Consider the following 68,837-nt stretch of genomic DNA (forward strand, 5'->3'; position numbering starts at 1 on the left):
TTCTGAATCCCTAATGAGCCTATTTTTGAAAGCATCTCTGAGTTATTGCGGATGTGGATGAAATGTGTAACACAAACTCAGGGTGGAAACTGTGCGGCAAGTACAGGCAGCGTATTATCAGCGCACGGTTCACACGGTGGCAGGTGGTACATTGTCAGCTGTGAATGTGTGAACAAAAGCACAATTATAACTTTGCCACATCACCTGCTCCGAATTAGCTCGGCTGGTCCTCGGATTTATCCCAGGCGCTGGACACTGAGAGGAAGTGACAGCCTGGAAATGCTTCCTGTCACACAGAGAGGGAATCATTTAAAGCCAGAGCTTTGTCTCTCATTCGATTTAGTTTTTGCAAAACATGGTACTCTGTAATGGAATATAAAACAAATGTAATACTCCAGTATTGGTCAATCTTACAAACATATAAAACAAGACAGATTAAGGATTTTGGTTTGTAATTTTGTGAAATAATACAATTTAGCCTTCTTGTTTAGGGCTAGATGACAGTGGGGATAGCAACACATTGTGTTTTTTTTTTTGTTATTGTGGTCCTGTGCAAACTCAACACTGATCAAGCATAACATTATGACCACTGACAGGAAAAATAAATAACATTGAGCATCTTGTGACAATTCAGTGTGCTGCTGGGAAACTTTTGGACCTGGCATTCATTGGTGTGGATGTTACTTAGACATGTAGCACCCACCTAGACCAGACCAGGCACCCCCACCCCATAGCAATGACACTCCTTGATGGCAGCAGCCATCCCCAGCAGGATGCAGCCTGACACAGGTGCACACACAAAAACAGTTTTTGGAACAACTATAAAAAAAAACATGAAGAACAGCACAAGGTGTTGACCTGGCCTCCAAACTGATCAAGTATCTGTGGGATGATCCACAGAGGCCCCTCCCCTCAAAGGCCCCCACTAACAACATTCTGTTGCCAGACACCACAGGACACCCTCAGAAGGCCCATGTCCATTCTCTTATGAGTCATTTTGGAGGCACAAGGGAGACCTACACAGTATTAGGAAGGTGGTCATAATGTTATGCCTGATTGCTTTCTTCTCACCCAGCTGTTTTCTTAAAATCTTTTTTTTTTTGGGCTTCTAAGCACCTCAAATCTAATATCCAATAAATCTGAAGCCACAAGCTCTTTAATCTATTTTGACGCTGATTCAGTTCGTCCAATGAGACATTTAACAAAGGCTTCAGAAGTTACCTCATAGGTTAACACCCTCCTCTCTTCTGTGATTTGGCTTTGTTCACGGGATAATCAGAGCCCCGTGCATTTTGAATCATCAGCGGTAGGTCAATGAGCCATCAAGTGGGAGGTCACAGCTCTCCATCCCGTCCGCCCGCCTCACAAAGTATTTCATCACCATGCAAGGAATTGGCGGCGCGGCCTCCCTTCGTCACCATGGTGACTGAGTCACTCCGTGGCAGGTCGTGGTTCCTGCTCACAGAGTGGTTCTCGTCTGACTCGGTAAGTAGCGGTGAGCAATCGCAGTGAATGACCTGAAGTGTTGGCTTTTCCTCTTGTTGAAAATCATAGTGCAAACCATGCAAGGAGTCAGAGCTACGGCGGAGGCGTGAGACACGCTTTAGACTCAAAAGTTTCCGGATGAACATTAAACTAATTTTCGTGGTAGCTGGTTTGCATAAAAAGAAAAGCAGCGGTTCCCGACAGACGTGAATTAGCTCGGGGAATCGCGCACTAAAGCTGCATTGACTTTTTCACCTTTTACATAACCGTTTTGCATATCCTGCCCTACAACTCCACTCTCAAAAACACCATTCTAATGTTTCTCCATATCTGTTGAATGTTTGCCAATGAATTCCCCACATTAATTTTATAATGTGATAATATGCCTGCTGCCCTCAAGTGACCAAAATGATTAATGTTGCTTCAAGGTGAAGATGCATCCATGCGCACAAGTTGGAAATGTTTCAAACTGAGCAACTGAGGTTGTTTCCATCTCATAAAACTAAAACGCTCAAAGAATGAATGGAAATAAACCAGAGGAATATGACGGAAGGAACTGGTGTGTTATTAAGCATTCATGGGATCGTTCACAAAAAGGCGTTGATGGATCGCCACTAGCTTTGGCCACAGCAGTTCCCCATCTTCCTCAGTGTCTGCAATCTCAGCATACATAGAATAGAACAGGATAGAAGTTAATGTCTTTACTGTCATTGCATTGAGAGCAATACGATGAAAATTAAAAATCTCAAAATGCATCTAAAATGCAAGTATATTCAAAAAACGTGTAACTGAAAGTAAAAATACCTCTGCACACAACTGGATGAGAGCCATTTGGTTATAGCAAATCTAGAGAACAGTAATCCAAGCCTCTTTGTGTTCAGTGAATAACCAGAGCTAAGATGTTTTTTTATGTATTTCTTAAATACAGAGACTAATTCTCTGATATGTGAGGCCGTTTTTGTCCACTCTGATGCTCTGCTATAATGACTAAACTGCAGAAGCCTGTGGGATGGTGTTATTGATCTGGATATTGCAGGCGGTCAGAGAATGAATTAGGTGGTTCTGGTTTCTTCCTTTATAAACCTGTGTAAACCACTTAATTTCTACAAGGAGCCCGTACGGTCCACTGTGCATGTAAGTAATGCTGGTGTGATATGAATATAACTTGGTCCGCCTTATTCGCAGTAGACTAAATTAACAAATTAATTCCGTTTTTCATGACTAATGAGCAGCCATACCTTAATTTTCCCTTTGTGACGTGTTGATCATCAATATGAAGCAGCTTTACTATTCACGGGTAACTGCTGTACACGTTCCCTTGTTGGCATAAAAATGATTGACAACCTTAAAATGGGATACTTAACTCTGAAATCCTTCTTGGTTTTAAGACAAACTGATTTTATTTTTATTTTTTTTATAACGTGGAGAAGATTCAGCATAAAACATCATGTGACGGTGGTCCTTTGGTAATATACATCGATCCGCCACAACATTAAACCTACTTACAGACAAAGTAAATATCATTGACCAGCTTGGTGGATGTTACTTAGACATGTAGCACCCGCCTAGACCAGACCAGGCACCCCCACCCCATAGCAATGACACTCCTTGATGGCAGCAGCCATCCCCAGCAGGATGCAGCCTGACACAGGCACAAACACAAAAACACTTTAGGAACAACTAAAAAAACAGCACAAGGTGTTGACCTGGCCTCCAAATTCACTAGATCCCAAACTGATCAAGTATCTGTGGGATGATCCACAGAGGACCCTCCCCTCAAATGTCCCCCACTAACAACATTCTGTTGCCAGACGCCACAGGACACCCTCAGAAGGCCCATGTCCATTCTCTGATGAGTCACAACTGTTTTGGAGGCAACAAGGGAGACCTACACAATATTAGGAAGGTGGTCATAATGTTATGCCTGATTGGTGTAACTACTGTAGGTCCTGATCTGAGTTTGCACTGTTGGCAACTGATTGTGGTCCTGCAAAGATCTGCTGGGCTGATCAACTTGTTCAGGCAGGCTTTATGTGGTGACGAACAGAAGAGGGACAGTGAAGTAGTCAATCACATCATCTGTGGAGTTGAATTTGCTTGCAACAAAACAACAGCGATTAGTTGCAGGACTATCGGATTGTGTGCAGAGGTATTTTTTCTCTGTATCGGATGAAACACCCTAAATGAAATCCAAATGACGTGTTGCCACTCTCATATTCTGAAGAATTTTATCTTGGGCATCAATAGTCTTTTGTAGAAACATTGCAAAAGAACAACAGCCTTGATTTCACAGACACGAATGCAAAAGAAAATAAGATTGCCTCAGTGTTCACCAAGAGCCTCCTCTGATTCCCAAATGTTTGAATAAACATGAGGCCTACGCCACGGTTGCAACAGTTTGGCAAGACCCGCGTTGCCGACAGCAATAGAAACTCCCCCGTTAAAATATCTGAACACGTCTGAGGCGATGTGAAAGTAACTTTAGGAAAGTGGTGAAACGGAAACGCGGCAAACAGACTCACTGGCAACTCTGATGCATTACTAAACAGATCAACGCCCCGACGTTTACTCGAGCCAAATGTCAAGTTCGGGCATCTGTGCAGGTTTGAATCAGCGTTGAATTTCGTAAACATTTGTGCAGGATATTACTTGCGACTACTACTCATCAAGGATGAACACTGGGAACCCTGCAGTGACAGTTATAGACACATCCCACTATTCTGTTGTCTTAAAGAAACCATTGTTCACACTCAGAAGTCATATTGCCTCCGTCTCTGTTGCATTCCTTTGGAGCTGGTCATCCTTTAGTCACATCAACCAGAAAACATCCCCGCATTGACAGTTTAGGGACAATGAATGGCTCAGGAGGAGAAAAGTGCCAGTTCTACCCAAAACAACATCTCAATCACGGCGCATGTAATCCAACGCCTCGGCACACCTTGGGAAGGATCACCCTCAAACGGAATAAGTTCCCTCAGCCATCAAGACATCAAATCTGCTTTTAGTCGGCCTTGATAGAACGGTATCAGTACGAGCTGATGCAACTCACGGGGGAATCGTGAAACTGCGCTCAGCTTCATCTGCTCAATGAAAATTTCATCAGCGGGAGTCTTTTCCAGGCCGTGATGGGACAAGTCTGAACAGCTCCGTGGAAACAGGCTACACAACACAGGGCGATGGCAGACACACTGACGTTACACAAAAACACAGTTATAGAGGAGCCGCCGGAGAATGATTGAATGAATGTAGAGGTCAGGGTATAATCCTTCTCAGGATGATCCAGTTTGGGGAAAAAGGGGAAAAAATAGTTCTAAAATCCCCCTGCAGATTTAATGCGTGATTATTTGCCAGCGGTAAATACTCAAGTTTGAAATATCGCCTTTGCCAAAACACCATTGAGTTGCGAAACGTTCATTTTGAGCTCGAGACTCGTCGTGACTTCAGGTGGCTTGCCGGTTGCTGCCGCTCCGAGGAGAGGCGCCTGATGAATTATCAACTACATCTTGCGCGCCACAAAGTATAGCCTCCAACTATTCCATCTCTTACACTCCAGCACTTCTCAAAGTATGGTCAGAAAGCCCTGGGGTCCCAGATTTCCCATTTCCTAACATTTTTTTTATCTAGCACAGCACTATATTTTATTAAGAAGGACTGAATTTTAGTTTCCACTCCCCAAACTGTTACCCCGTCACTTGAAAGTGCTCTTTTGTGCTCAATTAGAGCTAAACTGACTGGGTTTTTATTTTTTATTTTTTTCCCAGAGTCAGATTCCCATGTCAGCTTCACTGGTGCTGACGAGGCTGCGACGTGTTCACTGTCCCCGTTTCTCAGTATTAAAATCCACACACAGCTGCCGTCTTTTGTCCTACAACATACATTTTTAAGCAATCAGATATGATCTCTGTCTCTTTCTCTCTCTCTCTCTCTTCCTCTCTCTCTCTCTCTCTCTCTCTCTCTAAAGGTGGAATGAGCTGTTGAAATATAAATGCGTCCTTCGCTTGCCCTCCCGTTGGCTCTCATTTTAGGCATCCAGCTACACCGGCCCGGGATTCTGAGCTGGGCTCCTGTAGGAAGAGCAGTCAATGGGGATGTCAGACACACACACACACACACGCACACACACATGGACACACACACGAGCACGCTTGCATTATGAATGGGGATTTTGGATTTTCGCATGTCGCTCCGAGGCATATCTGACCCTTTCTTTGTAAAAGAGCTTTGTCTTTTTCAGACGTGTCGTCCCACCTGTGAGATCACGAGTCTCCTCTTGGACCCACATGGCAAAAAATTTGGAAATGTGCTTACGTAAATAGGCATGTGTGGTTTAAACTGAGACGCATGCTCCTCTAAACCAGTGTCATTACTTTATGGAGTGCAGTGTAAAAAATATCAATAGTTGCTGTGGTGATATCTGTAACACAAACAACTACACATCCTTAGAATGCTCTGCACAGATATTTTACACGGTGAAATGCATGGACACGTTAATATGCAGTGTCCAATAAAGACGGGCTTTGATTCCCCTATAATAGCGGCTGTAATGATAACACTCCTGAAATGCTACTTAGCCCAGAGAGCGGCACATTCTCCCTGTACGCTTGATGCCTGGTGCCTGATTCCGTTGGTGTCCATTATGAGACATTCTGTAATAACTGGAATGGTTTCTGAATGACAATTACGCCAACCGTAGTAGCGCGAGGAGGGGGAGGCGGGGTCACTGAATGGTTTGATGAGTGTGAGCATGGCTGGAGTCTCGACGCATTTGGAAGTGACATGTCGGACGCAGCTGTCCACCGCCGCCACCGTCATCCAATACAGAGAGTTTTATTCTGGTGGCTCATTTTCTTACTATTAAATACATTATGTTATGATTTGTAAAGCCAGAATCGATTCTTCTCCGTGCTGCGTTTGGGAGGACGTGCACTCGGCTTTGCTTGGAAAATTCTTTGTATTCACTCGCCCATCCAAATAATTGAATTCAGTGTGTTCCAATCACTTCCACGGCTGCAGGTGTATAAAACCAAGCACTTAGGCTAGGCATGCAGACTGCTTCTACAAACATTTGTGAAAGAATGGGTCGCTCTCAGGAGCTCAGTGAATCGCAGCGTAGTACTGTGATAGGATGACACCTGTGCAACAAGTCCAGTCGTGAAATTTCCCCGCTACTACATGTTCCACAGTCAGCTGTCAGTGGCATTAGTGAGGCGCGTAGTGCGCAGAGGTCGCCAACTTTCTAAAGAGTCATCCGCTACAGACCTCCAAACTTCATGTGGCCTTCAGATTAGCTCAAGAACATCAAGAACAGTGCGTGGAGAGCTTCATTGAATGGGTTTCCATGGCCGAGCAGCTGCATCCAAGTCATGCATCACCAAGTGCAATGCAAAGCGTCGGGTGCAGTGGTGTAAAGCACGCCACCACTGGACTCTAGAGCAGTGGAGATGTGTTCTCTGGAGTGACCGATCATGCTTCTCCATCTGGCAATCTGATGGGTGAATCTGGGTTTGGTGGTTGCCAGGAGAATGGTACTTGTCTGACTGCATTGTGCCAAGTGTGAAGTTTTTCAGGAGGTGGGCTTGGCCCCTTAGTTCTAGTGAAAGGAACTCTGAATGCTTCAATTCCATGCTCCCAACTTTGTGGGAACAGTTTGGGGATGGCCCCTTCTTGTTCCAACATAACTGCTCACCAGTGCACAAAGCAAGGCCCATAATGACATGGATGAACGAGTTTGGTGTGGAAGAACTTGACTGGCCTGCACAGATTCCTGATCTCGACCCGACAGAACACCTTCGGGATGAATTAGAGCGAAGACTGCGAGGCCAGGCCTTCTCGTCCAACATCGGTGTCTGACCTCACAAATGCGCTTCTGGAAGAATGGTGAAAAATTCCCATAAACACACTCCTAAACCTTGTGGAAGGGCTTCCCACGAGCGTTCACCTCTGAGAGATGTTTATGCGCATCTTCACCAAGAAACACTGCAAATAAAATAGTCCTAATAATACTTAAAGTGCGACCCCCTCCCTCTGCACCTCTCTGACTGTATTAATAGTCCATTTGTGTGACTCCCTCTGTGCGGTAGAGAGGAAGCATGCTGGTGTTTCTCTCTTTATACTTATTTTTTTCTTTTCTTAACACTACCGGGCTATTTGTAGCACTTTTTGTGTGAACAAGTGCAACGCTTTGGGAGACACCGTCTGAAAATCCCACATCTCCATATTTGTATGAGCCTACAAGACAGCTGGCTTCTCGCCCTGCCAGCAGCGAGGCCGACTAGGGCTGCTACGAACGCACTGGTTTCCAATGTGGTCGGGCGTGGTTGCACCTCTTTATCCAAACCTCTATATATAAAAAATTAAATAAATAAATAAAAATACAAAATAAAAAGGAAGTAATTCAGATTTGCAGCTCAAGATTCAAGCCCGAGCTGATGACTTCACCGGGGTTGGGCCTCTCTAGGGTCCTTTTAATCTCCTCTCATGGGCTATTACTGACAGTTTGTTGCTATACTATTTCATATATATAAGGACTTATATGCTAACATGGCCTTGACAGGGTTTTTCTGCCAGTACAGCACCCGGCTTCAATCTGTTTTACTGTGTATGATACAGCCATATAACATATCATAAGTTTAATATTATTGTCTAATGCACAGGGACGTTTTAGTCATGATTACTGATTAAGCTGGAAACCTCGCCACATTGTGATGCACAAGCAGAAGGCTGCGTGCTAAAATAAATGACAGGGTAAGAAGCATTTCTCGCTGACACTAGGTGATTAGAGTCTGATGTGCAGCCCTGCTAAGGCTGAGGATTGCAGAGCATCAGCGAGGAGAGCACCTTGCCCTGATCATCTGACGGCAGACGGCTCCTCCCCGCTCTCCATCCTGTCTGCTACGCAAAGCACAGGCTCGGGCACAACTCATAACCGCGTTTCTCTCCACAGGCTCGTCTGCGTGCGCAGGAGACGGAGTCGAGTTATCCACTTTGAATAAAGCAGACCAAAAAAAAAAGGACTCCGCTTCCCTCCCTCCCATCCTCCACCTTGGGTGTCCGCTTTCAAGTGGATCAGTGATGAGAGTGGCCGAGAGGACGGACGGACGCGTTTCTTCTGTGTGGAGCGGCGGTGCGCAAAAGTGCGCTCCGCGGCTCGGCGTCGTCCTCATCCTCCGCTCCTGAGATCGACCCAAAAAAACACACACGGGAGGCGCGCTGCGATCGTCACCGAGGTAACCCGCCTTTCTTTAAAGATTTCCTCCACTTTGTCTGGGTGAAACGCGGCGCTTCTGAGCGACGCGACGCATGCTTTCGTGCGACACTTGAATCCCGTGCGTCTGTCTAAAGGTTGCTTTATTCTCTGGAATTCACGGGTGGATAATTAAGCAGTTATTAAGCCGGAATAAATCCCGTTATCGCTTAGCAGCAAGCGGAATCTGTGACAATCCGGAGCATGATCATTCAATCTTGGGAAACGAGCGCCTTGTCTTTTCCCTGCAGTTCCCATTTAAATCCTCTGTAATAGAGTATTGATCAAACTAATTAAAATGCTACATCCAATAAATTAGCTTTATAAGCTCCCAGGAGCACACTCCTCTGTAGATCCTATGAGCGCTGGCATGTATAATCAACTTCCCATTAGCACTTTTTTTTTTTAATGCATTAAAAGTTTCGAATGGATTTATAAAGTTATAAAGTGTGTTTGACGCAGGTTTAAATGGGAGCTGAAACAGACGCCCATGGAAGTTGCACTTTCGGTGCTGAAGGCTGCTGGGTGAAAGCTGAAAGACCTCGTACTCCATCCTGATGCAAAAGTGTAGGCTCAGTTCATAGGATAGACTCGATCAGACAAGAGCAGCTAATGATAATTGCCACTCTCCCGCTCTTGGTGAAACGCAGCCTTGATGTGGCATTGTTTTCTCCCACCCCCTGGCGTCACATCTCCTATATGCAGCGCCAGACCTATCCAAGTGAAATTCCAGCAGGCGCCACAATAACATCATAGGATGCAAATTGCCGCGGGCTGTGCAATTCACCTTTGACTGCGAGCGTGTGGGTGTTGGCTCGTGTGCGTACGCGGCAGGCAGGTTTCTCAGAGGCACCGGGCAGGCGGGGTTGGACTGGAGTAAATTCTCTGACGAAATTCAAACGGAACCAGCCGTTTTCCTGCCCTAGGTGGGCTTTAATTGGCCTGTGTTTAAAACAGGTTCAGAGTTTTGCAGGTTTACGGGCTGCAGAGCCATGCTGCTGAGGGCAATGTGGAGGTGTTAAAGCCGGCTGTAATGACTGTTACTTTATGCATGTAGGCTGCTCATCACATTGAAAGATGCTGTGTATGGATGTTAGTTTTAGAAAGTCTTGATTTTACATCAAAGATCTTAAGTTAGACACAAATATCTTTATTAAAGTGACAAAAATAATAATGAATGGATAAAATCATAACTAAAAGGTCATTCCTCAAATGATTCAAAGTGTGCGATGGTGACAACAAAAGGGCAAAGGTCAATAAGAAAGAGGACTGCACTGGTATGCATGCTTTTTGTTTGCTTTATCTTTGCCCTGGAACCAGACCTGTAAGTAAAGGTTAGAGGGAACGCAGCAGGGCTTGAACGGTCTGCGCCGTCATCCTGACAGTAAGCGTTTCCGAGTCCGGTCGTAAAAGGTGCCCGGCGTTTTGGGGGAGGTGTTATGATTTCGAAGTCCCCGAAGAAAACTCAAGGTGTCTCGGTGATGTATGACCGGACAAACGCGCAGGGGGTCAGTGTGGATGCCACAGCACGGCGCGAGGGGACAGGAATAAAGGAAGAGGAGGAGGCGGCGGGGAGAGAAAGTGTTTCTTGTGCACAATTTCCTGTTATTAGTTTTTCGTTTGATGGAGTTTATCCAGCTGGCTCCACTCGAGCGGCGTGGGGGTGGAAGAGAGGAGCGGCAAAACAAAAGTGCATTTTCTCTTCCTCAAGTTTTCCTAATCAAGTGCGATAGAAAGTAACAAGAGAATGGGATTAATATTTGATGAGGTTATGTTTGCTGAATTAAAGGATGAAAACTATTAGCTGAGGCATATGGAAAAATTTGTTAAAAATGCAAATGGATTCCCCAGCTCTTGTCTTTGTGTGGTTGTGGGGGGATGCTTGGTTGCTTGGTTGGTTCTCCCTCAAGAGATAAACTAGCTTTCATGAAAGAATTCTGTCCTGTAAAATGCACTTTTAAAGCCTTAAATCTGTGTTGAAGTCAACTGAAATGACTACAAACTCCATCCTTGTTTGTTTTCACTCGTGTACATATAGTCTGTGGTCAAACTTGTGATTGTTTCTATGTACATTTCTTTCACTGCATTGAACTGAGCGTACTTTACTTCAATTGGTGCAATCTCTATGTTGGCAGGCGCTGAAAGTAGTTTCTAACATCACTGTTGTTCCACACGGGCAGGTAACCAGCTCCAGGCTGTTGTTATCCCCTCCTTAGTGCCACCTGTGATTTGAGCACTCCCTATAACACTTAATGAATTTGCATTTTTAGCTACTACATTTGTATTTTGAGTGCCGGCGTAGCACGCTGAGTTCTGAGATTACAGAACTCCCTGTTGCAGCTTGCGAGCTAGCGCCCTTTCTTAGCACAATGTGAGAAAAGGAGAATGGAGTGTCTGCTAATGACTCAGCAGGTGCTGAAATGGAATCAGCGTAAAGCAACATCCAGAGATAGATAACGGCGGATAAAATTAGCGAGCTGGGCTAACTGTAGCGAGTCAGATTTTATAGTGCTTCGTGGCCTTTCGCTCTAAAACGCACACTCAACAGTGCAAGTGTGAAGTTGACTCATTGGGGTCAGCCTGATTCATAACAAACATGCCATTTAGGATCTAAAACTGGGTCGATTATGTCAGTACTACAAGTATTACAGTAATAAAATAGCCAATGAGAGAAATTAGACCTTAAGGACACAAAGCGGCCGACGGTGTAAGCAGGCAACGGTAAACTTTCTAGCTCTTCTTTCTAGAATTTTCTTGCTGAACAATAGGCCAGCTTAGCCTTCTGCTAATTTTTTTCATTAAGAAGTTACAGCAAGATGGTCTAGTTTGATTTGGTGGTCGACCAACCAGCTTGCAGGTGCATTACCGCCGCCTAGTGGACCGGAGTGCAGATTAGCAGATTTACAGCAAGCTGTTTCACCGCAGCCTCATTTTCTTTCTTATAGGCGGTTTAGGCTTCCGCGTCAATTTGACGCTGTGGCGACGGCGACAGCCCAGACCCTACGCGGACCCTAGCGCCGTAGCCTGACGTGCAACACAGACCCCAAGAGCTGTGATTAGTCCGTTTGGTAGTATTTCCGCTTTAGTATTTCCGGCTTCTTCGCCACGTCCGCAATTTTTGAATTGATTGTTTTGGATCAATAAAGATGGAACACACAGAAGAAAGATTGACTGAGGAGGTTCGAAGGTAAAAGCATTTGTACGATTGGTATTCTGGGAAATTTCGGTGAAAGTCTAAGTCGCCGTTGTTGACAGTGAAGCAGGAAGTAGAAACAAAAATTAACTCAACCGGCAAAAAAGACACAGCGCCGACTAGCGTCCGGGTGGCGTTTTTACAGAGCGAGCCAGACTGACCAGCGCACACGTATAAAAGGCTCGCACCGGCGTAGGCTACGTACGTAGATTAAGGCGTCTATGTCCCGCAGGGGCATAAACTCCGCTTCACACCCGCTTCCTGTTACGGGACTGTATTTTCACACCTTGTAAACGCAACAAGTGTGGGTAGGGATTAGGGATCTGATTTCAAAATCGAATATAATTTTAAAACTCCCGTAGTCTCACAGCAAATGTAAATATCTGATATTTTAATTTTATAGTGTATGTTTCCGACTACTATGTGCCGGTGTGAAGGAGTGGCTCCCTCTTGCTACTATACTGACTGCGCTCACAAGAACCAGGTGCTTTATCATGATGTCATTCTCACCCAGTTAAATAGAAGCTGTCAGCTGTCATGTGCTCGATAATTGACTTTCATTTGATCCAATGATTGCGCCGTTCATCTCAGAGCCTCGGGCCTTATTCGCCGCCCTCTCGGCCCGAGCGGAGGAGCGTGCGCGTCACTTTCCAGACCGAGCCGTCGGACCGAGAGCAGATTCTCCGTCCCGCGGGCTCCTTGATTTTAGATATTTACACCGCTGTGATTAGGTCACCCGCGTACAATCACTCATCCGGCATTGTGGTGGTAATGTCATACGGAGGCTGATTTTTGTGTGTGCCCGTAGAGTTTGCTGGATCCCCCCCCCCCCCCTGCCTGCCTCCCCTGTGGACTGATTACTGATCAGACTAGCGTTTCATATCAGCCTTCTGGGGGCAAATTAGGGGATTAGCAACAACTTCATGCTTATTCCCTACGTATCTTCCAGGCTTCCAAATCCTGCGGAAGCCATTGTTATTTTAAGTAGCTTGGCAATTGAGCGTGGAAGCAAGCGCTAATACTCCCAAGTCTTCAGAGATGCTGAGCCGGAGAATGGTAGCATTTTGGAGGTACCTCCCCTGCTATTCATGTTCTATCGGGATGTGGAAGTGAGTAGCTGAGAATGGGCTGTGAAGTTGGCTGCCAAGTCCTCCTCACTCCAATGCTTGGTTCATACATAATAGATAAGTCACTGTAACTTACAGTACGGGGGCATAAGTAGGCTAATGCCCAGATTTGCATATTTGTGCCGAATTCCATAATTCATGAGCGCGCAGCGGGCACCTAGCAGCGGTGCAAAGAGCCACCTTGGTCCATATGATGCGCCATATGTATATATATAAGAGGTCAATCCTGCCGCACGCACCAACAACACAGCATTAACAAGGCGGCACAGAAAGATATCTTTGCCAAGCCACATGGGAGCTACATCTTCATCATCAAAAGCCTTCCGAGTCGGGACGCAGCCTCTGGGAGAGCCTTGTTAGAGGCGTGCAGAATGTGATGAGAGACAACGGGCTCCTTCCCGCTTAATGCACCGCCGTTCCGTAATAGTACGAGGAGGGGAGGAGAGGGGGCGAAAGAGGGAACGGCAGAAGGCGGCGATTCCTTCCGGTGAGCAGGTCTCGCGAGCCGCTTTTTCACCGAGACGCTCAAGAGGGGCTGACGCCGGCGTCGTCGCCAAGCGAGCGTTATTGAGTAGATTTATCATTCCACTTGGCGACGGGCGAAGTTATTTATTCATTACCTTTGTTCTCTGCCTGTCTCGAATGAGGAGGCACATGCCAGACACGTCCCTCATTATTGGTGATTGTGTGTCATACTCCTTTTTATATATATACACTTTATATATGTGTGTGCGTGTGTGTGTGTGCGTGTGTGTGTGTGTGTGTGTTACATCCACATCTTGTCATATTTGTCAGATTAATGGTATCTGTTGCTTTGGAGAGATCACGACCCCATCATGTGGTGTGAGATCTGTTTTGATTCCCATGCCTCTGCTCTGCCATATGTATCAATTTAGTTTGTGTGGGCGAGTGGAACAGATAGTGATGTGGGATTTTCGGTCTGTGAAATATGTCCCACGTGCGTCCGGGGGTCCCCTAGAGCAGAACATTAAACATTCGGATGAAACGGATTCTCTGCGGCCTTTTACCAATTTTAAGGTGATCAGGGGAGTCAACGAGGGACTTTGCGTAAAGGTGGCTTCGCTTTTTGTATTTTAAAAGGAGTCAGCTGATGGTTAATTTACGTTCTCTTCCTTTGTCTTTACACATTACTCGTGGTAATTTTAAAGGAGGGGATGAATACTCATGAGCAGAAAATGTCAAGCGTTGGTCGGCGCGCTTGCCGCCACCAGAAGCAACACTTGACATTTGTTAAGGCAAATATCTGGGTCTGTTTGAACATGAAATTTGATCTTAAAAGACGCTGATTCAGGTTTTATTGTGGGAAGGTCAGACGCCTGACAAAGCGGCATGGACAAACTGCTCTACGACTTCCAGGCCAAGCGCAGAGAAGATGAAATTATCGACCTTGCGTTGTCCTTCACATCAAAACCTTCCGTCCTTGTTTGGCTTTCATCCGAGCTAAGGTATGCCTGAAGTACAAAACCGGTGACCAAAAAGTCTAACAGGTCTTTTGTGAGCAGATATAAGCCAGGCACAGATTTGTCTCCAGAGAAAGCTATCTAACCAGTGCTAATGATGTTTCACTCATGCTTACTGACAAAGGGTTTAGCAGAAACGGCTTGAGGGCGTGCGGGGAGCTGTCCGTGGTGCTGAATGAGACCGTTCATCTTGGTTCTCTGGAATGGAGAGGGCCCGGACGAGCACCTCTCCTTTTTCCGACCTCCGAGGGGAATAACCGCTCATATCTAACTTGAAATTGAACTTTGAAATGCGCCACACCTCTGCCTTACATTTTCCCTCTTTTTTTTTTTTTTGCCTTGAAGGCAAGAGAGTTGGCGCGAATATACGCGCGTCTCAATCTAAAAGTGGCCCGCGTTGCAGCGGCATTCTGTAAAGAAAACAATCAATCAGTTAATGTGTTCGGTAACCTTACTGCTGCCGACCTCATTTCACGTAAACACTGCTGCTTCCTGTTACAAAGAGGATATTGCTGCTCGTCAGCCCTTTCCCGCAACTTGGTGTCACTTTACTGACTAGAATGAATGAAAAAAAAATAAAAAAATAAACGGTGACTCTTCCCACCGTTCACAGAGACTCTGAACTCGGACGAACTCCGGCTCCTCGTCTGGCTTCTTGTGCAAGTTTAGTATTCGTACAGCTACTCATCAGGTGTTCACACCGAAACACAGCACAATGCAATTTACTAACTGCACAATGCAATGCAATTTCAACCTAAATCCAGTCAGTATTTCTGTAAAAACTGATTCTGAGTCAGAGGTGCATCCACTAGGACCTCCTTGTCACGTCTTATGTTACTATGCTCTTGTGGTATGGCTCATATCTTTTATATTTTTCCAAGTTAGTTAGTGAGGCTCTGGAGGAACAAAAAATATTAGAAAAATTAAAAATCTTTAACAATGTACTGGAAACTGGCACTAAATTTTGTTGGTGCTTTAATTGTGTAAGTGTTTCTTTTGTTACTAGATTTTTCTTTCATTTTCTTAAAAGAAAGAATTTTTCTTTCTGGAAGATGGCGATTAAATGTTTTGTAGGTTTGGACTGTACCTCGGACAAAGCAGGCAGCTAAAAGAATATAATGAAATGAAGAACCCTTATTTTTTTGTGATTTATATTCTCTTGAGAAAAAAAAAACAAAAAAACAACTTTCCATCTGTAATTCAAGTATTGAGGTTAAACTAAACAGGTCAGCATTTTTTTTTAACCTGCCTTTTAGAGAAGACATCGGGCCTCGCTCAATCATAGCATGTAATGATGTAGTGGTATTTTCTTTTCGTGTTTACTTTTAAAACTTTAATTTATGAACGTTAAGAACAGCTACGTGAAGCAAACCCATTTGAACGCCACAGTGTCATTTGGGGGAACAATGAATAATGCAGGAGCAGTAAATAATACATCCGCCTCCGCTCGGTGATTTGGCTGGAACTGGGTACGGCGCGCAAGACACGCCAGGCAGGTACGGGCAAATGCCAGGAAGGTTTTCGGCTGCTCTGGAGCATTTTTAAGGCTGCCTCCTGGGATGAGCACCTCCTGCTGGTTTTGTGCACTCTGACATATTTTTTAAAACGCTGGTCGACTGAGTGCTGAGGTTGAAGTAATCAGAGGGCCCCCCCTGCCTGAGTCTTGGTGGGACTCCTGCAAAGTATTTTCCTCCACCAAAGCGCTGAAACATTCTGCTAAAGAAAAGACAGAAATCATTTAGTGGAGTTATAGCAAATGTATAATTAATCATATAAATAAACAGGGTCAATAGTTTGGCAAATTAAGCTTTTAATTTATTGTGCTGTGCAGCTGTGTGAGTGTGTGTAACTTAAAAAAAAAAGGGTTCTCATTTCCCTTTCTAGACACTGGACACCAGTAAACCTCCGGGGCCTGGCGTACACACTGTGTCTTCTCCATAATGGATGGTGGGTGTCATCACTTTGTCCCTGCTCAGGCTCCGAAAAGCCGATATGTCCTCCTCTGTGCTTTCACCTCGCTGCACCTCTCCCCCCCGACCCTCCCCCGCTCCCCTCCTCACGAAGTCTGAATCCCCCTCTTCGACTCTGATTAAAACGGTTTCTGCCTCATTTGGCCGACGTGCGGCGCCCGGCTCCAAACGGACGTCGGTGACTCCTGCTGCTCCTCTGCAAAGGCCCGCGAATAAAAGCTGCCTTTGAAAGACTTGGCATTACTGCGCGTTTCTAAAATCTAAGGAGCCTCAGATTTAACGAACGACCCGAGCGTTCGCAACAGAAATATCTGGAAACAATTGGTCACTCACGTCCCTGGCATAAAACGTGGAAGCTGTGGTGACCGCTATTTTGAAAACAAAAAAGCTACCGTCTATTAGCCGCGTTAGTCATGCGTCGGAGTGTCCTCAGCACATGACATAGGACTCGAACGGGCTGCAGACTCATCATGTCCTCGGTGGAGGGTTTTGGTGTTTTGTGGTTAGTATTTATTATTTATTTTGTGCAGTATTACATAGCTGAAACCTTTATTATAGAGCAATCAAATCATAATGCTGCTACTTACGGATAGATCAGTCATTCATTCATTCATCTTCTGTAACCAATCACTTGCAGGGGGGCAGGAGCCTATCCCAGCTGTCATCGGGCGAGAGGCGGGGTACACCCTGGACAGGTCTCCAGTCTATCACAGGGCTAACACAGAGAGACAGACAACCATTCACACTCACACCTACGGCCAATTTAGAATCACCAATGAAGCTAACCAGCATGTCTTTGGACGGTGGGAGGAAGCCGGAGTACCTGGAGAGAACCCACGCAGACACAGGGAGAACATGCAAACTAAACACAGAAAGAAAGGCCCCAGTCGACCCAGATAGATCATAATGATAAATAATTACTAGATAAACGTAACGATAGCGGAAATGAAGCACAGCAATGGTCTAGTTTATATCGTCTGTCTTAATCTTAATACCACCATACTTCACTGGTAGAAGTATGGTGGTATTAACCATCCATCCAGGGCTAGATCGATGGTTACGGGACTGCAGGATGAGACTGCATTCGGATTCAGATTCAGAAAAATGTATTTGTCCCCGGGGTGGGGGCAATTTAAGGCAAATGTGAGCAGCGGGACGTGCAAGAACGAGACACTTTCAAAGGTACGAAAAAAAGAACAATAAAAAAACTATGCCATTAATGTTTGAAACTTTCCAAACCGTCTGTAAGAGAAAGTAAAGTGAATAAAGTGCAAAGTAAACAGGAACTGCAGGGTTATATGGGTAATAAATAATAAATATCAACAGGAGGCCGTTGCAGAAAAAAAAGACGCGTGAAAGGCGCTTAAACAAGAAAGTGCTTTCAACTTTGAAAACCGTGCGGTGGAGGAGTGTCCGTGGACTGCTTGTTGATAGAAGTCTTCAATTAAGAGTCTGTTGTTTGTGTTGCAGTGTAGGGGAGTTTTAGGTGTCTGGATCTTGATGAGCCCCGTGTTACTGTGTCTGTTTTATAAAGGGGTGGGGCGTATCAGGGACGGCCAGGAGCAGGAGTACAAGAATGAGGCCGACCACCTTCCGATCAGTACAGCTAAAACCAAGGAGATGGTAGCAGATTTCCCACCTGCAGCCTGTAACCATCAATGGTGGAGTGTGTAGAGGTAGTTCAGACCTATAAGGACCTGGGTCTACATCTGGATCACAAACTGGACTGGTGGGCTAACATAGACTAAGTATACAAAAAAGGTCCTGCTCTGCCCTGTCTCTGTCCTGCTCCATGGACAGGTTGAGGAGGTCTTTTGTCCCACGGGACGTAAGACTCTACAACGCCTCCCTGTGAGGAACCATCTGGCCTGTGGTCATCTATCTATTTATCTTTTTATTCGTCATTGATTCAAATGTTTTACTTATGTGAAAGCGTCTCCTCTCTATTAGTTTCTGTGGTGTTACACCCAAATAAATCCCCGCATATACGAGTTGAGACTGGACAAAAAGGGCCGTGACGGCGCGTTGTATCATAATCCAGGCACAAAGATGCAATCGCCGTAGATAATTCGAAGCTCGCCCACATATTGGAGACGTCCTGATTATGAGCTTCCTTTTTTCATTTACCCTTTTCAGATTTTTTTTTTATTATTATGATTTTTTCACTTTACGCCACATCAGTGCACACATTCTAATCTCGCAAATTACATCATTTGTTGTTTCCACAAATCTACAGCGTGCGCGTTACCAGATGTTCATTGTTAAGTCCACATTGTTTAATTAGATAATAAGTACGAGAGACGATAATTTCGGGGTGTAAGAGGATAATGACGTTCATTCTCGGTTTTGCTTTTAGTTTTTTTTTTATCGCCTAGGCAGCGATCCCAAATTATTTCATAAATTGGATTTGAGGAAATAATACACAGCCTGACGAAAGCGTGCGAAAGCCGTGTTTTTCTTTTTGCCGTTTCAAGTGCGTTTAAGTATTGAGGCTGATTTGCAATGCATCTCTTGCAAATTGAGTGTTTTTTTTTTAATTAATATTCATGTATCACTGTGAATTAACCCGCGTACAAGCTCTTGCTTTAGTGTCAGGTAAATATTTGATTGCATGTAAACATATGTTGATCGTGTGTGTATGCGTGTTGCTTTAATGGGTTTTCTTTTGCTGCTAGCATTTTGCTGTATACTATCATCAGTGACCACAGTCCAGTTGGTTCCTCACGTGTTGTAGAGTTGTATGTATTGAGGGACGAAAGACCTCCTCAACCTGTCCATGGAGCAGGACAGAGACAGCAGCCTGTCACTGAACGGGCTTCTCTGCCTGACTATTGTGTCGTGTAGAGGGTGGTGGACATTGTTCATGATGGACCAGATTTTGTTCAAGGTCCTTGCATCTACCACCGATGTCAGGGACTCCAGCTCTGCCCCTACCACAGAGCCCTCCTTCTGTATCTCCATCCATGAGGTGAACCTTCTTCTTAGTGCTGCCTCCCCAGCACACCACAGCGTAGAAGAGGGCACTGGCAACGATAGTCCGGTAGAACATGTCCAGCAGCTTCCTGCAGAAGTTAAACGACCTTAGCCTCCTGAGGAAATAGAGACGGCTCTGACCTTTTTTGTATACTGAATCTGTGTTAGCCGACCAGTCCAGTTTGTGATCCAGAAGTAGACCCAGGTACTTATAGGTCTGAACCACCTCTGCACACTCCACTGTTGATGGTTACAGGCTGCAGATGGGGCCTGGACCTCCGGAAATCCGCTACCATCTCCTTGGTTTCAGCTGTATTGATCAGATTCTAGTATTACAAAGGGGAGCTGACAAACAGGTGCATCCACATCTGTGTTAATGTCAGTACACTTCCAGCGGGTTTTTACAGGGTTTGAAAATGTGTTTTTGAATGAGCATGTGATAAAAAAGAAAAAAACAACTGTCCCTCAACCCAGTGAAACCTCAACAGAAATTGGCCCCGACATTCAGAGTGAATTTCCATCACACGACTTCCTCTTTACATCATATCCACTCAGTAAACTGCAGTAAAATTACAGCGTGTACGTAGGTGTGTGATCAGATCCAGAGTTTTTGTAGCGCAGCAAGGATTCACTCCGGTATGTGATATCTGCTGTCAAGGTTTCATATAATAATGTATATGAGGCAAAATACAGAGAGGCTGGCTGCGAGGTTTATTTTCTTTTGGTTTATAGCCTTAGCAGATTATTTACAATTTATAGCAAGTTTAAAAGCCTGAACGTTCTTCTTAAATATACCAACAGCAGGCAATTAGATCAAAGCTGCAGCATTTATAATCAGCTATTTTAGCTGAAAAGTCATTTTCCGACATTCTCTGGATTCAGTTTCTCAAAAAAAATTGTGGTTAGCTCTGATGCCTCACAGCAAGAAGGTTCCAGGTTCGAATCCAGGTCGACTGGTGTGGAGGTTGCATGTTCTCCCTGTGTCTGCGTGAGTTCTCTCTGGGTACTCCGGCTTCCTCCCACCGTCCAAAGACGATTGGTGATTCTAAATTGATGGGCACTTTTCCACTGAACTGAATAAACAACTGATGGATAAATAGAGATTAGGTCAGCCGTTGAGGTTCTGGAAACTTGACAAAATGACACCTTCTGAGTGGTACCTTAGATTTATTTTTTTGAGCATAAATGGGTGAAGTCTCTAAAGAAGCACTCCGAATCGAATTCTTGCTGTGGCTTCGGGACGTCTCCGCCGTATCCGCACGTTAATGATTCCCGAAGCAACAGCTGCAGTTGCATCGGCCTGTGATTTAATGCAAGGAGCCCTCCACAAGGGAAAACTCATTGCCCAGCAAATTAAACCATTACCTCCTCAGTTGGAGTTAAATATGGAGAAATTACTCATTTAATGTCTGATTACGCCACTAACACAGCCGTCTAAACAATGGCAACCCCTCATTCCCACCAGTAAATTCTGCTCCTCTGCGAGATAAGGGCGCCAATCGGTTGTCAGGGTCACGGCGAAGTTTTATTAAAAGACGCACGCTGAGAAGTCCAAAGGATTCGTCTGTTCGGATTCATTATGAGATGACTCTCTAGTCTGAAGATTTGTCTTCATTATCCGGCCGAGCACCAGGCAGATAACGCCGCCTCATTTGCTTTCCGAGCCTCAATTTTCCCCCCAACGATAATGCGGCGTCTCTTTTGTGTGGCTGTGGTAAAGACAAGCAAGCCATTTTCAATATGCACACAGGATTACAAAGGTTAATCATCAATTTAAAGCTAATCTTTGTTAAATACCAATAGAAGCGTGGGCTGTGCTCGAGACAGATATAATCAGGCAAACCCCAAAACAACCCTCTATCTAAATGAAGTGAAAGATGGCTAATCTTGGCTTTACAGCGGGAGTTGATGAGCAAGGGAAAGGGGGTGGGGGGATTCAGCCACACTCCTAGACTAATGTTCCACTGTTTGCTAAATTTAGTTTCACGTTCTGCGGGACTAACCTCAGAAATTGTACCTCTTTTTGCCGTGCTTTTAAGCAAAATTAGTTTGAGAGCCACCAATGGAGCCCACACATTTCCTCATCAGTAAAGCGATTTCTCCTCCGTCCTGCTTCCGCTTTGAGGCATCCGCTGGAGAAAATGTAATTCGCTCGTATTTACCCGTCATTGTTGCTATGGAGTTGAGATAATTATGGAGTTTTAAAATTATGCAATCAAGGACAAGATCCCTCTCTTCCCAGTCTGGGGAAATGAGTAATTAATTTTCTCCCTTTTTCTCAGTTAATATGCAAGCGACTGGGAACACAGGGTCCTAGTCATTATCTGGTCTGGTCTGGTGAAACATGTCTTCCAAGATGGCTAATTAAAATGTGAACTATAGATGCCTTCCACCCACCTGGTTCGTATTTGTCAAAGGTGGCACTTCACAATATAAGAAGGGAATTATAAAAGGCTTTTAGGAACTGAAGTAAAATTAAAAAGCGACTCTAGCGGATTGATCATATCATGAAGAAATAATCAAGACAAGGTGCCTCAGTGTTTTCAAAAATAAACAGCATATATTGTGAAAGACTCTTTTGACCTCCTGCCCTCAGGGTGGCGATAGAGCTCAATAAAAAACTTGCACCACCAGACTAGTGAACAGTTCTTTTCACAAAACTGTTCACACACTCTGTGACTATGCAACCAGCCTTAATATTCAAAATTCTACATTAAACACATTGTGCAATATACACCGATCAGGCATAACATTATGACCACCTTCCTAATATTGTGTAGGTTTCCCTTGTGCCTCCAAAACAGTTGTGACTCATCAGAGAATGGACATGGACCTTCTGAGGGCAACAGGATGTTGTTAGTGGGGGGGGGCCTTTGAGGGGAGGAGCCTCTGTGGATCATCCCACAGATACTTGATCAGTTTGGGATCTAGTGAATTTGGAGGCCAGGTCAACACCTTGTGCTGTTCTTCATGTTTTTTTAGTTGTTCCTAAAGCGGTTTTGTGTGTGTGTCTGTGTCAGGCTGCATCCTGCTGGGGATGGCTGCTGCCATCAAGGAGTGTCAGTGCCATGGCGTTGTGGGGGTGCCTGGTCTGGTCTAGGTGGGTGCTACATGTCTAAGCAACATCCACACCAATGCCAGAACACTGAACTGTCACAAGATGTTCAGTGTTAATCACCTGTCAGTGGTCATTATGCCTGATCGATGTATACATGGCGGTCTTTTGTGTGTGTTGTGACTGGATCTGACTGTGATCGTGTTGTGTAACTTGTTGCATCATGCATGCAGTGGCTATAAAGGCTTGCTGGCCAGCAGTGGGTCATTAGAGTGTCATTCACTGGGGCTGGAAAACAGGATAAAAAATAGTTTGCTCCAATTACCGGTGAGTATCTGGTCATTAACTGGCCCTAGTTGTGTGAGCTGCTGATGTGCAACACCCACAGATGTTCCTATTTAAACCAGAACTCCCCACTAGTCTTTTAGAAATGAAGAAGCTACTTGGATGAAACGCTTCAAGAAACCCAATAAGCCCAGTTGTCCTTGTTTCAGCTCTCCCTTTTAAATGCACCATGACCTGGATGACTGAGAATAAGTAACATATAACAAAATATGTTGTAAAAAAAGATCACAGTATCCTGTAAAATTCTAGTAGGTCGTATTTTGGTGGATTCAGAGTTAAGAATACATTAAATGTTCATGACGTCCTTTTGAGGCATCGGTTTTAAAGGTGCAGGTAATAAAAGATTTATATTCATTTTGACTAATAACATAGGCTCAGGACAGGGAAAAAAAAACAAAAACAAACAGCACATCTCATTAACTGTTGAAAATCTCCCAGACAGGAATTTACAATAATGGGAAATAAAATCAGCTCACCTTAATGGCAGAGGCAGTGATTCCATTGACAAGGTAGACTCCTTTAATAAAGATAAGCCCCCAAGAAAATCAATAACCCGAACTAATTTCGAAAGGACTCAGACTCGTCTAGACAAGCACAGCATTCACGACTGGCCCAGCGTTTTTTAAAAGGCTGTTTTGGCTGATATTGCTCCGTGAACACGCCGCGGCTGTTTTTCCTCGTCTTTCGCGACAGGACGTGGCAACAAAGCGGGCCGGCGAGCGACCCCGCGGACGCCCTTTCCCCGCTATCCTTTATTCCCCCATTAGGCCTCCGATGCTGGGTCCACAAACTTCTCTAATTAAGAATTCGTCTTCAGCAAATTCGCCCATAAAACGGCCCTCGCTGCAGAATGTGGGGTGATAAAAGGCGTTATTGGGCCTGCGACCTCCTTTGCCTCTTATCTCCCATAAACACTTCAGTTGGTTTTACGGTGCCATGGAGGCAGTGGAACGAGCAATAAGCCAAAGGGGAATAGTGAGGGGGACTGATGACTTATTCATGAAGAACTGCGCACAGATGAAACTGACAGTGAGAAGTCCTCATGCTATAAGTTGTTATGTAGCTCTGATAAGACTTGTCTCGTACTTGAGGTTGATTAATCTTTAGACCGGGCTTCATTTCAGCGCGCTCCGTGGTGATTTTTTTTTCTTCTTTTAGGCTAAACTGCAGAGTGCCTGAGCTCATTTGGGGGGAGAAAAATAAATTAAAAAAATAACCCTGCATACTCATTAGCTTTAGCGGGGTTCTAACATTAGCTGGTGACTCCAGCATCACCACGCCGCAGACAAAGCTCTGCTCTGCTCTGCTCTGCTCTGCTATGAAAGTCACCCCGCTGAAGTGACACCATGTTTTATTCCCTCTATCTTCTTAACCTGATTCTGTCACACACCCGGAGCCGCGCATGCTCCGATATTGTCATTAAGTTGCAGACAGGTTCTCTCAGCGCCTAAACTCCTGCGTCTCGATTCTTCACATGTACCTCACCTAACGGCCCGGGTTTCCTCTTCACGTGCGTTATCGGAATCAGAATCAGGATGCTTTATTAGTCCTTCAAGGAAATTGTTTGGTCGCTGTTGCTCCGGTAAAGTGACAGTTGCAAGGTGACAGAGTCCAGTACATATGGAATAAAAAGGAATATAAAAATATATAAAAGTAAGATGCATAAAAAAAAAAACATATTGCACAAGCACAAGGTTACAAATTAATTAAAGAGTCCGAAGATCTGGAACAGGGAGTGTCCCACATTACAAACCTTCAAAACTTACCTTAAGCAGTGTTTGAAAGCAAACCAGTCTTTTAACCATTGACTTCATCTTCTTAGTAATGTCCTGTCTTGTGATGTGCTCTTATTGTGATCTATTGTCCTGTCCTATGTCTTATCATGTTTTTTGTGTTACCTGCATAGGGATCGTGGATGCAAATTAGCATTGTTGCTATAATCCGGCAAATTTACGTCGATTGCTGTCTGAATAGATGTTCATTAATGTGCACTGTCCCTATCAAATAAATAAATAAGGTCGGAATGACCTCCTGTGGCGTTCTGTAGTGCATTTGGGCAGGATGAGTCTGTTACTGAAGGTACTCCTTAGACTGGCCAGTGTGTTGTGGCTTGGTTGGGAGGAGTCGTCCAGGATGGTTTCCACTCTTGCCAGCATCCTACTCTCTGACACTGGATTCAAAGAGTCCAGCTCCACCCCTACAACATCACTAGCCTTGGGGATCAGTTTGTTGAGTCTATTAGCCACTCTCAGATCTGCTGCCCCAGCATGCAACGGGAGCACACCACAGACTTGCAGAACATCCTCAACATTGTCATTGGCAGATGTTGAAGGACCTCAGTCTCCTCAGAAAGTACAGTCGACTCTGGCCCTTCCTGTAGAGTAGCCTCGGCGTTCTTTGAAATTGAATTCTGTCAAAACAATGACAGATTTTTTTCTTTCCTTCCTTCCTTTTTTCTTCATCTCATCTCAGTACGTGCATGCTCTAGTGGTTTAAACTGATGGCAAATCCCACCTTGCTCCGCAGGCTGAACACAAGAAGCACACTGTATAGCAGGATTGCATTCAAACTGCTGCACGTCTTGCGTTCGCCAGGAAGAACAAGGGGAGGGAGTGTAAAGTAACAGAGAGCGCCGATACTTGTGGTTAGCCTTCCTTGAAGACGCCTGTAAACAGAGCCTCGCCGCTTGCAGAATCTCGGTTTAAAGGCGGTTGTAAAGCCCAGCTGCCGCTGCAGTTTCTCTCGGTGGAAGTCTTGCACCGAGTTAAGGCCGAAAAGCAGCCCGGCTGCGCTCAGGCAATGGTGCGGAGCAACGCAAAGGCAAACGCTGTAAACAATGTAATGATAGAGCGCGTGACAGCCGAGTGGAGCCGTGATGGTTTACGTCCTCCCCCATCTCTGCCCAGTCAGGAACTCTTGATGCACTCGCCGCCAGAGAGGCAGAGCCTCGGCACGGGGAAATGGAGCTGGAGATTGTTATTATAGATAAACACTTCTCCTACGATCTAGTTTGCCCTGCAAGTAGGAAATTACAAGGATGTTGCTCAAAGTTGAGCACGGAGGCGACTGATTTTATTTGCCTCTAAGGTTCCCGTGTGCAGAGTCACTAACGTGCGCTCAGGCAGTGATGCTGCGTTGATGGTCATTTTGAGAATACGGTTCTAACTTTATAGACATGTTTGATGGTTGAGTTTCATTTCTTTGGTCCCGATGAGTCAAATACGCATCAAATATTTATCTGTATATTTGAGCAATATTTCAAAGGGCTAGAATAATTTCGCTTCTATCAGTGTATTTATAATCTTTGCCGCATTTTTTAAGCACATGTTCACAATCTACTTATTTTTTCAGACTGTCAGTGAACTGTAAATGATGATTGGAGATAAAAAACAAACAAAAAAAACAGTCTAGTTTGAGCTGCTGATGACTCATTAACTTTGGGGAAAGAAGGTTTCAGCTCCAACTTCTAATTGGATCAAGTGTGTGACTACTCTGCTAATAGTCTTCTGTCCATAACATGAAGCCACCAGTTTAATTTGACTGGCTTGTCAGATCTTTTCTGGGGCATAATCGACTTCCAACGGAGTGACTCCAGGCAAACATCCCCCCCCCTAAAATTTATATTAGAAAGAATAGATAGAATATCCTTTATTGTTGCTGCAGAATACAAGTTGTACAGTGTGACGAGATTTTGTTTACAGCTCTGCAAGATGCACTGTATAAACAAGAGGTGTCAAACATAGGGACCAGGGGCCAAAATCGCCCCACTGGAGGGTCCTGAATTTGTGCAAACGCAACTTTCAGTAAAATTCACAGCGAATCCTAATTTGGGGCAGCAGTGATGCCGTCACAGGAAAAATGTTCTGAGTTCGAATCCGCCGGCTGAGTCTGCATGTCCTCCGTGTCTGCGTGACGTGTCTGCGTCACCGTCCAAAGACATACTGGTTAGGTTCATTGGTGATTCTAAATCGGCCGTAGGTGTGAGTGTGAATGGTTGTCTGTCTCTCTGCTTTAGCCCTGTGATAGACCGGAGACCTGTCCAGGATGTACCCTGCCTCTCGCCTCTATCTCAGCTGGGATTGCCTGCAGCCCCCCAACAATCCTAATTTGTCCAGTAGGGGTCGCACTGTTTTAGTCAGAGTTGCAGACATAACAACGCTGAGACCTAGAACTAAACAGTAGATGGGAACAATGCACCGGAATTGCACTTATTACTTTTCTTAAGAAATTTGGGGTTGTTCATAATATTTTCTGTTAAAAGATAATTCATGAAATGTAAGAACTTTCATAATGTGCTTGTACCTTTCTGCACAAAAACAAAGGGAAACAACTGGAGTTGTCGCTGTTTGTAGGTTATTATGCTATAAAGTTACTGGTTCCGGCCCTCTTGAGAACTAAAAATTAGTTTGATATCCCTGGTACAAACAGTAAAAACAGTATTCCAAAGAATTAAAATAAACAGTTGTACAAAGAAATATATCCTCTATACCTAAGTCAGAATGGAAAAGACCTGAACAGAATGTAATATCAATATGAATAGCAATATAAATATGACTGTGCAAAAGAATGTGGCTATGGAATATAGAGTTATTTGTGCAGTATTGTGCAAATTGTCAGTTAATATACATATAGATTAGCAGTAGCATACGTATATGATGGTTATTGATAGTGGCACAAGTCAGCCTGTTTCCATATTCATCTGGGTTCATAGTGCATTTAAATACTTTATTTATTTATTTTTTGTAAATGTTTATAAAAATTGTGCTCCTCTCCTTCAATGTTGCCCTCAGACGTGTTCATTAAAAGAATGACTTGGCCGGTTTTAAACTGAGCACTGACAAATGACAAAGCCACCGCAGGCCCGCGCTGATCCCTCTGATCACGTTACAATCGAACACCGGCATGTGAAGCGACAACTTGAATTACTTATGCAGATGAGGTAGCTTGATACCGTGAAAGTTCAGGCTCAAGGTCTTTTTTTTTTTTCTCTCTTTCGCCGCGGCTAAACGACATCCCAGAAATGCGCGGCTATCGCTGTCAGCCTGATTCCGTTTCTCATCTGCATTTCTCACAGCTGCGCTTGAGCGATTTGATTCGAGCGTACCAGACTGCACGGGCAAAGTGAAGCTAATTCTGGCCGTGCGCTGTCCTGTCATGTAAACTGGTGGTCAGCCGACGATTGCTTGCTGACTTCTTTCTGCTTGATCACCTTTTTCTGATTGCCAGTAACAAAACTTTAGAAAATTTTCTGCTGCAGCTTGTTGGCTGCTGCACACATTCCCACCCCAGCATGCTTTGTTTCTGCTCACTGCGCACCCATGGAGGCTGCATAGCGTGCTCCTTCTTATTTGTTTACTGCCTGTATGCCAGCGATATCCCGCTGTTGCAGCAGGGAGCGGCAAAACCAGCGCTGACGCATCTTACTGTATAATGCTTCGACCTCTGATGCGAGCAAACACAGGGCGCCCCGTGGGAAACGTTTTTTCTTTTTTTTTTTTCTTTTCTTTTCTTTTTCCCCGAGTTGAATGCGTTATTATCAGCTCGCTAACTGCCGCCCGGTGTTGAATCACTTCAGCGTTTGGCAGCCAACAGCACATCACAGAAGGCCCGAATACTAAAACCTCGAGTTCTGCCGTGCTGAATACATATTTGTGATGGCGGGAAAAACACTGGCAGATTTGCAGCTTGTGCCTTCCAATAGGATGCTGTTGTGCCAGAGCGTGAAAGCCTTTCCAAGTCATAGAGAGCTGCACACACCAGCTGTAGTGTTGGGAAATAAACACAACATAAAAGTTGACCTCCTTGAAGAAAATAACATTCCCCTAGTGTACATACACCTTAGTTAATATGTATTACGTGCTTTGCCCTAGAGTACAGCTTGGCCTGTGTATAACTCAAGCCTTGGCTAAAGTGGGATTACACTAGATGTATTTCTTCATGCTGTTTATGAGCCATACGATTGATGCCATTTAATAAAAAATGGTACAACACTGTCAAATTCCCTAAACATTGTGCATGGCTTTGAGCCTTCCACATCAGAGCGAGCTGTGATATCTTTGTCAGCACCCAGCAGGTCTTCCCATAGTTCTTCTCATTAAACTATTCTCCACGCAGGCCTCATCAAAGATTAAGAGTATCCTCGCAGTTCATTACAACATGTCCCGCTTTTTATTTGATGAAGTAATTCATCCATAATGTATGTGCGTATTGCCGTTTGCAGGATGCCTTTGAGAGCAGAGAACGGCGTCGGCGCTCCAAAGATGCGAGGACAGAGCATTTGTTTTGATCGGCCCGCGGAACAATTACCTCGTGCTGAGAAGATCGGACCCGTTGCGAGAACTAGTAAAGGTGTGATGGGAAAAGCGTGATAAGAATTACAGTAGCATTAAATTGTCAGCGCAAAATTAGCTCTGTCTTGGCGCCGGTGATGAGGAGGCCGCCGCAGCGAGGGGATCTTGATGCTGTGGAAAGCATAGGTGCTTTATCAGAAGTGGCAGGCTGAATGAGGATCATCAGGCCACTCTCTGATTGAATTCCTTCTCATGGGCTGTTGTTGTTCCTGACGGGCCGAGAAGCACTTCCCTGAGTGAGTCAGCGTCCCTGGGATTGGTCGCCTCCACTCATCCAAGGGTGATGAGGAAGTCAGCCTATTTTATCAGCGAAAATGCCTTCTGGGAATCCAGACAATGTCAGTTGATGCTTGAAATAAATCTCAGCGCATTGACAAATGTCAGAGCTAAACCGGAGCAGGCCCAGGTCAGGGTATGTAGCGGGGGGTAAGCGAAGGTGCTAGAGAGATCTCGGGGCAGTCGGACAATGCTGCATTTAGTTCAGGGAACTGGAGGGGTGTTGTTGCAAAACGACCCTGCGGTATTCTTTAATAATCTTCATCTATGTGTTTTATTTATTCCAATGTCGCTAATATAGAATAAACATGTCAAGCTTATGAGGCACAGGCCTTCATCAAGTTGGGTGGCTCATGTTCTACGTGTGCACAGATGGCAGTGGGCAGAAGGACTGGTAATTGGAAGAGCCTGCTTTGCACACTCAACCAGCCTGCACTGGAAAAAATAAATAAATAAATAAAGAAGACACACTTGAGCTCAACATATAGAAGATCACAGTTAAAACACTGTAATTAGTGCCCGAGGCCACATGTGTCTGGGTGTACTAGGAAATGGCAGATTACACCCCTCTCAAGTATGTTAATGAATGCCTCTGCTGACATGTGGGTGTTGATTAGGTCATTGTCTTACTCATCCGCTCCAGAAATAGCCAAATGTTGCTTACCGTCAAAGCAGCAGTCTGGTTTCTTCTAAGAGCAAGGACTTTTGTCTCATCAGTGTCAGCGAGAGACGCTGCCGAGACGTCAGACAGAGCTGTCGCTATCAGTATCGGATCTGTCCCAGTTCTCAGACTCAGAGTTGAAAGTCTATTGAAGGATGTCATAATCTATTAAATATTTTCTATCACACTCATCGGCCCAGCGTATGATTCCACTGAAGCAATTGGTTTGGCTCGAAAGGATTCTTATAATTCTCAGTAATGACGTTTGACTGAGTTGAATTCAGGTTTTGTTCGCCGACAGTGGGCCGGGCAGGAGCCCAGCGAGACTTGATATCGGGGCACATGTTAGTTACGCCACTTAAACCATCCCCTCGCCTGGTTCCTGCGATCTGAGGGAAGGGTGAGAGGAGGAAAATGAGAAAACGAGCTGGGGTTGTGAGATGAATGAGAGAAAAAGGTTTTAAATACCTACTGTAGACGGGAAGGTTGTATCTCTGTGAAAGCAGAGAAGACAAATATTAATCAAAAAGTACTTTTATAATCGGTTTACCAAAAAGGTCTACTTGAGGGACATCCTCTCAGAAGCACCTTGGCTTTTTTTTTTACGATTCTGTTTTAGTTCTTCCTCCTTTGGAAACCTCTTTTATTCTGAAAGTGTCTCTTTTATTCTGAAAGTGATATATGCAGCAACCAGTAGGCACTGTTATCTTGCTCCTGAGGTTTTTACTTCTTTTTCCACCCTTGGAGCTGTCCCTCTTTTCCACCTGGAACCAATTTTACATGGAGGTCACACTCCCACGGACGTTAGAGGTCCTAAAAATATTAGCAACAACCGGATCCTTCACCTTGACCGTGCTTGGCCTGTCATTTCAGCTTCATTCTTTCCTTCATAAGAACTTTTCCCCATTTAAATATTTAAAATATCTGTTTATAACACAGAAAACTAACTAAATTGCCTCAATGCACTTATTTGTCACTTCTTAGGAGGTTTTGAAACAGCGGGAACGAGATTTCATTTCAATAATTGATTCATTTCAGGGCGAGGGTTCTTTCGATGGGGTGTAAACGTACCGTCCACGCGTGTTTTAATCATTTCAGACGTGTCAGTCTTGTTCATCTGCCAGCATCGACGCACTGCTGAACACGGGAAGCGTTCGTATGAAATGAAATTAGTTGAACCCAGCAGGTGGCCCCAGAGGAGAGTAGTACTGCCATGTTGGCTCCGGTGGCATTGCGCTGACGTACGCTGTTGCTCATTTATTAGGTACACCCAAAATGAATGCACTCTAATGGAACAGCGCTGCCATAAATCACCCCTGATGAAGGTTTTTTTGTTAAAACTCTTGTACTCTGTTCCAAAGACAGGTGTTTCAATTATTTTACCCACCCCCGCCGCACCCCCGCCCCCTCACATCAACAAGGGTAGGTGAAATAACAAACACACCACTCTGTATAATGCAGCACCACTCAACAACACCAGAAACGGCGTGCTCCAGTGCGCCTCTTGGCATTATTGTTAGCTTGATGTACTACCCCGGATGAGCCCACAGTGTGTTGCCGGTGTGACATAACATCCCGCTACATGTTGGGCAAATTTTTTTAATTGGCAAGCTGATGAGAAGTAGCTTGGGGAGAGACTATCACACGTGTCAGATCAGATGGCTAATACTAACAACAGCATGGTAACTTTATGTTAACCGCATCTAAATCTCTGAGGCTTCATTCTGAAAATTCTCGTTCTTGGGTGCACTTTTTAATTCGCTTTGATGCCTTGCACAGGGGCGCCCCAGTTAAGGGCACCTCGGTTGTGAGCGTTGCCCGTTCTCTGGCCTGGAATTTGAAAGTGGCAACTCTCTGTTCTCGGGCGGTACAGTGGTGTGGTGGTTGGCACTTATGCCTCACAGCAAGAAGGTTCTGGGTTTGAATCTATCGGCTGACTGGGGACGAGTTTGCATGTTCTCCCTGTGCCTGTGTGGGTTCTCTCCGGGGCCTCCCACCGTCCAAAGACATGCTTGTTAGGTGAATTGGTGATTCTACATTGGCCGTAGGTGTGAGTGTGCTTGTTTGGCTGTCCAATCTCGCCCAATGACAGTTGGTATAGGCTCCGGCCCCCTTGCGTTCCAGAGTGCAAGCGATTACCGAAAATGAATGAATGAACTCTCTGTTCTCAAGCTACGCCACAGGATCCAATAGTCACCTGTAGCCTGTAATCTTTTTTACAATCTAACTACAGATGTGGAAGGCTCTCTCGTTATTTCTTCATGTCATGATCAAGATACCTGTGTAGGAGGACTGAAATGTCCAGGAGTGCTCAACACGGCTGCTTAAAATGCTGATCCTGCGCAACTGGATAGTTCAGGCAGTGGTTCTGTTCAAGATTATACCTCACATCACCCCCCTTAGTAGTTTATTTCAGGCCTCTGTGTTGTCTCTCCGTATGAGACGTAGCATTTTAAGGTTTAAGAAGGGAGGAAAGGATCGTCTCTGTCCTCTGTGAGCAGCCGAAACCTTAAGTTGTTGTACCCGAAACTAATAAAGTGAGCCGGGGATCCCACAGTGAACCAAAACGCATCCATAATTTAAGACCAGTCCTGTATGTGGGAGCGGAGTTTCAGAGTTACAGTTGGATGCGGTGCGTGGGTGGGAAGTACATCGTATTGTACTGGTTGGTTAGGGCCTCTGGGAAGGGGAAAGTGCAGAAGAAAACAGAATGAAGGTGCGTGATTTTCCGTGTTTCCCAAGTGATAGTTTTTATGGGGAAGGTTCAGGGCGTCTCAGTAAGAGCTCATATGGTATAGCAGCGCTGTGCGCCGGATACAAGAAGCCGAGGTGGAAGAAAGGCAAAGAAACAACCAGGAGAAGAGAAAGAAAACCGATTCCTACGCACAGTTTGCTTCAGATTACTGGTTTTGGCCATGCTGGAAAAAAAACACAACCCTTAGTTATCCCTCAATGTGTATATTTACATGCGCAGTTTCTTGAAACTGTGTGATTAATAATAACAATGATTGATACTTTAAACTTCCTCACTCGAATCAATTTAATGGCAAAAGACTCCCCGTGTAATCAAGCTTTATTGCAGTAATAATTATTTTGTACTAACGTCTCTAATGAGCACCCATTAAAAAAAAACAAAGCTGCCCTGTACAATACCTGCTGCCCGCCACAGTTAATGGCAGGGGGCCCTGCTGAATATGAATGAGGGTTTGTTCAGTAGATGTATAGAGGCGGCTGTTTGGGTTAATTAGTGGGAACCTAGCCTCCCGAGGCGCGGGGGAACCTGTGGAGCCGTCCTCGTAGCCTGGTGGGATATAATGAATAGTGCAGATCTGTTGGCTGTTCCGTCTGCTCAGGCGGGAGGCAGCGTTTTTTTTTTTTTTTGCTCCGGTGCCAGACAAGTCGAGATAATAGCTGGCAAGTGCAGCTCTCGTTTGTGTGTGGAGGCTCTATATCGTGGGTTCAAGAGGGAATACGCTATAGGTTTGATTTTGTTATCTCAGCGGTTTTGCCTTTGCTGCCTTTAAGTTCAGTTTCCATGCCGACGCTTATTCACGATCAGGGTCAAAGAAGGGATGGAGCAGGGAGACATGGGATGTGAGTGGACGCTCACAGAGCCAATACATGTAAAAATAATTCAGCAAAAGTTTGGCTTTTACTCAATTTGCTTCCCGTCCCAAACTAATTACAAGTATCTATGTTTTGAAAGAGAGCGAGAGGACTAGCTGTAATTAGTTCTTATTATAAGGGGGGGCACTAATGCTGTTACACCTTGGTGCTGGGTAATATCCAATGGCGAGTATCCAATAGAAAAGTTTTCTTGAAAGTTTAAATACCTCACGGCGTCTGGGGTAATTTTTATGCAAGGTATCATCAGTCTAGGAGCTGCAATGGCATCCGTACCCAGTCAGGTCAGGACGGGTGCAAATAACTATACCATGTCAATATATGTATAGTTTATCAAATGGTTGAAGCATAGTGAAATCATGCGAGCAGAACATAACAGAGGGGGAATGTGGCAATGCGTTTCACTGCAGCTAAATAATCTCGCCTTGACACCTCTGTCCTGACCACACATTCATGCTGACGTCTTTGGAGGATTACGATGGTGCACCTCTAGGGTGGCTGAAGGAAATGAGCACAGGTAAAACATGCAAACTACATGCAAAAAAAAAGAAAAGTACCCAGTGCTGAGATCTGAGCCCGTGTTCTCGCTGTGCAGTAGCAGTGTGCCACCTAACACAGCTGCTGCATCCTGCTCTCAAGACCCAGTGTGGTCACAGTTCTTCCGTGCCACCCTGTGTTCCGTCACCCTCCACCTTGCACATTTATCAAAAATATTCTTGGTTAAGTGCTCTGCCAGTTAACATGGCTGCCATGTGCCGAATGAAAAGCGAAAGATATGCGTCAAGTGCTGAATAAAGCAATAAGGCCCAGTGGAATGTGAAACAATAGCTCCTTCCAGGTGGTGGTGTGTAGTGAGAGGAGAGGGGGGAATTGGATGAGACAGAAAGCTCGTCTGGCTGCCTGGCTGTTAGCATTGGACTTGGCAGCTCTCTGCCAGGGAAACGCTGACAGGCAGGCGCGCCTGTCACACCACATAAGTGCCTCCTTGCACAAACCCGGGCCCTGCAGGGCAGGTCGGCTCTCCTGTGTTCAGCACGCAGGCCCCGGTTCCACACTCAAGCCGAAGATCATAGTGTGAAGCGGGGGCATGTGTCATTGCCTTTATGTGCTTGAAAGACTCTGTAAGGTGAGAGAAAGGCCACTGCTGACATCACAGAAATGTGCCATGCACATTGGTACTTACACTTTTCACTTTCACTTAATTAGAGGGACAACTTCAGTGATTAAATTGTACTTGGGAGCGGAGAATTAATAAGAGCAGATGGCGACTGAAAACAACTCGAGAAGACACATCTAAGCAAAGATATTCAACGTGTGCCTCACAAGCTGATGACCAACACAACATATTGACATTTTCTACGCACATTTTTTCTCATAATGGTGGACCATTTTTGAATTAAACTGTTATTCTTTTGCTTTTATACACTGATCAGGCATAACTTTATGACAGGAGAAGTAAATAACATTGACCATTTTGTGACAATCCAGTGTTCTGCTGGGAAACTTTTGGACCTGGCATTCATTAGTGTGGATGTTACTTAGACATGTAGCACCCACCTAGACTAGACCAGGCACCCCCACCCCATAGCAATGACACTCCTTGATGGCAGGATGCAGCCTGACACAGGCACACACACAAAAACGCTTTAGAAACAACTAAAAAAAACATGAAGAACAGCACAAGGTGTTGACCTGGCCTCCAAATTCACTAGATCCCAAACTGATCAAGTATCTGTGGGATGATCCACAGAGGCCCCTCCCCTCAAAGGCCCCCCACCAACAACATTCTGTTCCCAGACACCACAGGACACCCTCAGAAGGCCCATGTCCATTCTCTGATGAGTCACAACTGTTTTGGAGGCAGAAGGGAGACATACACAATGTTAGGAAGGTGGTCATAATGTTATGCCTGATATATATATATATACAGTATATATATATATACAGTATATATATATATATATATATATATATATATATATATGTATGTATAGAGTGCAGAACAAACTTCCTGAAACATTTTGCTGATAATTATCAGGAAAGTTGGAAACATGCAGAGTGGAAGATCACATTTATTTAATAATATACTATTTTCTCCTCTAAACCCCAATAGATGTAATTACAGTATATACTATCTACAGAAACTGAGCCAGGTTTTCAGCATCTTAGTGGAAGGGAAGTTGCCTCCACCATATTAGAACCCATCCATATGTGTTGAATTCACTCCCACATATACAGGCCCTTTCTCGAACAAGTTTTCAATAGATCTGTAAGCCATTCATAGCCTACAACGCATCGGATGAGTAATATACGGTGAACATTTTGAGTTCTGTCTATAGTGAATGCATCCAGAACGTATTTGTTTGCGTGTCAGCGTGTTCCCAGGCTGGGAATATCTGCGTTTGTTCAGATTACCTTACTGTGACCTTTGCCGTTGAAGCTGGATGTTTGCATAGCCGGCCTTGTTGTTTTGACTAGCACACTGTAAGCAGCAGCTCTCTCAGCCAGTTTTCCTTGTGAAGGTATCCACAGACATTTTCTTTTTCTTGATTTTTTTTTTTATGTATATATATTTAATTAATTCTGTGACATTTAAAAAATTTGTTCTGCTATTTCCACTCACACTGTTTCTACAGAACCGGGGAACGCTTTTATTTTAGTCAGATGTTATTTCATGGTTAAATGAAGGCAAAGCGCTTGACAAGTGCCTATTGAAGGCGAGAACGCAAGGTAAATATTCGAATATCTAACAGGCCTTGCAGAGATATAGGGAAGGTTAGAAAGACGAGTCAACAAATTTGAACGTTCCCATGGTTTTGAAAGGCTCTTCTGCAAAATTATAAGTCATATTTAAGACCCTAAATCCTTCTTCTTTTTGTTTGCTGAGTTTCATTGCTCTGTTATTGACCTTTCTTGCTGTATAGGAAATCAAAGGCACCTAGAAGTGGGAACTAATCTGATTTCCTGCGATGCATTTGTCTTTATACGTCTCTAGATGCCTTGATTTGAATGCTCTGGGGTGGCGGGGATGTTAAGTGTATTGATTCAGGTGTGGATTTTGACCTGCTGAGAGATGAAGACGAAGCGCTCGGGTCTCCTCTTTTGGCCTTGAGCCACACTTACATATCTCAGACACATTTTCTGATGAGCCGTCTGGCTAAATGTTTTTCAGCCGGAGAAATTACAGTATCAATTGAAAGTGACTTTATAGAGTGCGAAGAGAAAGCAGATGGGGAGATGAAAAGAGACTGAACCAAAGATGAATTGAGATTATCCTTTTGAGATGATACACTTTTAACAGACATGGATTGTATTTATGGCTGGATTGCTTTTTCAGGGGAATGAGGAAAGTGCCATTTCAGAATAATACAGATATTCATTCTGCTTTATATGCCTGGAATCTGAAAGCCTTTTCTTCTTTCTCTCTTTCTTTGTTCCTCCCTACAGATGTGCTGTGGACTGCCGATGATTTTCCCTCCTCCTCCGGTTCAAATTCAATGGCAGACAAAGACTGCATTTCTCACCGCTCTTGTTCCCACTGAGCTAAGAAAGACAGATCTGGTCTGCAGCTAAACCGCCCGTCTCTCTTCTTTCTTCTGACTGTTTGCCAGTATTCACTCGTCACTTCGTTGCCATGGCTTGTCTTCTGGCATCAGCCCTCCTCCTGGTTCTCCAGACATATGCTGCCCCACCTGAGCTTGTCCAGGCAGGATTCGGTTTAACGCTGGACCCTGTGGAACTAGACCCTGCCATAGCAGCCAACGTCTCTGGAGATGTCGACTCGACCCCACCCCCAGGAACGAGCAAACGAGCCCCACATAGCATCATCATTGGGGTGCGCAAAGGGGGAACGAGAGCGCTATTGGAGATGCTGGATATTCACCCCGAGGTTGCTGTTGCCGCCACCGAGGTGCACTTCTTTGACTGGGATGAGAACTATGCCAAGGGCTTTGAATGGTACCGCGACCTCATGCCCTACTCTTACCCGCACCAGATCACAGTAGAGAAAACTCCAGGTTACTTTACTTCGGCCCTTGCACCAGAACGCATCTGCGCCATGAACTCATCCATCAAGCTGCTTCTGATCTTGCGAGACCCGGCCGAGCGGGTCATCTCCGACTACACCCAGGTCTACTTCAACCGACTGGAGAACCACAAGCCGGTGCAAGCCATCGAGAACCTGCTAGTGCGGAACGGGGCCCTGAACACCCGCTACAAGGCCATTCAGAGGAGTCTTTACGACGTCCACATGCGTAACTGGCTGCGCCACTTCCCCCTGGAGCAGATACACATAGTGGACGGGGATGCTCTGATTCGTGATCCCCTCCCGGAGCTTCAGAAGGTGGAGCGCTTCCTCAACTTGCCGCCCAGGATAGTATCCTCCAACTTCTACTTCAACCAGACCAAGGGGTTTTACTGCATCCGAAGCGACGGTCGGGAGCGCTGCCTGCACGAATCCAAGGGGCGCCCCCACCCCGCTGTTAACGGCACCGTCCTCCAGCAGCTCCGCTCCTACCTGCAGGAGCACAACCGAACCTTCTTCAGGCTGGTGAAGCGCACCTTCGACTGGCAATAAGAGGCGCAAACGGGACTCACCAGAGCCACCACCTTGTTTGTGATGAGGACAAAAAAAAAGGGGGGAAAGCTATAAAGCACTTTACAGACATTTTAAAGCCCCCCCTTTGAATAGCCTCGTAATGCTGTTGTAATCTCTGGTTTCAGCAGAGCAGTTCTATATTTACATGATAAAGGGGGAAAAAAATATGAGAACCTGTAACTAGAGGCGTAAGATTATAAGATTAAATGGAAGAACCTCCAAGCTTAAGTCATTCTCTCTGTGCTGGAAGCGTTTAAGTGGTCAAATTGCAGTGAAAACAAGTTTATGAAACTGATTAACTTTTTCCCCCCCTCTCTTTCTCTCTCTTGTTTGATATTCTTGTTCTTGATAATAAATCGTTCTGCTTTCAAATGTACAAGAAAAAGTGGCGTGTTTCTATCTCTCTCTCCATTTCATCCACTCTGGCCACCAAAAATGCCCCCATGCCCTCTAACCTTCATTACTTAAGAGAGTATGCCAGGGAAGGCAGAGGCATTAAAATAAGCCTTTGATTTGCTGTTTTGGAAGGTAGACATTAATGCAAGGGAATGGTTACCCCGGAGCAGCGCTTTAGTAGTACAAGAATCGCTAATAGCTTTGGACATTGAAGGTAGCCTGTGCCTGCAGCTGAATCAGTAAAATCTCCGTAGTCAGCACGCTCAGAATCCGTGGAGCTTCTGTTGCATTTTGCTGCTGCGCTATTGAACAATTTGCTCAGGTGTAAAACGTAGTCATTAAATTATATGCCTAACAGTTCTGTAAATCACGAACACATGATACTGTATCTGTATAAATGGTTTTTCTTTTTTTTTCCCGATTAGATATCATCTCTTTCCTGAATCAGGCACAGCAGCCAGTTTTCCCAGAAACAGCCCGTCGTCCTATGCACAACAGATAGACATGGGTCGTGTTTCTTTCATTGATTGGGCTTTAAACAGCAGCCAAAGCTACAGCTCCGCTGGGATCTGATATTCATGTGATCTCCCCCTCTCTGTCTGCTGGAATAAGCACTACAACTCTCCCGAGGCAAACAGTCATTGATGCTGCACTGGATCTATATCCAGAACAAGACATGGGAAGGGGGCACAGAGCTGTGGGCTATATAGAAATATGCTGAATATTTGTATGAGTAATGTAGTTCGTGGGTAATCCTGTGTTTTTAATTAGAATTAGAACCGAAAATTATGTAAGTGGACCAGATTCGTTTGATGGCAAAGTCGGCGCTCGAATTAAATCAGCCTTAACTCATCTCGCTGAGGGACTTTTCTTCCTTCCATTCACCAGGGGGCACTTGGAGCCCAGACTAACTCACGAGGGGCCGGTGTGAGGAGATGTGTCTAGACATGCTCTTTCTGGGAGCCCCCCTCCGCCGGTGCACACACAGGTGAAGGGCCTGTGACAGTTACCCTGTGACCCTGGCTGATGCCTGTCCGTTCTGGTACGTATCAGCCAGCCGCTCGTCTGGAAGATAACGAACTGTCCTGCGGCACAAGCAGCCTCGTACGCAGGCATTAAAACGCGCACACAACCGATCATTCCCAAGGTGTTACACCGGCGCAGCACAGTGTTTCCATTAAGCAGGTGGGCCGGAAGGACAAAAGGGCATGTTTTGCTTGCAATATGAGGACACACTGAACAAATTCCCATCTATAGCCTGTATTTATTTGAGGCAAAGTTCACTGACTGTGCTTGCTGGGAGCCGCGTAGTGCATCTGTAGCTGTCTAATCTTGGACTCTGAGCTGTAGTTCACCAGAGGGTTGTTTAAGGATAAAGACTTTTTTTTTTTTTTTTTTTTATGAATAGATCCTTTCAAGTTCATATCATTGCAACAAATGCAACAATGTGACTCTTACGGAGAGAAGAAGGAATTAGCCTTTATACAGTATGTCAAGCTGTGACTGCACAGACACTTTAGAAGGATAATAGTATCAGCTTGGGTTTGTTCGTGGGATTTGTAGAAGATAAAAAGACCAGATCCTGTGTATGGATGTATTATTCTTGCTACATAATTACCCAATCACAGTGAAACTTCCCATCTTTATCATGTTGTTTTAGCGCGAGGGTTTATCAGCTCTGCTAGCGGCAGCTGTACTTAAATACACTGATCAGCCATAACATTAAAGGCACAGGGAAGAAGATGACAAGGCCACAAGATTGCTCTTATTCACTTCACCTGTCAGTGGTTTTGACGTGGCTGTAACGTGGTGTACATACACCGATCAGCCATAACATTATGACCACTGACAGCAGAAGTGAATGACACTGAACATCTTGTGACAGTTTGTTCTACTGGGAAACCTTTGGACCTGGCATTCATTCGTGTGGATGTTACTTAGACATGTAGCACCCACCTAGACCAGACCAGACCAGACCCCTCCCCTCAAAGGCCCTCCCACTAACAACGTTCTGTTGCCAGACACCACAGGACACCCTCGGAAGACCCATGTCCATTCTCTGATGAGTCACAACTGTTTTGGAGGCACAAGGGAGACCTGCACAATATTAGTCATAATGTTATGCCTGATCGGTGTATGTACTGGTGCCAGAGCTAGAAGCTAACGTCAGCCTGCTAACATTTTCTTAATGTCATATCATGCTAATGTTGCCATGCTTGAAAAGGCCCTCATCTTTGCTTAGCATGAATTTAAAGTGCGAAGATTATTTTTTTTTTGTGCTAAATACAAGCTACAAAACAGCGTGTGCCTCCACATTTCCAAACTTGCAAGCTTGTGATTACAACAAGGAAGTCGCGAGGACAAAAAAATAAAAAATAGCTTGGCGTGAGAGTGGTGAGAAAACCTGTGCTACAACAACTGCCGGTGATTTGAAGCCACCTAGGCTCGTAATTTAATTTTCCTAATGAGCAGATAAGATAATCTAACAAATGCAAAGGCACGCTGATCGGACGAGGCTGACGGGAGCGTCATCATTTTGCTCAAGATATAAATTCACCAAGATGATTAAATTCCTATATGTTAATTAACCGTCTCCCTCTGCTGTTTCTCAAAGCGTAACAAAACAGAAAATGTCCGAGGTTCTGTTCATATAGACACAAAACAAGAACACATTTGAAGGCGGCATTAGAACAATTGAAATTTAGACCTGATGGAGGTGCTAGTTAAAAAGCTAAGGCGAATCTGAAGCAGTTCATTATGAAGGAAATTAAATGTGCTCAAGTGCATGTTGTCAAGAGGGAGTAATGCGCAGTTTATGCTTCAATCAACCCAGACTCTAACGCCGTAGCCTGACTTGCACCTCCCCAGAAATGTAACTGCGACGTAGACCGCTAGAGATGTGATTGGTCCGCTTGGTAGCAGCGTGTTTCCACTTTAGTATTTCCGGCTGCTTCTCCATCTCCGCAATTTTCAAATTGAGTGTTTTGGATCAATAAAGATGCAACACATCGAGGAAAGGTTAACTGAGGAGGTTCGGCGATACAAACATTTGTAGGACTCGAAAGTTTCAGTCGCCATTGTTGAAAGTGAAGCAGGAAGTAGAAACAAAAATGAACCCGACTGGCAAAAAAAGACAAGCGTTTGGGTCGGAGGAGCGAATAAATGGCTCGCACCAGCGTAGGCTACTACATGCGTAGGTTACGGCGTCTACCTCCCGTGCTTAATTAGAGTAGCCATCATCACACAAAGTCTGTCACTTAAATCTAAGCGCTCTGTTGTTTTCTTTGCAGCAAATAATCTGCCCAATGTGCTATTTTAAGTGTTACACTTTCTCTTACCCACACGCAGACACACATAAACCCCACCGCTCCGCTCTGGGTTTGACGTGCTATAATGCAAGTCATTTAAAACCCTGACAGTAACAAGTTTCTTTAAGTAATGGCCACTATCGAGTGAGTCACTTATCACTGCATGTCTTTGAGGACTGCCAACCTCGGGCGTAATTAAAGGTTTGAGAGGTGGTCCGGAGCAATCTGCTGTAGATGTTTTGGCTGGTCTTGTCATCCTAGAAGGCTCTAATGATCTGTCTGGGATTGTGATTGATGAAGCACTTAGCATCGAATCAAAGCTCAAGGAACGCTCGCTGCTTGCTAAGCTGTTTGCAAGCTAACAGCCACTGTATTTGCGTGATGCAAGTCTATTACCGAGGTGTCCTTGATGTGAATTGATGACCTCTGTGTCAACATTAGAGGCAGAACTTAATGCATCGCCAAGAGCTGATTGACGCGGGCTCAGCAGATAGAGCCTGTGAATCAGTCTGCAGCTTAAAAATGACATAACGTCAGTTTCTTTTTACTTGTGAACACCGCAGCATACGTCTCTAGAATTAATTAGTTACACACTGAATGGTTTACAGTTTTAATGATGATGCAGCCTGGTTATAGGGATTTCAAAAATAGCCTTATTTACAACTGAATGAGCATCTCCGTGCACAGCCATTCCACACAGCTGTGCACACAGGTGACCATCTGGACGATGCCTCTGAGCTCTCATCACTGTGAAGCTATTTCTAAAACATCAAGGTGGCTCTTTAGCAGGATTAAAAAAAAAAAAAACACATTCAATTCTTCCATCTCCCTGCTTGCCGCAATGAGGTGTTTTTACTTCTATATTGCCAGCTCAAGTGCACGAAGCCCGTGGGGAATGATGCGCGCCATACATCCGACAATGCTGCACACAAAAGCTGACCTAACCGAAGCCTTTTTACACCTCGCCTGATCAGGAAAACAACGCTGGACATAAATCTAATGAGACCGGGGACCCGACACGTTTCGCGTCGGGGCTGTCGCGAACAGAAAGGCTCGAGAACCGTGCAGATGAATGTGTTTCTTGCACATATTTTAAAGGCACCGTTCCCCCCCTCTCCTTTGTGATAACTTATTCATTTGTTTGTTGATTTATTTTTCATCGCCCCAGGTGCAGAGGGCATGTGTTTGATGTGCTCCCATGGCAGTCTTTACTAAAGGGGGATGCTGCATGCATTCAGGTCAAAGGGAGGAGAAAGAGACGTGTCTGCTCATTTGTGGCTGCCTCTGATTAATCCTTTGAGGAGGCGAAAAGAAAATTACATCTATATATATATATATAAAAACCTAGGGTGAGTTCAAGGCTACAAACGCTCATTGTAAAAACTGTCAGTGCAGGCGTGTGTGAGAGGTGGTAAACGTTCTTCCTCATGCTGATGCTCCTCCCTGCGCTCTGAAAGTTGACCTCTTGTTGTTCTGCAGGAGACAGAATGTCAATAGAAAGTCACTGGTGCGCTGCTTCTGCTTCTTTTTAACTCACACCGCAGGCTCCAGCCTTCACGGTTACAGTCTGCTCCACGAGAGTGAATGCTCATGGTCATACTCGATAGAATTAGGCTCATTTGGGAATCCCAGTCGTGTTCTTCGGTTTTTGAGTCGACGCAGTTTCACAACTCTGTGTCATTGTCGTGAAAAGATTACATTTTTCCTACGAATTTGCTCAAAATACACACTCAGCTGCCAGTTTAACAGCTAAACTAAACGAACAGCTAAAACCAACATAGTCTAATTCATAATTCCTTCTATAAATCCTACTTCTATAATGCATCGTTTTTGTTGAAATTGTACTTGAGAGGCACTTGCTCAAATATATGGCCATTCTGTAGGCTGCAGATTTGGTTGTGTACGCACTGTGTCAGACTTAGATGGGTTTCTGCTACTTTGTCCACCCCAGCTATATTGGTAAGAGTAGTAGTAAGTAACAGAAACACCTGTCACTATAATGCAGCACATACTACACTCTTAAAAATGATAAGTTTCAACAAAAGTAGGGTTTACTGTGGGACTTCTCAGTTAGACTGTATTGTTTTTAGCTTAAAAAAAAACCCGAACCCCCCACCCCCCTCAAAAAAATCCAAAAAGATCCTGAATTTTATTTATTTACTACTTGTTTTTAGCCTGTCATAGCCATATAACAACTGAGTCTGGCTACTGACCATGTAAACTGATGAGTCAGTCCTAGTCCTACAACCAATCAGAGCCAGTCTGCTGTAAATAAAATTCAACACCACAGCATTAGAGCTGTAGAGCTGCAGGGTTTTAGACGACCCGGATGAGCACATTGCTGTCACACCATAAAACCCACCCAAACAATCTGACTTGGCCTGGCCTGGGCCAAACCAGACCGACTTTCTGCTGCAGACATTTTGTGGGCGGTAGAAGTCGGGCTGGCTGACAGCCTTATTTATTTTCATCACAGCTCATAAATACTTGCAGACATAGTCTCGGAGTAGCTTAGTCCTATGTAACTCAATTACAGACGTCGGCATATGGCAACAAATTAACTTTAGCATTTTACCAAAAGACTCATCACATCATAATTGGTTTAAATTAGTTTAAAAAAAAAAATCTATCTATCTATCTATCTAGACCTATACAGTGTCACATGTCCATGAAAAAGAGGGGCAAGCAGTACTTTCTCCATTATGTGATGAAATAAAATGTTTGTAGTTTCTAAATAAATGTCCATTTTCTCAATGAAACAATAAATACATGGATTTTATAAAACTTTCTTTTAGTAAATTTTGTTTGAATGTGCTACAGCCGGCAGAACAATTGGATAAAGTGGCGGCCTGTGTGAGGTTTATTAAACTCCCAGGAGAAAGTGACTGACAGTTAGAATACCTTCATGGTTTAGACTGACGTGAAACTCCTCTGACCGCATCAGAAGAATCTCGATGAGTACACAGTTCGAGCTCTCGGCGACCATTTGCGACCGTTCAGATTCTCATATCTGATTGCCTTCATCTCCACAACTATGGTTAAGCCTCGTGTTGCATTTGATCACCATGCTAGATAGACCCAAATAATATCTGAAATAACTGCAGCCGGTAGGCCTAGCGTGAGCCTGCAGAGTTGTTAAATCATCCAGGAGAGGTGAGGATTATGTAAAGACAGAGGGAAGCTCTTCAGAAAGCAGCAGGTCGTCCCATTTCGCTGCAAAGGTGCACAAACTAAAAAAGGTCGGAAACCACACACAACTAAATGCACCAAGGTATAAAAAGACTCTATTTGTGGTGGCTCCCAGATAACCTAAGAAGACATGGATCTTTTTAGTCCCTCTTCACACTCCGCACTCCATTTCGCCACATGTCTCAGCGCTGATACAGCATATACGCTGTGTCTATTCTTGTGGCTCCACTCACTTTCCTCCCTCAGCCGCTTTTATCCCTCAATCCTCCCCAGCAGCTCTTGTCTATTCAAATCAAGGGCTGGCGGAACAGTGCCAGAAGGCATTTCACTCTGGAATATGAAATCTACACTCCTTTGGGTGTACAGTAGAAGCCCGAGTCCCCACTCTGATTCCTCCACAGCCAAACAACAACAACAGCAGCGACAACAACAGTCGGAGTGCACAGCCGTGGCATCGCGTTTCACTGCTTGCACGCTGCAGCTGAGGCCCACAGGAGCTAAGTGTCACACAATTGCTATTTCCAGCCATAACAGAAAGGGGCAAGAGGGACCTGACCAAAGCGAGGAGGTCTCTCCGAGTTCCCTTGAAGTCTGTCAGTCTTTTCCGCCTCGCTTTCTCCGTCAGATGGGACGGATGCTTGGCGCCTCCTTCGTTCATTTATCTTCTTTTTCTGTACTTTTTTTTTTTTCACGGTTGCTCAGCTGCAGCACTTCGGGGTGGGGGAGGCGACATTTTGACTCTGCTAATTTTTCAATGCCGTCCCTCATCACTGTCTGGATTTCATAGTTTCAAGCTCTTGGTGAGCCCACTCAAAGAGCAGGCGAGGCTCTTATTTTTAGAACATTAATTTACGTTACACAAATTAAGCATGCTTCACAAGTGACTCGGGCACCTTCCTATTGCTAATTCATTTCAAAGGAGCCCCTGTGTGTTGCTCCATTTGCTGCCGAGTACAGAGATGTGAAGATAATGCGTGTTCAAAGGGTTAGCACAGACTTAAGAGGAAACGATAACATCAGCTCAGTCCCCCTGAAGTCCTCCATAAAGTGAACAACCTTCCCCTTGGGCTGGCTGCTAATCCACCATCCTCGCAGCAGCTCAAACAGGTAAATAAGCCAAACGGAAGGTGAGGAAGGAAAGCGAAAAGGAGATAAACAAACTCCCCTGTGTCACTTCTTGGAAATGATTATCACACGCAAACTTATTTTATTTATAACTCTAGCATCAAACTTGTTAAGAAAATGACTGTTCCATAATTTAGCTCATCAGCATTTGCTTGAGAGTGTGTGCAAGGGACACATAAGGACGCAGTGTGTCATTTGAACTGATACTTGAATTGTTCATGTGTTTGATCAGGACGCCGTGAGAGAACACAGCAACCAAGACATGCCCAAATGACATGCAAATTTAGAGTCGTAAACGCTAATAATTATTCAAATGTAGCATGTTGAAACTGCCACTTAATGAAACCTGCGGGAGGCGGGATACTTACCCTTGTCTTATCAGGCGACAACACAACGTGGAGCTACGGCAGAGGATCATCCCTCTGTGGGTGGTGCACGTCTACGCTACTTGCCAAAAATTCAGTTTTGCTGTCGGGTGTGATCTTCTCTGCCCGCTGTGAAATATTAAACTATCTCCCTGACTGCAGCGGGCGAGGGACTGGCAGAAAGCTGGACTCGCCAAAGTTAGATATTTTTGCCTCGCCGTCCCCTTTGGCGTCATTTGGTATCAGAGCATTCTGCATGTGCTTGTGTGCATTTTGCTGACATTGGTAGGATTTTTTTTGGGGTGGGGGGGTATTTAAATTTGAGCAGTTTTCATGCTTTTATCTGCTGATGTTATTTTCGAGCTCTTGAACTGCTGATTCTAGTTTTTACTTTGGTGCAGTTTGTAGTGATGAGCGTTGCTGCGGAGCAAGATTATGTAAATGTTAAATGAACGGATGGCTCAAATGTAAAGACGCATTCATCAGGAAATAAATGCTTGGTGTTACACTCTCAGGCTTTGATGCAACAAGCCTCTCTCGTGGTGGCTAACATATGCTAATGTTTGCAGAGCACAGTGTAGAATTGCAAATTGTTAGGTCAGCAGCGGTAAGGATGACTTTAGACCATCTGATCATATTCAGATAAAGATACATAGAGATTTCAATATTAAAGTGGCCTGTTAAGTCTCTGTGATATATATAATACAGTAGTGCTACGGCCTGCTGATGAAAACTAGGTGTCTGTGGCAACATTCCTGTGCAATATGACAAGCAGCCCACAGTTCGATCCTCCAGCAGTTATCTTTCATCAGATGGGGTAAGAGCTAACGTTACTGACTTGCCCTTCAACCCACCAGTGTGTGAAGTAGCATGTTCTTTCCTAACATTCTTTCCTGTTTCACTTTCAACAATCAAAGCAGAGTGAAATATCGCCAAAGACGAGTGATACAAATGTTTGCATCTCCGAACCTCCTCAGTTAACCTTTCCTCGATATGCTCCATCGTTATTGATCAGTTTGAAAACTGCAAAGATGGAGAAGCAGCCGGAAATACTAAAGCAGAGATACACTACCACCAAGCAGCTCTTGCAGTTTGTGTCGCCGCGTCGCGTGGTTACATTTCTGGGGAGGTGCACGTCAGGCTACGGCGTTAGGGTCTGGGCTGTCGCCGTAGCTATGGCGGCAAATTGACAAAGAAGTGTAAACCACCTATTAGGGCTAGGGTATCGTCAATGCAGTGGAGGGTCTTCATAGGTTTAAGGTGGATTATGGTTGCCATTTCAAAATATGCCAAAAGGTAGCCATCTGGGGGGGCCCCCATTCTCTCTCTCTTTCTGAGAATGCAATTTTACAGAAAGACCTTTAGTCAAGGGGCGGAACAGTGGCGTGGTGGTTAGCACCGATGCCTCACAGCAAGAAGAGTTTGCATGTTCTGCCTGTGTACTCTGGCTTCCTCCCACCGTCCAAAGACCTGCTGGTTAGGTTCATTGGTGATTCTAAATTGGCTGTAGGTGTGAGTGTGAATGGTTGTCTGTCTCTCTGTGTTAGCCCTGAGATACACTATATTACCAAAAGTATTCGCTCACCTGCCTTTACTCATTCTATGAACTGAAGTGCCATCCCATTCCTAACTCATAGAATTCAATATGATGTCGGTCCACCTTTTGCAGCTATTACAGCTTCAACTCTTCTGGGAAGACTGTCCACAAGGTTGAGGAGAGTGTTTATAGGAATTTTTGACCATTCTTCCAAAAGCGCATTGGTGAGGTCACACACTGATGTTGGTCGAGAAGGCCTGGCTCTCAGTCTCCGCTCTAATTCATCCCAAAGGTGTTCTATCGGGTTCAGGTCAGGACTCTGTGCAGGCCAGTCAAGTTCATCCACACCAGACTCTGTCATCCACGTCTTTATGGACCTTGCTTTGTGCACTGGTGCACAGTCATGTTGGAAGAGGAAGGGGCCCGCTCCAAACTGTTCCCACAAGGTTGGGAGCATGGAATTGTCCAAAATGTTTTGGTATCCTGAAGCATTCAATGTTCCTTTCACTGGAACTAAGGGGCCAAGCCCAGCTCCTGAAAAACAACCCCATACCATAATTCCTCCTCCACCAAATTTCACAGTTGGCACAATGCAATCTGAAATGTACCGTTCTCCTGGCAACCTCCAAACCCAGACTCGTCCATCAGATTGCCAGATGGTAAAGCGTGATTCATCACTCCAGAGAACGCGTCTCCACTGCTCTAGAGGCCAGTGGCGGCGTGCTTTACACCATTGCATCCGACGCCTTGCATTGCACTTGGTGATGTGTGGCTTGGCTGCAGCTGCTCGGCCATGGAAACCCATTCCATGAAGCTCTCTGCGTACTGTACTTGGGCTAATCTGAAGGTCACATGAAGTTTGTAGCTCTGTAGCAATTGACTGTGCAGAAAGTCGGCGACCTCTTTGCACTATGCGCTTCAGCATCCGCTGACCCCTCTCCGTCACTTTACGTGGCCTACCACTTCGTGGCTGAGTTGCTGTTTTTCCCAAACGCTTCCATTTTGTTATAATAGAGCTGACAGTTGACTGTGGAATATTTAGGAGCGAGGAAATTTCACGACTGGATTTGTTGCACAAGTGGCATCCTATGACAGTTCCACGCTGGAATTCACTGAGCTCCTGAGAGCGGCCCATTCTTTCACAAATGTCTTGTTTCACAGTCTGCATGCCTGAGTGCTTGAATTTATACACCTGGGGCCAGGCCAAGTGATTAGAACACCTGATTCTGATCATTTGAATGGGTGAGCGAATACTTTTGGTAATATAGTGTAGACTGGAGACCTGCCCAGGGTGTACCCTGCCCGATGACAGCTGGGATAGGCCCCAGCCCCCCCCCGCGACCCTCCAGAGGACAAGTGGTTACAGGAGGGACATGAAGAAGACCTTTAGTCAAAAATTCTGTTGGTAACTCCAACAGAAAATAATAGTTTCCACTTAAAGTAATATATAGTACGTATCTGATTTGTAAAACTTATTTTTCAAATATGCACCACTCCCGGGAGATTGATTACTAGCTTCTACTTGTAGGAATAGTTGTTTTTGTTGACCTTTCTGGTCAATAAAGGCCAACAACCACACTGATTAGACTGACTTTTTAAAGATAATAAAAGTGGTTGCTGTTTGTTCCTACCATAGTAATTTGTAGAGTCAACATGGTAAGTGTTTAAATTGCCAATTTATAATCTAAAGTGTTTACATGTGAAATGTCAGTGTTTATTTTCTTTTGTCCCGTGATATAATGAATTGGTGATTGGGTCTAGACCCAGTGAGTGAAAGACGTCGTACTGGCTTTTCTAACCACTCAGTGTTTGGCTGATTACCGTTCCAAATTATCCTCCTGGTGCAGGTTCTCACAGGACTTTATGACAATGGCTTGAAATAATGTGGTCCAAATCTACCCAATAGGCTGTTTTCATTTCAGTCAGAATGCATTATGCTGTTTGACCTCCCCCCGACAGAAACCGAGGGGTCGGCATTATCATGCATATAAACATGTTGTTCATTTATGCTCCTCTGCACATAGTTCATTGATTCAGAAATTGCATACACATGCACACTAAATTTTAATGAGTTTCCCACCTCGGCCAATAAGAGGAGTATATGTGTGTGAGTGGTATTTGGGAATGAAGGCGTGTAGCTGGTCAACTTGAACACAGCCCTGTTAAAAAGTCAATTAAAGAGAAACAAAGAAGGAGCGGGGGAGAAAGAATTGTTTCTCCTCGCAGCTGTTTTCGCTTGCAAGGCAGTGAGCGGCCTTAGTGAATGAGTGCAGGGATTATTTAGAGGCAAAGCCCGGCTCTCTGAAGGGAGAGGAGTCTGAGTCCAAGATTATGACTTTCTTTTCTGTGGAATTCAACATCAAAACCCAGTTGTTGCAACGTGCAATTTCACACTTGCTCTACAATCTTCTCCAGTCCTCATGAAAAAAAGACTTTAGAAGTGTCTGGAAATTGCTGTGCTGCGGCAGGTTGTTTTTTTTTTTTTTTTTTATAATGTAGGGCTGCGGACTAAATCTAAAACAAGCATTCACTTTAGACGACGACGCTGTGAATGCTGCACATTAAATTTAATCAACCAGAGGCATACACAGACACTTCCAGAGACTATGGGAAGGGCAGCTCAGACAGAGAAGCTGTAAATCTTTTTCAGTCAGAAGATACACAAGGTATAGTGATCCAGAAGGAAAAATAAATGTTTGCCATATGTGTACATTTTAATTATTTGCCAATATAGTTGGATAAGACATGTCAGAGTGCTGAAAACCCTCGGCCCATCAGACTGAAACAACTCATCCCTGCCCTGCTGCTGTTTCTATCTGCTTTGCTGTCCGCCGCCCGTTCTTTCATCCTCCGTACTCTGAGTTCAGCTCTAACACGTTGATAGAGCAGAAAAAGAAAAGCAGCTCTAATTGATGGCCTGTGGATGTGTGGATGCACAGAGGACACTGGCAAGGCACACTTTTGCTTATCACGCCACTGCTCAGAGCCCTGTCCTCGATGTGAGCCTCCCAGTTATTCTGCTCTGATCGTCCGATTTGGCGGCCTAATCGAATGCTAACCCAGGTTTAATTTAGCACGCCATGAAGCTATTGCTGTTAGAAATGCAGTCAGTATTTTAAAGGCAAGTTTATTTCTTGATTTGATTCTTTATATATATATATATATATATATATAAAAAACACAGATGAAGCTATTCTCAACATTGCAAGAATGCAAGACTTTAAACTCCTTTAGGGTTCATTGTCCTGTTCAGTGACTGATTTTCTCTTTTGGCTTCTTTAGCTTTTGAATGGTACATAAATAGAGCTTTTTTTTGTAGCATTGCGAGAAGGCATTGTAAAAGAGTGCATATCCCAGCTGTCATTGCACGAGATGCGGTCCACACCCTGGACAGGTAAGTCTATCACACGGAAAAGCAAACAACCATCCACATTCAAATGCACCCCTACGGCCAGTTTAGAATCAACAATTAACCTAACAAGCAAGCTATCGCATGCAACCATTTGCTATTTAGCTCAGCACAAAAAAAAGAAGTCTTCTTACCCTGATGCCCCCATCACTCTGGAACAGGGTAAATCTGGACTCATCAGACCACATGACCTTCTTCATTTGCTCCAGAGTCCAATCTTAATGCTCCCAAGCAAACTGAAGCCTTTTTTTTTCTGGTAAACCTCACTGATTAGTGGTTGTGATCGCCAATCACAATCAATCGGGATTTTTTTCTGACCGCATTTCTTCTTTGAAGACAATGGTTCCCCAGTATCCTTCCAGTTTTTAATAATGCGTTTTAATAATGCCAATTTTAGTAGCTTCTACAATCTGCTTAGATGTTTTTAGATACTTTCTCTGCTTGATGCATGCCAATGATTTGACCCTTCTCAAACAGACTAACATCTTTTCCACGACCACGGGATGTGTCTTTAGACATGGTTGTTTAAGATATGAGAAGCTACTCATTGCATCAGTTGGGGTTAAATAACTTGTTGCCAGCTGAAAGATAATCACCCATGCAGTAATTATCCAATAGGAGGCTCATACCTATTTGCTTCGTTAAATCCAGGTGGTGTATTTCTGTGCCCTAACTGCACATTTGTTTAGTTAACAATCTACTCAATGTATATAGCATCAAGTTTACATAGTTTCAATAACTGCAGAGCAAGCACAAGGCAAGGCTGGCAAGAAATATACTCACTTTTAACAGGAAGACACTTTGAGCGGAACCTGGCACATACGGGGGGGATCCATCTGCTTGAGTCCTACCGGGTAGAGACAGAAAAAGAGAGAGCAGCAGGAGGAACAGGATGATACATACATCTGTCATACATACATGTGAATAAATCACACATACAGCATCTCAACATGATCCAAACAAGAGTACAAGATATAGCTGAGAGATAACATGAGAGATTGATAATGAATGATAAAAAGAAGAATGGCTAGAGCTGGAATTAAAAAAAAAAAAAATCCACTGTAGGAACGTTTAGTGGGTACAGAGTGCTCATAAAGTTACTGTTACAGAAATAAACAAGAGCAGACGGTCGTAAAACTGTCAGGGACAATGGTAGTTTTATTACAGTTGAGTTAGCTGGTATAATCTATGAGTATCAGAGGTGTCAAAAGCAGGTTGGAGAATCATGCATTCAGGCGTAGATATTCCTACCTGAATGTTGTTAAGTTTGTTTGTTCCCATTTTTCAGATGCTATTCAATGCAATCCCTCTTAGTGTCATTCCTGGTTGATTGTGTCAAATGGGGTGTGACACTGTTGGGGCAGCTGTTTTGTGAGATATGCAACGGAGTAGACAAAGTGTAATGTATCTGGTGGCGTACCTGTTTACAGTACGGCCAAATGACAAGCATGACACAAGTGATTTTCATGGTTTTAGGCCGCGCCGGCTGCCCTCTCAGCGCTGTGCATGAGGCAGAGAAGTAAACTGCTGTAGATGCATGTGCTGTCATGATGTTTGTTTCACACCCATATGTCATATTGTTGTTAAATGGTTGCAGAAACTATTTTCACTATTTGATTTTTGTACACTGTAAGCAGGCTGAACAACGCAGCTTATCTTCTTACTGATGGGTAGCCATCGGGTTTTTTTAGTGCAAGTGTGGAGCGTGTCCATATAAACATACCCCAGATTGCGTGTTGTCTCTTTGTCTTTATATATTTTTTGTGTTTATTTGCACATTGCAATCTTGAATGGGCCTTTATTCCTTTTGCATTTAAAAAAAAATAAATAAATCTACTAATGAAAAAGTGTTGAGAATGAGAGCTGCATTTGTGACAATAAATTGTGAGTTTGTGCGGAAAGTGATCACAGGAGAAGTAGGAAATGCTCAGTTCAGCTTAATGAGCTCTGCTACAGTGTAATATCAGTGGCATACATTTTGCTGCAATATATTCATGCCTCATTTCTACAGTAGATACTAAACATAATTGCATTATTGTATGAAAATCCTGGCCATAACTAGTGTCAAACATTTGGTTTGATTTCATAAAAATCTTTGGGCGTCATACTATACGACTGCACTGCATAAGGTCAAGAATGATCTTTTAAATATCTGTTGACAAATGCATGCGCTCAGTCCTGGTACTCATGGACCTGAGCGCTGCTTTCGACACATTAAATCACAGCATTTTATTAAACAGACTGGGGCACAGGACTGCCCTCGACTGGTTCTCCTCGTACTTATCAGATTGAAGGCTTTATGTTCCTATGAATAAAATGTATGGTGTGCCTCAGGGCTCGATTCTAGGACCAGTTTTATTTTCTTTGTATATGCTTCCTCTTGGCCACATAATTCGCAGGCATGTTGTTTCATTCCATTTTTACGTTGATGAGATCTAACTGCCTCTTAGCATGTCGGACATGGGAAACAGTTTCCTTTGTAATCCTTGCGATTGGGACCACAGCAACTAAGTCTGTGTCCCTAAATGACTAAACTAGCCCAAACTTGTTATTGCCATGTGGGGAATGTTTTCAAAAATATTCAGAATTTTATGTTCATGAAACAGAGATTATTTTACATGAAACAATCACACAACTTTAGATGGCACACTATTAAGCTGTCAGGCTTTTAGCCAGAACCAGGAAAAGGGATCATATCACTCTTAGCAGTTCTCCAGTATGTATTATAAGTTATTTTGAAATCATACTGATCACTTTTAAAGCTCTATATCACTGGCCTTTTACTACCATACAGGCCGGCTCATACCTCATACCTAGATCCTGCCTGGGGCAGAGACTTAATGTCTGTTCCAGGCGCAACTGAAAATGAAAGTGGTTCAAAGTTAGGGCCCCATAGCTGTGGAATGATCTGCCCAAGGAAATCAGGTCAGCTGGGCCCGTGTAATCTACTTTTAATCGCTACTTAAAATACACTTCTATCTGACTGGTTGCCTGGTTTAATTGAGACTGTAAATCAGTTTGTAGTTGTATATTAATGTGTTTTATTGTTTTAATCTTTTATATTAACTTTGTTTAATGTGCTGTTTTTAATGCATATTTTTATGTCTTTGTCAAGCGCTTGATTTGAAAAGTGTGATGACACAAAGATTAATAACTTCCCTCCATTCCCTCTGCTGTTGCAAACCTTTTTTTTTTTTTTTTTTTTTTCATATAAAAAAATAATCACAGGTTCAACAAATAAACATCTGGCTTGATTTTAATTAGTTCTATTTCGCTCGGTGAAGAAATGCGACGGCTTAACAAACTAAGGAACAAAATAACATTATCCGGTGTTTTGCGAGTGAATTTCCTCAACTTTAAGTCGAAGAAACAATTCATTGGAAGAGTCAGACTGGTGCTTGCACAGCTCAGGTTAAAATAAGAGGAGCTGCATAATATTCATGCTATCATCGGTGGCAGTGTTCCCTGAATATTTGGGCTCCCAGATAACCATGGTATGCACTCAGTGAGAATGTAACACCAGGGCCTTGAATAAATAATGCAGCCAGAAGCTCTGTTTTATTCTGGTGTTTTACACCAAGTAAGGAGACAGGCCATTCCTGTTGCAACTTTTCTATTTTAGTTTTATTTGTGCACATTATATACATATATAACATTATAACTGCTTGCTTTCCCAGTGCCCAGTCATCCATGTCTTTAGACTGAATTTTTGTTTGCTTATTTAATTTAATTTAATTTAATTTAATTTAATTTAATTTAATTTAATTTAATTTAATGTAATTTAATTATTTATTATTCGAATATTTATTTATTTATTTATTACTATCTGCACCTATTTTTTAAGAATTTATTGACTAAGAATTTAGTCTGTTGGTTAATTTGATTGTATTTATTTTTAATAGATAAAATGCATTTAATGTAATTACATCTGAGCTCAGATGCAGGTATTCCTAGCATTTTCTTTCTTTGTGTGGTCTTCCTTAGCGGTAGTCTCGGAAACGTGAACAGTCTCTTTACACCTGTCCTCATCATCTCTATGTTTCAAACAGGCTGGACGCTATTTGCTGAAAAGTGGATCCAGAAGATTCAGTTTCACCTCTCCAGACCACAATCTAACACCTTCTCCGTGTAGCAGTGACGAGCTGATAAATATATCACATCTGTCCTCCCCTGAAGCCCACCCTTTCATGTGTGCGTGGGCGTGCACGCATGTCAGCGTGCATGCGTGTCTGTGTGTGCGTGAGGCACCTTGATTGGAAGTGTATGTATGACAGCCCCGGCAACACCTGGCCTCCCCAGCAGGAAGCGGTGTATCTAATAATGAGAGAAAGTGTCAGGGACACGCAGGGTGCATCCGGCAGAGAGTGGCGTGTAAAGACGACCGCAGACTCCTTACCCGAGCTGATACCTTACCACACGCGCACATCTCGTCTCCCTTTTCCTATCGCGAACCACATGAGGGGTAGGGGTAATCACATTTTCTGTCAACCTGAACAGGTGATGGCAGCTTGGGGAAAGAAGGAAAAAAAACAAAACAAGCTACACCGATGCAAATTTTTCAGTTTGTTTCTTTTTCTGCAAACATCAGCTGTCATCGCGGCTCAGGTTTCAGCGGAGAAATAACTCTGTCCTCCCTGGAAGCTACCCATGAATCAAACCCGGGTCATTTGATTGACAGCTCATTACCCTCCCCTTAGCGCAGACAACAACCTTGGAAAGTTGAGGTAAAGCTCGTGAAATTAAGTGGAATTCCTAGACAAGAGGCGGCACGGAGCAGAAAGGCAAGAAATATATGTATAACCACGTCACTTCTTGAGTTATTGTCTTAACGTTTATGTCCTGTGACTTTGATATTCTTAAGATAAGGAGGAGCATCCCATGACTGAGTCTATATTTTTGTTAATAAGACCAGAAACCTCTAACATCCGCTCAGTTAAGGTTCAAATCCGGGCCGACTGGGGCCTAGATTAGGTTCATTGGTGATTCTAAATTGGCCATAGGTGTGCATGTGAGCGTGAATGGTTGTCCGTTTCTCTGTGTTAGCCCTGCGATAGACTGGAGACCTGTCCAGGGTGTACCCCGCCTCTCGCCCAGTGACAGCTGGGATAGGCTCCAACTGCTCCCACGACCCTTCACAGGACAAGCGGTTACAGAAGAAGAAGATCCTTGAAGCTCAGTCACTCAAGGGCATATCTTTGAGGGAGAAAGGTGATTTATCACTCACTGTGACTTGAGTAATTACTTCGAAAGGCTCTCGCGACTGCAGAAAAATGTACGCGAAGGAGCCGTTCTTTTTCATCCCCGGCAGGGTTCGATACTCTTCCCAGAAAGGCCCGCCGAAGAGAAGCGCAGCAAGTCAAGGTCGAGGCAGTTCGCTCCAACGCTGGTCATCCTGACCTGTGTTTTGGTTCAACCTTCATCTGATACTATGTGCTGTTCTGCTGCTGCTGCTGCTGCTGCTGCTGCCGCAAGATACCCAAGGATGTGGCAGACAGTTTGAGGCTAATGCTCGTATTTTGGGAGCTAACGTTTGTTTGAGGAAAATATCGTGTGTTTTTTTATTATTTTATTTTATTTTGTGACAGGCTGTGACAATGTCATACGAGATAAATGTAACACGCATCCGGAGGTTGAAGCTAAGATGTACGCAAAAAGAAAAAAAAAAAAATACATACACCGCAACCTTCATCCCCCTCAGTACAACGGTATCAGAGGAGTCAGAGAACTCCCTGTTCCCTGGAGAAGGCCCAGCAGCCGCCACACCGCCCACCTTATCTCCGAGTTCCCACCACCGGCGGAAAGGAAGGTCTTTCATATGACTCTTATCGCTAGACTAGAGTGGAGCGAAGGAGGCCGGAAAAGGAGGAGGGAGTAGGTAGGAGGTGAGAGCCCCCTCTGTGCAAGGCCGCAACCCCTCTTTCCCATGCCCACATCTGATCATCACTCCCACAGTGCAGTGCAGTGTACAGAGAGAGACATAGAGAGAGAGAGAGAGATCGCACTTCATTCTGAGTGAGACGTTTTACCAAGAGGAGAAGATAGACGATGCGGGAGAAATGTCAAAAACTAGAAGCTTCCTGACGACCCTCACATCTCCGCTCCGCACCGCCGGCACAGCGCGGGCGCCGCATGGGGTTAGATACAAAAGAGGAAGAGTCAGAGCTCCACATTTCCATTTCTGTCAGCGGTTCTCATGCGCCACCCTATAGGTTCCTGCACACCTGTGAGCACATTTAGATTTAGCATCGCTACAAGTACACGGAGTACCGCCCCGTGTGCCGTAGCGCGACTACAGAATGTAGCTGAGTCGTTCAGTGCAACACTTCATAGCAGAAATGATGTGGGATTGAAGGAATTTAGCGGTACAACATTAAATTTTATTTCAATTTTCTGCCAGTGTCTCTCGAGTGTGGCCTTCTTTATGGATTGCCAAGTAAATGAGAACACCGTTTTCCTCCTTCCTGATTTAGCTGCACGTCTTGAAGTAAGTGTGCAGTTTCAAATCTTTTTCAACACGCAGCTGAAGCAAGCAAATCTCCTCAATCTTGCAGGCAATGATTCCATTTGACAAAGTTAAACAGTTGTAAAAGAGCATAAAATAAGACAAGAGCTGCACGATAGCTTAGGGTGAAACACCGGCTCGAGATGCATTATTTAAATGAGCAACCATTTTTTTTAAACAATCAGTTCTGTCCAGTTTTATTTACAGAGCATTAATAGCAATCAAAATATTCTTTCAAGGATTTCTGGCTCCAAAGAGGGGAAGGGAAAAGCATCTATAAGCACAGAGTCCACAGGAGAGCTGCCTCCATCACCAAGGACCCCACCCACCCATAACACAGACTCTTCACACTCCTACCCTCAGGCCGGAGGTACAGAAGCTCGAGTCCTTCTGCCCACATCTCTAAATCATACCTTCACATCAATATTTGCACTGGTTATTTTATATTTTGTTTGAATTGAAACACGTTTCCACACTGTGCACGTGACAATAAACTCTTTGAATCTTTGAATCTTGAATCTAGATGATACCGCAGCCACAGTTTGTACCGTGTGCGCAAACACATTAGATTGCATCAGCTTTAGTTTATGTCATTCTGCAGAGCACAGGTACAGGACTAATAAAATACAGTTAGCAACCAACCAGAAGAGTGCAGGTATATGTGCAGAGGTGCAAGTGGTGCTTTGTCCTACAGTATCTACACAGCTGCAGGACGTACAAGGTTAACAAGTTGTTTACAGGATAGTTGCAGAATATGGACAGTGGAGACAGCTGACAGTGGGAGTAGAGTCTGAATAGATCATATATAGTGCATTATTGGCATTTTGAATAGATTATGTGCAGTATACAGAATAAATATGTGCTGTTGACATTGGAATAAGGTTATATGTAATATACAGGTTGTGAACATTATGTGCATTCACAGCATTTGTGCCATCTTATGCAGGAACCTACTTAACAGCAGGTCACATTAGCGCAGACACTGCTGTCCTTGAAATATACACTTGCAATTCAAAAAGAAAATATAAAACACCGGAAGATAGTGGATGTGATTGCACTTGAAAGACAGCTCTAGAGTTTTTTTTTTAAGAGAGTGGGATCATGTTCCCTAAAAGAAAAGCCAAACTAGTAACTGGGCAAAGTCATCAACTACCTAGGGCCCCCGCTTTACAGAAATTATTTTAGGGAATTACATTAACTTGGCTACGATATTCTCAGAATGGTGCCAAAGCATGTTTTTATCCTCAGGCTTTTCAGCAGGTCAATCCCATCCAGGCTGGAAGCACATGTTATTTTGCTGGTGTGTTTTAATACCCGCGGTTTGTCTAACAACTAACTGGACGCGTAGTTATCTCACATTTTGTTCCACACCTCTGCGTGGATTACCTACACGTCCCCGGTCAACGCTGCAGACACAATCCAGGCACTGATTTCGCAGGAAAAGATCGGTAAACCCTCGGCAGCTGCCTCCCAGAGGGGCACGGCGCATTTGATGAGCGATGTGTGAACGCCAAATGTTTTATTCAGCAGCGTTTGATCTTTAATTGCCACATTAGTCCACCCTTACAGTCCCGATCAGACCGAACAGAGCCGCTACATTAAAGCGGCGGCGATGCACGGCGACGCTGCGAGTGTCAGTCAGCTCAGACAATGGTTTGCCTTCACTCTCTGTCAGCTCCCTGCCAGGCCCTGTAATGTCTTTGCTTTTCTCGCTGCGAGGCTTCTTACAGTCCCCGCGATAATACGAGAAGGGCCGCACGTGCTCCGAGAGAGGGACTGTCGTCGCTCATTTGCAAAGGAAAACAGAAACCTACAGAGTGGAACAACAGAGGCATGGCTCAAATCTCTGTTAACACAAATCAATCGTCTCACTGCGTTAAGGTTCAGTTCGTATCTTTGTACTGCAGTTGACACCTCCAGTTATTTATATTTAACGCCACACTTTAGGGCTGTAGCTAATGTCTTTATCCACAGGGACTACTTACAGCCAGTGGGCTGGGCAGTCACATGGCCTGCAGGCTGACCTTTAAGGGATGCAGGTCACGCAAAGCCTCATGCATGGACGTGTCTCAAGTTAGATTCCTAATTATTCCATGGTGGAGGATTAAATGCAATATGGAATACACCAATCAGGCATAACATTATGACCACCTTCCTAATATTGTGTCGGTCTCCCTTGTGCCTCCAAAACAGTTGTGACTCATCAGATAATGGAAGTGGGCCTTCTGAAGGTGTCCTGTGGTGTCTGGCAACAGCCAGGCCTCTGTGGATCATCCCACAGATACCGGATCAGTTTGGGATCTAGTAAATTTGGAGGCCAGGTCAACACCTTGTGCTGTTCTTCATGTTTTTTTTTTTTAGTTGTTCCTAAAGCGTTTTTGTGTGTGTGCCTGTGTCAGGCTGTGACTTGTGGCCACTAGATGGGCAGCACAAAAAGAAAAGTTCATGAAAAAGCTTCACTCCACCGTGTAAAAGGATAGCTGATGAATAAACATGAGCATTTATTGGTGCTTTTAGACTGAAAGCCACTGAAGGGTTAGTGTCAGTAGTTTTTTTTTTTTTTAAAGTTTAGGGCTCAAAGAAACATCTGAGGAAGCGAGAAAATAATCAGCAGCTGGAGAAATTACAAAAGTCGTGCAACAGATGGCACAACCTGCAATGACAAACAGGCAAAGACCTATACGCTGTCAGCCTAATGCAGTGACTACTCCTACGCATCGCTCTCTCTGATTCATTTGTTTGAAGTACTATTATTAAAATGTATTATCTATTATAAAAAACAATCAAGTATTAATCAAAAGGAGTCGTTTGACATTAGGGGGAAATTATAATTTACCTTCTTGACAAGAGTTAAATGAAAACATTAATAAAAGATCTGGGTTAGCTGTTTCCCCCCCGCTCCATCCCCGCTGAGCTGACTGACTCTTTTACACACAGATATGTATTTAGAATACACAAGATTTTGCTTTTTCCTTTTGATTTCTGTTCTTCACATGTGTTTTGTGAAGGGCTGTAAGAATGCCTGGTGCATCAGTCATAGACTATAACAGAGGAAGTCTGGGGTCTCAAGCATGAAGCCAATGTAAAAGTTGCTTTAAGAGCAATGCCACTGTTTGTCCCTAGGTGTTGGTTCCAAAAAACGTCTTCTTCGAAATACTGCTATTCAAAAATCTTATCTAATGAAACACTACGTCAAATTTAAGTTTTTCCACAAGCCATTAGCTAAAGACTCTTCTGTCATGATGGTTCCTTTTAAAATTATTTCCATAACTAAGCAACTACTAGGTCTGAAAGAGAGAGAGGCTATATTTGAGAACGTGCCTGGCTTGATTGACACGCTGTATCTTGTCTGGATTGACTGCCGTCCTCTGGTTCTCAGTCAGATCTACCCTTTCCCTCCTCCCCACATCTTCCCTCTCTTCCAAATGGTCACTTCTGACTCCAAAACAAACCGAGGTGGCACAGGCTAAATGAAATGTGGCTTCAACTGCAGAACAGAAACCAACAAACCAATGGGTGAGATCTTCTTGGACCCCGGCCATCATTTATATTTAATCTAGCAGATTAATATAGACTCCGGCTTCCTCCCACCGTCCAAAGACATGCTCGCTGGGTTAATTGGTGATTCTAAATTGGCCGTAGGTGTGCATGAGAGTGTGAATGGTTGTCTGTCTCTCTGCGTTAGCCCTGCGATAGACTGGAGACCTGTCCAGGGTGTACCTCTCGCCTGGTAACGGCTGGTAACGGCTCCATTCCCCCCGCAACCCTTCACAGGACAAGCGGTTACAGAATATGAAGAAGAAGAAGATTAATACAGGCCTGACAAAGCAAAAGACGGTAAATTTTAAATAAATTGAATATATAAATATACCAAAATGTCAAACTCTTTTACAATCCATCTGAACAATCCAAACTTTTGCGACACCGTGGAAAAATTATAAAATGACTGCACCAGTACGTTTTATTTTTCACCTCTACCATGGCTGTTTGCTGTTACCGTGGCTGTTCTACTCTTTCCACTTTACGCCTCAGCGATAGAGATGCTGGGAATACACTGGGATGATCCTTCAAACATTAAATGTGCATTACACCCGTCTCCTTTACAGATGTTTTGGTGATGTGACATGATAGATGTCATGCTGCGCGTGGACCTCGAGTGGCAAAAAAAGTGGCAAAACTAGGTTCTTATTAAATATGCATTTCCATAAATTGAATGTGAACCCACTAAAGCAACTGAATAGCCTGTAGGATACATTCTTTTCAGGCACACAGTGTCTCTCTAAAACCCCCCTCAGAGGTTTTTAATGTACCTGAGGGAAATTCCAGATAGGAAACACATTGGAGAGGACAGACTCTACCTTAGAGATGAACAGGGTTGCTGTTTTGAAATGAGGCCTAAGTCGGTAATGAACCAACGGACTATATTTAACAAATAAGTAAATAAACAAATATGAAAATCATCCAGTTACAGTTAAGTATCTGGTTGTTAACAGACCCTACTCATGAGAGACAGATGTTCCTATTAGACGGCAACTCCCCGCCAGTCTTAAACAAGTCCAGTTATGGCATGACCTGGGTTTGAGAACCTTCACTGACAATCTATGAAGGATAGATAGATAGATAGATAGATAGATAGATAGATAGATAGATAGATAAATGACAACTTAGCTATAAACCCAGTCAGACTAATCAAAGACATTTCATTATTCAGGAGAATACTGAAGCATAATGAGGCGACCTCCCTGTACTCCTGCAGAGAGTTTTGTTTAGTATGGGGGTACACGCAAGCTCATGGGGGTCCCGGGCCCTCATCAGCATTGCTGAGTGGGAGGGCAAGAGAAGGAGAGAGAGAGGGAGACAGACAGAGAAAGGGAGAGGGACGACCCCAGTGGGTGAGACCTGGGGGACTCGCCGCCTTTTGAAGTGGTAATTTGCCCAGACCCACGGGGGGGTGCCGGATTGAAATGTCTTTTGACAACGAGAGACAGCCGCCGTTGTCGTCTGATTGAGCCACCTTCAGGGATAGAGAAAGAAGGAGACAGGCTGGGTCACATACGGAGAAAGAGTGAGTTCCAAGGACGGCGTAAGGGTGACATTTCACTGGCTGATTTAATTTAATTTCACCGGACCCTCCGTTACTGGCACCACGGCGGCGACACGAGCCCTTATCAGCTGTCCCTCGAGTACGTCGTGGATTGCCCCTTAGCAAGTCTATTAACATGATTTTCACATAATGTATCATGTCCAACTCTGAATGGCGGAGTCTCCGGGATGAATGGGAAGGAACAACGTCTCTGTGCCTGCTGAGAAAAAAAAGAAAACGAACAAGAAGACGGCTGCAATGGTGGCTGCTGTTGTTTACGCCGGTAACTCTATGTCATATCCTGTAAACAACAAGAGCAAAAAAGAAAAGGAAGGGAAGAGAGGGTTGCAGAACTGCATGAACTGCACATTGCAGAGAGAAGACAAAGGCGATGCTCAAACGTGCAAGCAGTAAAACTGAGCCAGGGCCATGTGCAAAATGAGGCTTTACATGTCTCTGTCCTCCAGTGGCTGCAGCCCGTCCCAGCTGTCATTGCGCGAGAGGCGGGGTACACCCTGGACAGGTCACCAGTCCTATCACAGGGCTTATATTCGATATGTTCAGGTCAAACCAAACTGTTTGGCCTGTATGAGAATGTGACCTCCACGCGGCTCTTGCTTTTTCCTTGATCAGTCTCCTCCTCCTCCTCCTCCTCACCTCACACACAGACACACCTATGCAGAACAGACGAAGAGAGCTGTAATCACACCACCGTGGAGAACTTTTAGCCCCGCGGATGCTTGAACTCACAAGCCCCCCCCCCCCCCCCCATCGGGATCCAGGTGGCGTCGCGGTGGCCCGGCTCCCGAGACGAGCCGGCTGAGGTGCTTGTCTCACCCCGTGGCCTTATTCTGTCAGCCCCTGCGCCTCATGCAGATTGGCCCCTACCAGAGGGGCCCAGGGAGCCCCCCCCCTCCCCGTCTCCATCTGTTTAACTGCATCTCCAGCATCCTGCATCAAAGCACGGCGCAACAAGGGAAACGGAGGGAGGGGAAGTTAAAATTCACTAACTGCCGGGAGAAGCGGAGGAGGATGGAGACGCAGAGTTCCAGTCTCGCTGCACTGAAACGACATTTTCAGGCTGAAGAGGATGTTCTAGTCGCAGCAGCGCTAGCATGGGCGTAGCTATTGAAAGCATTCTTTGTCAACATGACCTTGGACCAACATATTTCACACAATGGGCGTGAATCCTTGAATGTTTAGTTGTATATAGTCGGACAGGTCAGACTTGATTTTGGCCCCTTGGCTTTGGATGGTTTTGTTGTATTTCATGCTTTCTCACCAGATTTGGTATCTCTGTTTGAAGTAGTCAAAGCCAACTAAAACTCTATAGACTGTCCTTTACTGATTGTTATGAGAGGTTATGATAATTGGCGTGTTTTTTTTGTTTGTTTTTTTCGTGTCTTCACACTCTTTTTTCCCAGTGCCCAGTCATCCATGTCTTTAGACTGAAATTTTATTTTATTTAATTTTATTTTGTTTTATTTTATGTTATTCATTTTTTCTTTTTCTTATTATTATTAGAATTTATTTATTTATTTATTTATTTATTTTACTATCTTGCACCTATTTTTCTATCTATTTTATTTTGGAGGCCATGCTTTGTTGTACAAATATATTTTATTGCACCTCATCATTTATCCTTCCCATGTACACAGTGTAAATTTTCATCTATTTCTGTTTCTTGTAGATTTGAATTTGAATCCAAAAGCTACTTAAGCTCTCTAGACTTTCCTTGACTTATTGTTTTGTGTTTTATTCGTCTTTTTACTTATTTATTCTTTAGATTTTTCTCTTTTAAACTTGATGCGCATGTATCCTTTCCTGTACGGCCTGCTTTCTCCCACCCTGGCTCTAAATATGGCATGTAAGCAAACCATGCCAACACAAAGGGCACGTTTTCACACTAATAAAGTGTATTTAAGGGATCAGGGCTGAAAGGTTATGATAACTGGCGTGAGGTTTTTTCTGTCTTTACAGTCTATGTTGCATTTTTCCCAGTGCCCATTCATCCTTTAGACTGAAAAAGGCCTTAATCTATTCTATTATGAAAGATTTATTATTAATATTTTTTATTTTTATTTTTTACCAGTTATGTATTTACATTACTTTTTTAATTATTGTTTTAACAGCTGACCTACTTAAAATCAAGGAAGGCACAGCTTTTCTCCGTCTCCTCCACATGCTGAAGTGTCCTTGGACCTGATGAACCTGATGGCAGACAGTCACCTCGCATGGCAGCTCTAATGCCAGCAGTGTATGAATGGATAAATGAGAAACATTACAAAGTGCTCTGAGTATCTCTAAGTTAGAAAAGCTTTATATATGTGCAGACAATTTCTTGTTTTTATGTGCTGGGGTGATTTTACTGTTCTATTCTTCCGATGTGTATAGGCTATATTTACTTCTGTTAGTGTTTCTTGTAGATTTGTACATACGCAAATCTTGTATATTTTATTTTATTTTATTTTATTTCGTCAATTTTTATGTTATTTTAATGTTTATTATTTTATTTTTCATTAGTGCACATTTGTACATATGCAAATCCTGTTTTTTATTTTATTTTATTAATTTAGTTTAATTAATTTTATTTCACATTATTTTATTTTTTATTTTTTTTAATTTATTTCATATTATTTTTTTATTTTTATTTTATTCTATTATGATAGATTTATTATTATTATTTTTTTTTTTTATTATTATTTTTTTTTACTATCTTACACCTACTTTTCTATCTATTTTCAGCTGATGAGACTGACCTAAAATCCCAAATCCAAAAGCTCTTTGACATAACTGTTAATCACAACTGGAGATGAGACAAACTAGCTGCACAAATCTGATTCCGTGTCCAAAAGTGCACAGCAGGTATAAGTTTTACTCAAACACGGTGTTTGCAGAGCCCGTCCTGATGAACATGACAGATCCTCAAATTGCCAATTCAATCCTAAAGACAACTACAGGTGTTTGCTGCGTTGTGATTCCAGAAAATATCATACGCCGCCTCTGTCAAAGTGTCAAATTCTCAAACCACGTTCTGCCTGTGAAATGTTTCTCTGCGTGAACTCGCTCCTGCTCCGTGGCAGATGTGTTGAGATGAACAAGCAGCTTTTGTTGTTCCCTCTTTTTATTTATTTTTTTCCCGATGAGTGAAACATTTCTGCTTAAGTCTGCACATTTGCCTCGCTCGAATGAAACGCTCTGCAAAAAAAAAAAAAAAAAGAGTGGATTGTAAAAAGCTGCATGTTAAAGTGTACCCAATTAAAAGCAGGGCCTCGTGAGACGTGGTGGAAATTAGTCCGACATGTTGATGTAGGGGAAACTGCTGCACTACAGAACACTTGTTCCCATTTTTTCTTTTTTTCGTAAACCCATTTGTTTTGCAGATATGTGTCCAGAGCAGTAAAGATTTACTGTGAAAGTAAATCGCACATTGATAAGAGAGCGGGCAGGCTCTCCACTGCATATCTCACAGTCAGCCTACAAATATGCTGCTGCTCATCAGACCTTGATCAAATAGTTTAGTGATTATCTCACAAAAAGACAACGACATGACTCAGATGGGCATTTGGCTCCACATCAGTGCCATTTCTCATACTCTTATACACTATAAACCATGCTGAAATGTAATTGTGAGTGCATTAAAACAAATATGTACTATTACACTACATACAAATAGTGTTTGTCCTTATTTTGCTGCTAGTCAGGCTTTGAGACTGCTGCCCCCAAGTGATGGTTCAGAGGACTTCTATGTATGACATGCTCAAAAAAGTTTCTGAGCTTGTATGTTGTGAAAGCACATTATAATTATGGCACACTACAACTAAAGCCACTGCCTTTACAGGTGTAAACAGGTCATAATAAATGTTTTCTGTGTGTGTGTGCCATGCACACAAAGCCAGATCGCTGCATCTAAGTGTCCACTGCTGCTACTAAGGAGCTGAAATATTAAGTCTGTTAAAGAGTTTTTGTCCATAAATATATACGGCAGAGACAAAGTTATAGGGACTAGGTTATCCACATGTAGCAGGCGTTTATATTTTAGCAGTAGTTGGTTGCCAGAATATGAATATGCAGCTGTTGGTTCAAATGTGTTTTTATTTTGGAGGCTTTATTTTATTTTATTTTATTTTATTTTATTTTATTTTATTTCATTTGTATATATGCAAATCCTGTATTATTATTATTATTATTATTATTATTATTTTTTACTTATCTTACTACTGTGTCTATTTTATTCCAGAGGCTGAGGTTTGTTGAACTATTAAAATTTATTGTGCCTTATCATTTATCCTTCCTGTGTGTATAGTGCATGTTTACTTCTATTTCTGTTCCTTGTAGAAAAATTAAATTAAATTAAATTAAATTAAATTTAAAATAAAATAAAATAAAATAAAATAAAATAAAATAAAATAAAATAAAATAAAATACATATGCTGGTTATGTTCATTAGATTATTTTATAAGATTTGGACATATGCACCTAACCCTAACCTTTGTATATTTTATTTCATTTTATTGTATTTGTTCATATGCAGATCCTGTGTGTTTTAATTTAATTTAATTTAATTTAATTTAATTTAATTTAATTTAATTTAATTTAATTTAATTTAAGTTTATTTTATTTGTATAGTGCATGTTCACTTCTATTTCTGTTCCTTGTAGAAAAATAAATAATAATAAAAATACATATGCTACTTATATTATCTTATTAGATTTGTATATGTGCACCTAACCCTAACCTTTGTATATTTTATTTTATTTGTTCATATGCAGATCTTCTTTATTTTGTTTTATTTTATTTTATTTTTACATATGCAGCTCTTCTTTATTTTATTTTATTTTATATTGTTTTGTAGTGTTTTCAGTGTAGTTTTAGTACTTTTCAAGGGTTGTTTTTTTTTTTTTACGTGCAATTGAGCTACTGTGACCAAGCAATTTCCCTTGTGGATCAATAAAGTCTTTCTGAGTCTAAGTCCATTGTGTTTTAGTCCGAGGGCTAGGCCAAACATTAGAAACACTTTAGTGTTTAATGCAATCCAGTTTAACCACACCACAAACTACAGCCTCAAAAAAAATAAAAAAAAGTCATGAAGGAAGATTTAGTGGAGGACATTTGTTTTCACTAGTGTAACTTATGATCTGGCAAGTGAGGACAAGCACATGAGCCTCCGCAAAGGTCAAGTTAGGCCTAAAAATAATAACACTGTGTTGAAATAGGATATATCACATGCAGCACGCCCTACACTCAACACCAGATGTACCAGATGTAGACAGGGCCTCTATAGACATGAATATTATGGAGCCTGCAGTGCTGCTCATTAGCATCTTAATGCCAGAGATTCTTCCAGCTACACTGGGACACGTGGTGACCTCTAAGATAGATCTCCCTTTACCACTTTTAACACCGTGATATATGACTTCTGCTCTCAACGGTGCAAACACAGAGGTCCTGAGAAAAGAGCACAGTTTCATCTTCAGCCGGTTGCACTGGCCTTGACATGCCATAACACTCCCTCCTCTACACCCTGCACGACCTCTCTGTGT

At 43.7% G+C, this 68,837-nt stretch overlaps 1 protein-coding gene across 1 annotated transcript; it reads left to right on the top strand.

Moving 5' to 3' along the window:
* Window positions 1–8,449: 8,449 nt before the first annotated feature.
* Window positions 8,450–38,713, top strand: hs3st1l1 (heparan sulfate (glucosamine) 3-O-sulfotransferase 1-like1). The gene is made up of 2 exons (XM_084562137.1): window positions 8,450–8,711; window positions 37,231–38,713. The coding sequence occupies exon 2, from the start codon at window positions 37,418–37,420 to the stop codon at window positions 38,357–38,359; it is 942 nt and encodes a 313-aa protein (XP_084418263.1). The 5' UTR covers window positions 8,450–8,711; window positions 37,231–37,417; the 3' UTR covers window positions 38,360–38,713.
* Window positions 38,714–68,837: the final 30,124 nt, after the last annotated feature.

This window comes from Chelon labrosus (assembly GCF_963514085.1).
Source record: "Chelon labrosus genome assembly, chromosome: 15".
Lineage (NCBI taxonomy): Eukaryota > Metazoa > Chordata > Actinopteri > Mugiliformes > Mugilidae > Chelon > Chelon labrosus.

Coding starts and splice junctions, on each gene's coding strand:
- hs3st1l1 (XM_084562137.1), top strand. CDS start 37,418: ATGGCTTGTCTTCTGGCATCAGCCCTCCTCCTGGTTCTCCAGACATAT.